General features: G+C 32.8%; 1 protein-coding gene and 1 long non-coding RNA gene across 3 annotated transcripts; one reads left to right on the forward strand and one right to left on the reverse strand.

The window, feature by feature from the left end:
* Window positions 1-21,227: 21,227 nt before the first annotated feature.
* On the reverse strand, window positions 21,228-56,971 carry LOC126889872 (regucalcin-like). Of its 2 annotated transcripts, none has more exons than XM_050658555.1 (6): window positions 56,883-56,971; window positions 47,862-48,022; window positions 46,291-46,491; window positions 37,517-37,729; window positions 28,693-28,805; window positions 21,228-21,585 (listed from the first exon to the last, which is right to left on the reverse strand). In XM_050658555.1, the coding sequence occupies exons 1-6, from the start codon at window positions 56,921-56,923 to the stop codon at window positions 21,340-21,342; spliced, it is 975 nt and encodes a 324-aa protein (XP_050514512.1). In that variant the 5' UTR covers window positions 56,924-56,971; the 3' UTR covers window positions 21,228-21,339. The 2 variants fall into 2 exon arrangements, with proteins under 2 accessions (XP_050514512.1, XP_050514511.1); XM_050658554.1 differs by lacking the exon at window positions 56,883-56,971 and adding an exon at window positions 51,631-51,723.
* Window positions 56,972-69,339: 12,368 nt separating this feature from the next.
* LOC126889874 (uncharacterized) lies at window positions 69,340-70,321 on the forward strand. Its single transcript, XR_007700201.1, has 2 exons — window positions 69,340-69,680; window positions 69,986-70,321. It is a non-coding gene; the product is annotated as an uncharacterized LOC126889874 (long non-coding RNA).
* Window positions 70,322-72,089: the final 1,768 nt, after the last annotated feature.

Raw genomic sequence — 72,089 nt, forward strand, 5'->3', positions numbered from 1 at the left:
GTTTTTCATCGCGAATATCTTGAGGTGTGCTTCAAACACGTGTTTTTATTGTTATGAAGTCAGTACTTGACCTTGCTTCCCTTATTTGCTATGGACGCTCTCTCAATGTAGGTAGAGTTAGTTGCCTAAGTCACGGAATATGCATAAGTGCAAAATTATCATTTTTTTTTTTGTCAGGCAGAAGTCACTAAATGTTCGTTTTCTCAAATTTGTTACTTTGGACTTAGTGAGTTATGCCGTGACGACACCGATATATTTTTATATTATAGTCCTGTCGCCAGGGGGGGTACAACGGCCTTCTTAATTCAGATGGACTTACCCAAGTTTTTTTTATGTATTTTGGCCCGTAGAACACGAATTTTTCGGGTAACAGTTGATCCAGATGTCGATAAAATTGTTATAAACAAAGAAGTTGAGGAATTACATAACAGCAATTTCTCGCAAAACATAACATTTTTTTGTATTTTTTGGGCCATTCTAACCAAAAAATGTTCCTACAAGTTTTTTTGTAGGATGCATAGTTTTAGAGATCAACGCGGTTGAACTTTCAAAAAATCGAAAAATTGCAATTTTTGAACCCGAATAACCTTTGAATAAAAAATAAAATAGCAATTCTGCTTACCGCCTTTAAAAGTTTGAGTCAAATTATATCTGTTTTGAATATTTGCATTGCTAAAAATTTGTTTTTTGATTGTTAAAAAAAGCTATAAACACATAGTGTTTCACGTGCCTAATACATGCGTTTTAATAAATGCTACGTAGAAATAGCCCCGCTTGCACTTTTACCTCTTCTACCTACTCGTTCGATTTTAAATGAGAAATCATTGAAAACATCACTCAAGCACTAGGTGTTTATAGCTTTTTTTAACAATAAAATAATAAATTTTTAACAATACAAATAATTAAAACCGATATAATTTGACTTGAACTTTCAAATGCGGTAAGCAGAATTGCTATTTTATTTTTTAATCAAAAGTTATTCGGGTTCAAGAATTGCAATTTTTCGATTTTTTGAAAGTTCAACCGCGTTTATCTCGAAAACTGTGCATCCTACGAAAAAAATTGTAGGAACATTTTTTGGTTAGAATGGCCCAAAAAATACAAAAAAAGGTTTTGTTTTGCGAGAAATCGCTGTTATGTGATTCCTCAACTTCTTGGTTTATAACAATCTTATCGACATCCGGATCAACTGTTACCCAAAAATTCGTGATCTACAAGTCAAAATACATAAACAAAACTTGGGTAAGTCCATCTGAATACAGGAGGCCGTTGTACCCCCCCTGGCGACAGGACTATTAGTTTAGATTATGTTTAGGAGATTTTATCAATGTCATACTGGTTGCATGGTATTTATCAATGTCAATTAAATAAATATACAAAACATTTAGAAATCATGCTTTCTTTTATAATAATTGATTTTCTTATAAGCACGCTTTTTATAAAAAAACATAAAATAAAGTACCAAAAAAAACGAAGTTTTACCCTTAGTTTATTTAACATAAAAATCAATCTTATAATATAACAGTAATTTGCTTACTTGCTTGTTTGTATTTCCCTAGTATATTCAGTACATTTACAATACCTATAAGATTGGTTCTAAAATGAAATTATCACGTGTTTATGGGTATATTGTTTGCGTACAATAATTTCAATTAACATTAATATTAACAGAATCAGTTGTCCGTTGTTGTCATGTAGTATGTAATGTAAAGTTTGCTTAATCTGGTTGTACAACGCTGATGAGACCAAGGAAGGACGAAACATCTGATTCATATTGGTTTGATATGTGGTATGTACTATAGTAATTATTTTTAGCTAAAAACAGCTCCTATGAGTGTGAACCTGTTGGAGGCTTAGAGCTTTCGTTGCTATTCTTTTGCGAATAAAATTGTTATTTAATATTTTAGTATCGTTTGCAAGCCTTAAAATAAATACGGCGCCGTTCTGTAGACGCCCTAGCGAGGGTTCGTACAAATAATCCCTGGACAAATAATCCCGGACAAAGTATCCCCACAAAAAATCCCGGACAAATAATCCCCACAAATTTTTTGGACAATGGCAATGTTTTGAGCATAGTTATTCAAATCAGAGTGAGCAAAAATTTAAGCAAATAATATTGCAACATGATTCCCACAGCGTTAGCTCATTCCTCATATCTTCCACGATTTTTGAAAAAACTCACACCCTTTTGATACGTAAAATTTGAAGATTTCGATATGGAACTGGAATTGAAAATCACTCTATACACTGAGGCTGAAAGCACTTGAGTCGATCGCATTCACGGGAAAACTTTTAGAGAACTAATGGGCAGCAAATATTTCTTAAGGATTTTCTATCCTGAATTTTTTGTGGGGATATTTTGTCTAAATAATTTGTGGAGATTATTTGCCCGGGATTTTTTGTGGGGATTTTTTGTCCGAAGAATATTTGTCCGGGGACTCTTTGTGGGGATTTTCTGTCCGGGGATTATTTGTCTGGAGATTTTTTGTCCAGGGACCATTTGTGGGGATTTTTTGTCCGGGATTATTTGCCCTAGTTTCATCCTAGCATTATGAGGTCACAAAATAGACCTTCCGGCCATTAAAGAGAAGCTAACATCATAATAAAATTCCTCAGGTGTAGTGTGCCTCACCACCTTTTACTATCACGAGCCGCCCCTACTTGTCAGGTGAGATGTTAGATAGGTAGGATTAAATAATTATTTTGTTTTATCTATGAAAGGTGTTTCTAGGATAGCAAGAGACTCGAAATTAATCAAAACGAATCCGTCTATTTTTATTAGGTTTCACGCTATACTCGGTGCAGAGTACAAAATGATAGCTGTTTCTAGGGGTAAACTGCTGGTGCTTTAGTGGAATAAATTCCTAGAATCGCCCCATGGCATGGATTTGCCTCAGGTTCACTAATTTATAATTATTGCAAGTAATACTAAGAAGTAAACAGTGGACCCATTTCAATGAACTCCCATTTAAGAGGATCGGTACGTATTTTCGGCTGCAATGCTATTCAAATGGGGATTCATTTTTTTCGAGTGCTGAAAAAACTAATAAGTATTTTTGAAAAATTTAAACGCAGAATGAGAGATTACGTTATTAGCGAGGGCCGAAAGTCCCTGAGAACTTCTATAATGTATATTTTAAAAGCTACAGTGGTAAAAAACTAAGAGAAAATGTAGTGTGATTTTGAATTTCAAATATCTCATTCGAAAGAAACTTCTTGTATATTCTAAGGGACTTTTGGCCCTCGATAATAATTTAGTCTTTCATTTTGTGTTTAAATGTTTAAAAAATATTTATTAGTTTTTTCAGGATTCGAAAAAAAAGGACACCATGTCCGTGGAAATCGAACATTCGCTATCTTTGTCATACAACGCACTCAGTCGAATATAATGTTATGGCAAGACATAAGACAGTGACAAGTAGAGATGTGTCCGACCAGCTATTTTGATATAGCAGTTTATTCTGCTACTGCTTTTTAACGCTTTTACGATGATAATAAAATCAATCAAAGAGTTGTTTATTAAATAGTATTGATAGACATTGATAGTGTATTTGAAAAATAATAATTGATTTAAGGCGTACAATTAATAAAAAGTTATTTATTATTTATATATTATTTATGGAAAATCCAAGTACTTCAAATCATTAAAGTTCAAATAAAAGTATTATTTTATAGGAGTTTGTTCCGATAACCGTGAATAGGTACGAGTTTAGCTATAAAGTAAAGTGCCCATGGTGGCATAAAATGTAGTAAATGCTAATGCTTCAAGTACGTACTACATTTTTGAAGATTTCACTACACTTAAAAAGCATTTGCTTTTCTCCGTAGTATTTGCTTCTATTTACCAGCCTACATAGAATAATGTACTACGCTTTTGAAGTATGTGCTTGTTTAGTAGTATTTTGCTTTAGTTTAAGTGACGTTGGTGGGTGGACGTCTTCGGCTTAGGTATTTTTTTGTTACAATATGGCAGCATTTATGAATGTGTGTCATAGAAAAATTTATAAACTAAGAAAAAGATTCTTAATATTTGGGGTCATTCTTTTATCAAATAAAATTCAATAATTGTGAAGAAGATTAACAAATAACAGTTGTTCATTTTTATCCTCGCGTAACTCGTTTGTCGCTTCGGAATCTGAGTCACTCGTTTTTACTCATGTACAATTCTAATAATTAAATAATCCAACAAATAGTATATTTCTTTAAACTAGAATAAAATCTAATGCGGAAATTCTTGGTTTACCGATAGATTTTATAGATCATATTTTCACTATAAATACAAATTGAAAATACAAAAGTAATTAATTGGATTTATGTAAAAAAGTGCTTACTTCAATTGAGCTAACCGTCTATTTCTTCGCTTTTCAGTAACACATTTCTTGTAACAACGTCCCATATTTTAATTTGCGCAAATAAAGCAATAAATAAAGTTTTTATAAATTAGTTGAGTAATACTACATTTATACAACGCAGTTCTTCACATGTTCAAACCTTATCTAAGCTTTCCATGGTAACAGTACATCATTAAAATAACTTTACAACTTTTTTCCTTTTTCGACTATTTGTATAGTATATAAGTAATGGTCACCACTAAATACATAATTAGTGAAAAAATATTCCTATCATTTATACAAGTAAAGGTTACCCAAGAACCAAGAACATTCAAAAACTGAACGAAACCGAAATAGCTATATCTACCTTTCTAATGACAATGTCACTGTCAACCTAATATTGACATCTGCAGTTTCCATACCAGTGAGAATTTTACTACACGTAATTTGCCGTGTAAAGACAGAAAAAGTAGGGATAGCCGTAAAATATTTGCGAATTATGTACCCATAGCCTTAAATATATCTACTGAAATATCCCCATGAAAAAAAGTGGCCCCAGTTCATCGTTTTCGCACAAACGAGGAATTTTTTTACCCTCAAATGGCTTCTTCTTTAAAGTGCCATCTCCTCGACGAAGGTTGGCAATCATCATGGCTATTCTGATCTTCGAGGCAGATGCTCTGAACAGTTGTCTTGAGTTAGGGATGGGAAAAACCTACCGGTTTAAACCTAAAACCGGTTTTTTACTTCGCAATAACCGGTTTTACCGGTTGTTTTTTTGTCCCTGTTATAACCGGTTTTTTCTTTTTTAAGTAAAAACCGGCTATTAGGTTTTTACGGTGATTAGGATTAGGTTAGGTATTATTTCGGATCCCAATCATAATTATTATTCTCAAGTAATTATTCCAAACAAAACCATAATTCAAATTTTATTTTATTTTATAAAATATAGAAGCAAACTTAAAGTGCAATCTCGCATCAGCCAGAAACAATTATTAAATTTTATTATACTATTTCCTTGAAGAAGTATTTATAATCATAATATTTACATAAGAAGTGATCTGGTTGAATTAGGCGCAAACATCATTTATTTTTCACACTTAACTCTTGACATTGAAAGTGGGTGAATGACTTTTTATGATTACCAAAAATAATGCCCTGACTATGAATATCGAATTACTGATTGCGAATACTAATCTCCAAGAATTTCGCTACGTTTTCAAAACGATACACTCATACAGGAAGCATTAAATGAGTTAAAATGTACCTATTCTACAAATATACAAACGTGTTAAAAGTAGTACATGTTCTTTCGATAGTACTATACTAGGTTCGCTTTCAAGATGCAGTAGAAATAATCAAACCAAGACACGTTAAATGCTACTAGGAGCACTACCGAATCATAATTTACAATGTATAAACTTTGGAAATCATGATTTGGGATTTACAATGTATATACATTGTAAATTATGATTCGGTTGTGCTCCTAGTGGCATTTAACGTGTCTTTGTTTGTTTATTTCTACTGCATCTTGAAAGCGAACCTAGTGTAATTTTGATCATATTGATATCGAGTCGAATGGAGTATCGCAAACTAAGTGTGTTGTAAATGTAACTTTGTAACCTATTGGATTACAAAACCGAAAACCGGTTTTTCCAAAAACCGGTTTTTTTGACCGGTTATAACCGCCAGGTTAAACCGTAAGCTAAAAAACCGGTATAACCTAAAACCGGTGTTTTGTCATAAACCGCCATCCCTACCTTGAGTTGCAACCAAACCATTCTCTCAGGTTCTTCAACCAGGAAACGCGTATCCTTCCTACGGTTTTCCTACCCTCTATTTTTCCTTTCTCTCAAGATGTTATATCTATTCTTTAGCCTCTCATCACATGTCCGAGATATTTCAATTTCCTTTCTTTTATCGTGTTTTCAATTTCATTCTCTTTGCCTATTCTCCTTAACATTTCTATATTCGTGACTATATCTACTCATGAAATCCGTAACACTATTGTAAACTGGCTGGCTTAATATTTTTGGAACTGTAGTAGAGGTTTTTGGCTAGCATTGCAACTACTACTGCTTTTCGACTCTTCAGATCTCTTTAAGAAGTCAATTGGGAGGGGTAAAAAATTAATCATTGTTTTCACTTTCTACCTCAAAATTTGATCCAGTTTATCGAGGAGCTCATACACCTGATCCCGATTGGCTGCTTAAATTAGGCACCTCGTCTTTTTTGTGTGTGTTTGTTAACTCCCAGCCATTACACTTATTTATTTATTTATTTACGGGCGAACCCATTTTATAAAATAAGTAAAATTTTAAAAGTACGATAATTAAAAAAAAATACAATTAACATGTTAAAGGTTTAAAACAAAATAAAACATTTTATAAGCTAAATATTACAAGACAATTAAACATGAAAGTACACAGACAAATAATATGAATAATAAACATAAAAAGTAAGTACCTACATCTGATAATAACTGATAATAACTCTCGTCAAGTGATATTGTGTCAAAGTACGCGCATTTAGAAGACAACTCAAAATATTTTAGAATATTTTTGAGTTTATCATGTACAACAATGCGTTTTTTTAAGTAATTTAACATCTAAAACCCGGTTTAAATTAATTTTTACCTTTATTCGCAATCACATTTTGCCAAAAAAAAACACAACAAAGCTGGTATTAGAACGTCTAATGCCAATGCAAATATAGAAACTAAATGACCCATGTGCGGTGAAACTCATAATAGGTATCCAACACAATCGTGTTGTATCGGTGCAAACGAGTTAATATATAATTTTCATTCATATTTCACGTGTTAATCAGACCCATACAATCGTGATGTCCTGGAGCATAAGGGATAAATATCCTTTGTAAATGCAAAACGCACAATGACACGACGTGAGGGGGACATACACCGGTAAAATAAGTAATGAACCAATAAGCGAGAAGAAATCGTGTAAAAAAAAAATTTCTGTATTTCAACTGCAATACAGGACTTCTTGTTGGAATTTAATGCCAGAAGGGAATTTGATACAAAGGATTCCTGACCAAGTGTCTGGGATTATAAAAGAGTATTTAAAATATTTTATGTTTTAGAATTGATTTCATCTGAGACAGTTTAGTGGGTGGATTAGCTGATTAGCTATCATTGCCGGTCCCAAGTCCGGATAATGGAAGAGGGAGTCTTTCAACCACGTTAGCATTCCATCTGTGGAATATATATAGGGTGAGGCAGATAAAGGGCCTATTAGAAATATCTCGAGAACTAAAGGCAACAGATTCATAAAAATTGGCATGAAGGGGTTTTGAAGAGTGATCTATGTAATGAAAATATTTTCATCTATTTTCTACTTCCGGTTATACCGGAAGTTGCTTATAACTTCGTTTTTTTTTAAATGGGACACCCTATATATTTTTACATTTTTGGATTTTCCTCGATGTCTCCTTTCTTAATATATGAGGTTTTATATTATTATACAGAGTAGTTTAAAAGATAATTACGTGTTTTTATTAATTTCGTAGCAACTTTCACACCCTGTAGAATTATAGTACTTTGACATCAAAAACTATGTTTACATTCAGATGATTTTTAATATAGTCTGCTATTGTTAAACATTATTAGTATAGCTACATATTGAATTTTAGTATACAGGGTTGGTCAAAACACGAAATTAATATTTTCTGAGTTTTCTTAAATGGAACACCCTGTATTTTAGTATTGTAATGAAATGATATTTTATGGGACTTTTTTATTTTATAAGCATTTCCTATACCTAACTGCTTTAATTTGTGAGTTATTGGTGACTCTAGCCAAACATTAATTGCAACAAAAAATACGTGAAATTTTATTAGGTTGGCCTTGAAAATATTCAGTCATAAATAATTTTTCGGAAATAAATACATATTAATCTAGACTGATCGTTAAAATTCCCAATAATGGTTGATCTATCAAAATATTTACGTAGCTAAGATTGTTGGTGCGATTAACAATTAAGCACAAATTAAAGCAGTTAGGTATAGGGAATGCTTAAGAAATAAAAAAAGTAACATAAATATCATTCTATTACAATGCTAAAGTACAGGGTGTTCTATTTAAGAAAACTCAGAAAATACTCATTCCGAGTTTTGACCAACCCTGTATACTAAAATTCAACAATTAGCTATACTAATAATTTCTGATAATAGTAGACTATATTAAAAATCATTTGAACATAAATAAAGTTTTTGATGTCAAACTACTCCAATCCTACAGGGTGTGAAAGTTGCTACGAAATTAATAAAAAAACGTAATTATCTTTTAAACTACCCTGTATAACAATACAAAACCTCATATTTTAAGAAATAAGACTTCGAGTAGAATCCAAAAATGTAAAAATATACAGGGTGTCCGATTTAAAAAAACGAAGTTATAAGCAACTTCCGGTATAACCGGAAGTAGCAAATAGATGAAAATATTTTCATTAAATAGAAATAGATCACTCTTCAAAACCCCTTCATGCCAATTTTTATGAATCTGTTGCCTTTAGTTCTCGAGATATTTCTAATAGGCCCTTTATCTGCCTCACCCTGTATACAGCAGTGCTTATATATAACCAGGGGTGTGCCTCGAATAAATATGCCGGATTTACTGAAAACGATCAATACAAGTAACCGAACAACGCATGAATGAAAAAAAAATATATATTAAGGGTATCTAATATCAATTTTCTAAAACAGGAGAACATAAACTCACTAAAGAACTAATTGACGCACACATAAACAACTAGCTAAAACCACCTACCTACACAAATCCCACCTGACAACCTAACACGACCTAACACCCCGACCATTCGGGGTGTTTAAACAGCCACTTTCTAGCACGCATTTCGTTTCCGACATTTGCACTTTCCCGCACGGCGTGCGTGAAAGTAAATTTTCCAGCACGGCGTGCGGGAAAGTAGAATACCTTCTAATATGGCATTTTAATATACTATAATACATGCAATAAACTAATATTTAGATAAAAAAAGATCAAGGCAGGTTTTGTTTATATTTGATTCAGAGTTGGAACACCATATCCATATAGCTATTTTAGCATCCTTATGCCTCATCAGTGAAGCTCAGAAGTCTCAACTCTGAAGGAAATACAAACAATTCTGCCAATTTAAGGCAAACCATCGCAATGCAATGAACCCACCTCTGAGACGCAATTTAGCGACATCTCTCGTATTACGAGGAAAGCAACGAAAAGCCCCAGATACAAAGTTTACTACCTTTTAAACAATTAGAATAATTGAAATAAAAATATAATAAACAATATTTTAAATCTAGGACTTTTCGTTAATAAACTGCTTTCTGGCTGCATCCCGTATCTCCGGATTTTACAATATATAATCACAAGAGACGACGAAAGTAGGAGAAAGAAAATAGAGGACGCTTAGGCCACGCATTTACCTTCCCTTCGTCAACGAAAAGGACCGAAAGACAGTTTCTAAATACTCAAACTGAGTAAAAATGAAAAAGATAAAAAAGATCAAGGCAGGTTTTCTTTATATTTGATTCAGAGTTGGACCACCATCTCCATATAGCTATTTCAGCATCCTTATGCCTCATCAGTGAAGCTCAGAAGTCTCAACTCTGAAGAAAATACAAACAATTCTACCAATTTAAGGCAAACCATCGCAATGCAGTGAACCCACCTCTGAGACGCAATTTAGCGACATATCTCGTATTACGAGGAAAACAACGAAAAGCCCCAGATACAAAGTTTACTACCTTTTAAACAATTAGAATAATTGAAATAAAAATATAATAAACAATAATTTAAATCTAAGACTTTTCGTTAATAAACTGCTTTCTGGCTGCATCCCGTATCTCCGGATTTTACAATATATAATCACAAGAGACGACGAAAGTAGGAGAAAGCAAATAGAGGACGCTTTGGCCACGCATTTACCTTCCCTTCGTCAAGGAAAAGGACCGAAAGACAGTTTCTAAGTACTCAAACTGAGTAAAAATGAAAAAGATAAAAAAGATCAAGGCAGGTTTTGTTTATATTTGATTCAGAGTTGGACCACCAACTCCATATAGCTATTTCAGCATCCTTATGCCTCATCAGTGAAGCTCAGAAGTCTCAACTCTAAAGGAAATACAAATAATTCTGCCAATTTAAGGCAAACCATCGCAATGCAATGAACCCACCTCTGAGAAGCAATTTAGCGACATCTCTCGTATTACGAGAAAAACAACGAAAAGCCCCAGATACAAAGTTTACTACCTTTTAAACAATTAGAATAATTGAAATAAAAATATTATAAACAATATTTTAAAATATTCAAACTGAGTAAAAATGAAAAAGATAAAAAAGATCAAGGCAGGTTTTGTTTATATTTGATTCAGAGTTGGACCACCATCTCCATATAGCTATTTCAGCATCCTTAAGCCTCATCAGTGAAGCTCAGAAGTCTCAACTCTGAAGGAAATACAAACAATTCTGCCAATTTAAGGCAAACCATCGCAATGCAATGAACCCATCTCTGAGATGCAATTTAGCGACATCTCTCGTATTACGAGGAAAACATCGAAAAGCCCCAGATTATCTATTTAGATATTATTTACTAATTTATTTCAAATGTATCAAATGTACGTTTAAGTTTTAATGAAATTAACGCAATAAATCGATGAAATAAAATTATTTTGACATAATATTTAAAAGTCAAATCAGTGGACAATTACAATGGTTTTAAATCGTGGTCATGGAAACCAATATCGTCGTCGTGGTAACCCATTATATTGAAAGTTTAGTTCTGACAACCTTGTCAAAGAATTAATTTGTGTATTTTCACTCCTAAATAAAAATTGATGTGACTCTATTTTTTGTGGCGTTTTTCCAAACGTACGACCCTAGAAAAAATATTGTTCCTAACGCATGCGGAAAGTGTCTTCCCCGCACTCGACTGCTTGCTTTAACTCCGCTATCGCGTCGTTCGGGTCAACGGCAGTCTCGTGCGTGAAAGTATCACTTTCCGCACTAGTTAGGAATAGTATATTGTGCAACAAGTGCAGAAAGGTACTAATTTCTCACGAGTTTGAAAAGTTGCGGTACGAGCGAAAGCGAGTGCCGCAATTCAAACGAGTGAGAAATTACCTTTCTGCACGTGTTTCACACTATACTTTTTCTACAAGCACTGTTTTTCCTAAAAATAAAAATCACAATTTCCAAACGACGATTAATTATAATAGGTACCTATGTGATAAATTTTAAACTGTATTTAATTAATACCTACTAATCAATTTAAATTCCTTATACCTAAATAAATTGCACAGAAATTATTGCACTGCCTTAATTTGTTTAAATTTAAACAATTATTACACATTATTGACATTATATTTATGCAGTCACGGATTTACACAAAACCTACTTCATTCGACGTCTCTTGCACAGGTTGCTAAATCCTTATTGGTTATTTGATAATTATAAAACGTTTAATAAGAATAAAATTGTAAAATAAAACAGTTGTAACATCCATAATTTAGTTTCTATGCTATAGTTAAATATAATAATTGTCTTATAGGTTATATATTTGTCTAAAGTTTAACCACGGATGTAAACAGAATATAACGTTACTCAGAATGCGGTAGTCCACGGATGTAAACAGAATATAACGTTACTCAGAATGAGGTAGTCAACTGTGCAGAAAAGAACTTTGCGGCACAGAAACGTCACTTTGCGGCACAGAAACGTCACTTTTCTGCACACTAATGTCAAATATCTTATACTGTGATAAAATATCAAGTTTGCTAACATAAAACCGTGCAGAAAAGTGCACTTTGAATAGTGGTTGTAGAAAAAATAACTATTTTCTACGAGCGTGCAAAAATGTCTACTTTCGCGCACGCGTTTTAGTTTAGAAAGTTTCACTTTTCCGCACCCGTGTTACTTTTCCGCACGCGGTTTACTTTTCCGCACGCGTTTTACTTTTCCGCACGCGTGTTAATTTAGATATTATGTTAATATGGCCTTAACGTAATTATAATACATGCAATAAACTAATATTTAGATATTATTTACTAATTTATTTCAAATATATCTTATTGTGTTCATGTTTTAATGAAATTAACGCGAGAATTCGATGAAATAAAATAATTTTGACATAATATTCGAAAGTCAAAGCAGTAGACAATAACAGTGGTTTTGAATCGTCGTTATGGAAACCAAGATCGTCGTCATGCTAACCAATTATGCTGAAAGTTTGGTTTTAACAACCTTGTACAATAATTAATTTGTGTATGTATTGTCATATTAATTAAATTTATTGGTTAAGATTTGGTCATTTTTTAAAGACTCGTAGAAAAAATATTGTTCCTAACGCTTGCAGAAAGTCTCTTTTCCGCACTCGACTGCTTGCCGAACTCCTAACTATTTCGTGTAGGCTAATTGTTTTTTTTTATAATTTTAAACTCATGCATTTGTATGTTAATGAATATGGAAAGAACAAAACAAACCACGTGTTACCAATCTGGTAAATCGTAAACGTAATAGCTATTTGTATAACAAGGGAGGAAAGTGTAACTTTTCCTCCCGAGAATGAAGTTTACTGCCCGACGCGTAGCGGAGGGCAGTAATCATTCAAGGGAGGAAAAGGCACTTTACTCCCATGTTATACATATGGGTTTTCCACCTTCCTCAAATAACAAGTAATTTTTTCATTTTTACTTAATTTATTTATGTAACTAACCAACAAAATTTATTAGAACTAAAACAACAAGTAGGTACAATATAACTGTCAACTGTCAAATATAAGTTAAATTATTAATGTAAACATTGTTAAATCAAAATAACAATTTACTGTTTTTTACCATTCTGCAAAATACAGGATGTTTTATAAATAAACGTTAAAATGTATAGATACTTCGTAATAGAAAATAGATATTATACAGGGCGTCAATAAGTTATATTTCATGAATGAAATACCATGACGTCATTTTTACTTTTCCTCCCTAGGGAGGAAAAATATTTTCCTCCCTAGGGAGGAAAAGTACAACTTTGCTCCCTACAATCAGGTCCGGAAAAGTATACTTTCGGTAGAGGTAGGTGGAAAAATTTTTATTTTACTTACATCTTTTCTAAACATAACGTGTATAAGTCGTATTTTTTAGTTTCTAACTTCATTGTATATGGCAGTACAAAAAAAATGCAAAGTGTTAAAATATAAAGCTCCATAGTAGTAAATTCTCATAGTTAACACGTTATTTATGTGTTGGATGTTGGAAAAGCAATACCACCTTACCAAATCAGTCATCCCGACTATGGGGATGAAAAAAAAGTGCGAACCGCTTTTTGTTCTTCTGTGGGCAAATGAAGGGTCCAATGGGAAACCAACTTCATAACACCCAGCTCTCATGCAGGATCTTGGTTCGAGGCCTTTGAAATGCCCAACGATGCCTCTATCTCCCGGTATGTTACACAGCGCTCATCCTTAACTAGCCGACGAACCGCATCAATGTTTTGCGGTGTGACTGCTGTGTTGTGTGGACCTGGCATGGATATGTCGCTTAAACTGGAGCGACCACATTGAAATTCTCAATACCAGTGGGAAGATTTGACTGGTGTGATGGTTCATTCCCAAATACAAAAACCATGTCGGCGAGACATTTCTGTTGGTATAATCATCTCTGAAAATTATAAAAAATTAATACTCATTAATGTTCTCGGCTAAGATACATTTTTCGACCGATTTGCTAATTTCAGAAATTCACTGTTCCTGTGTTCCTACACGACTTGTTGTATGGCAATGGAACTCTGGATTTATGTCAACAAAATAATGAGATTACATTTTTGTAGGTTTTATTGGTGGCGTTCTCTAAGTGACTATGTCATCATCATCATAATCCAGCCTTCTACATCCAAAGTTGAACATGCCCCCCCCCCTAATTTTTGCCCCAGCAAACCCTTTGACGTCGTCTGTCCATCGTGTAGTTGGTCTACCTCTAGTTCTTCTCCTGCTCTTGATCTCCACACTGTAATTTTTTGGGCCCACCTCCCGTCCTTCATTCTGGGTACATGACCCGCCCAGTTCCACGTCAGCCATGCTACTTGCTCTATGACATTTGTGACGCATGTCCTTCTTTTGATTTCTTCGTTTCTGACCCTGTCTCTGAGAGTCAGTCCAAGTAGTGACCGTTCCATTCTTCTTTGGGCCACTCTAAGTTTGGTTGCTATGGCCTGGGTTAACGATAATGTTTCGGAGCCGTAAGTCGTGACTGGAAGCACACATTGGTCGAACGTCTTCTTTTTCAAATAATTTGGCAAGTTTCTCTTGAAGATGTCTGATACAGCTCCATATAAGGCACATGCTAAGGTGATCCTAAGTATTTATATTTATGGACCAATGCTATTTTGTTGACGTCGACTTTTGGATTTTCGCTTGGTACCAGGTTTGTCGTGTATTGTGTCTTTACAAAATTTATGTTTTGACGAAATGAAGCCAACATTCTTACAGGCGGCAACTAACTCAGTAAGCATAATTCTAATCTCTTTTAAATTGTCTGTTATAACAACTATGTCGTCAGCGAATCATAAGTGGGAGAGCCTTTCGCCTTCGACATTTATTTCTTTGGCGTCCCACTCCGATTGTTTGAAAGCGTGTTCAAGTACTGCCGTAAAGAGTTTGGGAGATAACGTATCTCCCTGTCTAATTCCTCTTTTGATTTTTATAGATGTGGTATCTTTGTGTAGTTGGACAGTCATTGTTGCATTATTGTATATGTTCGCTATTAGTTTGGAGTACGATAATCTAAACGACTTTCCTGCGACGCTCTCATTGTGCTCTTAATTTCTATCGTCTGAAATGCATTGCGAAAGTCTACGAAGGCCAGAACCAATGGTCGGTTGTATTCGATAGATTTTTCTGTAATTCCTTTTATGTAGTCTTCGTGGTCGTAAGTGCCAAAGCTTTCCTAAAACCTGCCTGTTCTCTAGGTTGGCAAAAATCTAATTTTGTTTCCAGTCTATTTGTTATTATTCTTGTGAATAACTTGTAGAGGTGGTCTAATAGGCTTATGAGCCGGTAATTCTCGAGGTCTGTTGGATCTGCCTTGTTGTGTAGTAAGATGGTAAGTGCACTGTGGCATCTTGTAGGTGTTTCACTTTGGTGCAGACATAAGATAAACAGTTCCTTTATGTTGTTTAAAAGTCTGTGTCCTCCAATTTTTACGGCTTCTATAACGATATTGTCGTCTCCCGGATCTTTATTTCATTTCATTTTCCTTAATGCGTTCCTGATTTCATCTGTTGATATATCAGGCATCAATTCCGATCCTTGGTTGACTAATCTTCTTCCTGAATCTTCTAGTGGCTCATCATGGTTTGTTGGCTGTTGTATAGTAACTATACACAACTAATACAAAATCTATGAGGACGGACAACCGAAAATATAAAAACGAACAAATTCAACAAACAATTAAAGATAACAAGAGCCTCAAAGTTCTAATACAGTCACCGGCGCCCATATAAAAATTTTCAGGGGGAGCAGACGTGAAAATGTTGCACATTATATTTTGTATACTGTAGATAAACTATATATTATATAGTTTAAAGCACCCGAAAAGCTAGGGGGGGGGGCGTGCCCATGGGTATGGGCGCCCATGAATACAATTAACAAATGGCAAAAAAAGAAATAAAGAAGCTAAGGGATAGATATGGAAATATCATCACCAACATAGATGAAGTATTAAGGGTAGTAGAAGACTTCTATACAGAACTGTTCTGAAGTTTTTCAGAGACTGGTGAACAGAATAGCGATATCCCTAACAACACAAAACATTCCAGGAATGTACTATCAAATTTCTATTAATGTTTGAATGTCCTGGACATTTAAGGAACATTCGGTGAACATCTGATTAAGTTATTCGTGGAATATTGCCACAAGACATTCTATGAACATACTACCAATGTCCTATATTTTAAGAGAGGCCATTTACTATTCAATTTGCATTCATGGTCAAATTTGCTGCGCGTGTATATTATGTATTTAGGCAATCCAAACCACGTGACTTCTAATTCTGGTTGGCATAAGTTACAGGTTACAGAGGTTATGTTTGTAATATCATTTCATTTCATTGTTTATCCTCGTACTTTGTCTATTTTGGATTCATTTGGATTTTGTTTGCTGTATTTTGTGAACTTTATAAACTTTACCACACTGCAAAGTGATTATTTAAGGAAATTATTGCAAACTCCAGATGTTTGGAGAAAGGTAGGGGAAACAATTTTTATTTACTGTTTATTTTTCTCTGATATTTATCAATATTGGTGAATTTTGCAAGCAATAACATTATTTCTTTTATTATTTTAGATATTTATTGAAGCTGAAAGTAATTGGGGATTTAGATCCATATACAATTCAGTCAGAATTGGATTTTACCATAAAGTGCATTCCACCAAATTACTATTATAGATATTTATACATATCTGGTGGAGTCTTGCAGTTACTACTCTAAGCAGCAGATGAAAGCATACAAAAGCCTTCAGGCACATAAATATTTTACAGCTGGATTTGTTTTTAAAGTTGGAGCAAAGTTGCAAGTCATAAGCAACAACTTCGTAAGTACCTATTGAATCCAGCTCCTCGATACTACTGGGCAAACTAGAAGATTGCAGAGGACAAAGCCTTTTGAACTAGTTTGAGTGATAAGTGATAGTGAAAAGCAGAGCATAATGCTTGTGTGCCTGTGTATGTTAGACTAGTGCGGTTAGAAAAGCAGAGCATAGTGCTTGTGTGCCCGTTAGATTAGATAAGGGATGCTATGGGGTAAGCTCTTCATTTTAAGGAATAGTATAGTAATTTAGGTTAAATTAAAATTGCTCATTGGTCAGAGTTATGACCAGATTGTAATTGTAATGTACAATTCAATACAATGAATCGTCATCGAAGTGATGATTATGGAAAAAAATATATGACAAGATTTTGTGCAATAAAAATGTTTATATTTATCAAGGATGTATTATTTGGTACGGCCACGTATACTTCTGGTATATCGTCGGTGATGTGACAATACCTCCTATCTGCTTTTTCATGAATTTTGTAGGAGATGAAAGTTTGGACCACTTCCTGTTTTCATATATTTCTTGACTTGTTTTGTAGTAAATTCAACTATCTATTTACTACAAAACAAGTCAAAACTTACGTATGAAAACAGGAGATGACCTTAAAAAATGTTTTTCGTCTCCTGCAAAACTCATGAAAAAACATATAAGAGGTATTGTCACATCACTGACGATATATTTCAGAAAATTTCTAAAAAATATACTTTGAATGTCCTAAGAACATTCGTAGATATTCATGGAATGTTTCAACAAGACATTCAGTCTAAAAAATGTACTGTGAATGTTCAAAGAACATTCGTAGACATTCATGGAATGTTCCAACAAGACATTCAAGGAATTTTTAAAATGCTGACACAGCACTTTACTGGGACTTTCCAGGGACGTTCATGTGCTTTTAGGGACATTCCAGGAATGTTTTCAATGTCCTGTGTGTACCTTCTAGGAACATTCCTGGAATGTTTTGTGTTATTAGGGATATAGCCACAAATACAGTTTAACAGTGAACATCAAGAAGACAAAATTTATGAAAATATCTAAAACTCAAATACATAACGAGAATCTCCTCATTAACTGAACCAATGTTGAACGAGTACAATGATCAACTCCACAAATGATTACTTCCAGGAGATTAAGATTAGAATAGAAAAGGCTAGAGTGAATTTAAACAAAATAAGAAAAGTGCTCTGCACAAGAGATCTTAAGTTAGAGCTAAGATTAAGGTTGCCTAGCTGCTACGTTTCTCGACTTTTTTTACGGAATGGAAGCTTGGACATTGATTGCGGCATCAATGAAAAAACTGGAATCATTCGAGTTGTGAGTGTATTATAGAAGAATTCTGAAAATGTCGTGGACAGAACACGTCACAAACAAAGAGGTTCTGAGAAAGACGAATAAAGAAATGGAAGTCTTAAATACAATCAAAACCAGAAAATTGGAATATCTTGGACATATTGCACGTAAAGAGAGATCCAACTTACTCCAACTCATTATACAGGAAAATATTCAAAGAAAAAGAAGCATAGGAAGACACAGCATATCGTGACTGCGCAACCTGAGAGAATGGTACGGATGTACAGCTGGTTCCTAAAAAAACTGATACGACTCTTAAAGCGTATTTTGTAGAAAATTGAGCAGTGTATTTTGAAGGACAAAATTTGTTATTTACATATTGTCACTGTGACTGCCAAATCTTAAAATTTGTCAGATAACTTATTCTATTCAACCTCAAAAAATGGCTCTACATGCTAGCAAAAGAACTGAAAGCAAGAATTGTAACGAAATTAGAAGATGTTTGGTCATTATCTGCCATAACGAACAATTTTAACGTAAGCAGAACAACAGTTTTAAAACAATTCTTACTTTAATATATTTTTCAGTTGTCGTTTGTTTTATTTCTTAATGATATTAAAAATAATAACAATAACCCTATTTTATGTAAAAACTATCATTTATATACTCTTTATACTCGTAAAATGCAGGAATTCAAAATAATGTCAAAATTTAGACCTTAATAATTATTACAATTTATGAATTACCATGTAATCAGCTGTTTGTTGTTTGTTTGTTTATTTTATTATTTGTCTGTCATAATAAATATAATATACTGTCAGACCAGTCAAAATTTGATTGGCCGGTATTTAATACACTGCTCAAAATGATCAAATCTTACTAAGAGTCGTATCAGTTTTTTTAGGAACCAGCTGTACATCAAATCAACTTTTCGGAGCACCCGTCTCCAAAGTCCAAATAGCTATGATGATTGCCGCGGAGATGGCACTTGAAGAAAAACAATAATTCAAAGAATATTTAAGAAAAAACTCAAGGCCAAATATTGAGAAATGTGTCAATGGTGACAATTTTTTACAACAGGATTACTCCTGTTTGTCTGCCTCTTATTCTGTTTCAGTTGTTGTTGACTGTACATTGTTTTTCCACCTTTTCGGCGGCCTTCCAAGGGGTTTTCTGCTATACGGCTTGTTGTTTTTACAGATGTTCGCTAATCTATCTGGTTCCATTCGGTTTACATGTTCGTTCCAGTTTTTCTTTCTTATTTTTATCCAACTGTTAATATTTTGAATTTTGCATTATCCTGTTGACATTATAACTCTGGTCTTGTTGTTCTTGTTAATTTCATTAATTAGCCTTATTATCTGGTGGTCTATTTGTTCAGCTTGTAATAAATTTAAGATATCATTTCGCCTCACCATGTCAAAAGCACTTTTTAAATCTACAAAGCACATGTATGCTGGTTTTTCATATTCAATAAACTTTTCTACTATTTACCTGATAATAAAAATTGCATCTATTTTGCTGTGGTTCTTCCGGAAACCTTGTTGTTCATCTGCCATGTTCGATTTTTCCTCGATTTTATCTTTTATGACTGCCGTCAACAATTTTAATGTGCTGTTTATCAGACTAATGCCTCTATAATTTTCAGGAATTTTCGAGTCTCCCTTTTTGAGTATCGGTAGCTAGAGACTTTCCTTCCATTCCGCTGATACTACTCCGATATTTATTATATCGACAAATAATTTTAGGAGCCATTTGAGCAGTGTTCCTCCTCCATATTTTAGCAGTTCATTATTTATCTTATCAGGACCAGGTGCTTTTCTATTTTTAAATTTTTTTATTCGTTATTGTAGCTCTTCTTCTGATATTAGTACTCTATCGTGGGTTTCATTAATGTTTATTTCTCTGTTCTCTTCTTTTCCTTCTCCATATAATTTCGTGAAATGCTCAGTCCATTGTGTCTCCGTAATGTTATCTATCCGTACAAATTCATTAATTTCTGTTTTTGTCTCCTTATCATCTTCCACACCTTTTTCTGGGATTCCTAGAGCTGGTATTCCATATCTTTGGAAAGTTTTTCCCAGTGTTCTTTTTTGATGTTATCTATTTCTTGGTTTACTCTATTCCTGATTGTCAATTAGTCGTCTCGTGCCTCCGGTGTCTTCTTTTTTTTGTATGTTAGGGAAGCTTGTTTCTTTTGATTTGCTAGTGCTTTCACCCTTTCGTCGTACCATGTAGTTTTGTATTGCGGTGGATATCAGAACTCGTCGATTTTTTATTTTTAACGATTTTTTAGTTTTTGGTATCACTCAGAAGACAAAGAAACGAAATTTTTAGTACAAAGCGGTGAAATTCTGCATATTTTCTATTACTAAACAAAAAATAAGCAAAAAGCAAAAAATATTTCGACAGCGTTACCCCACGAAATGTCTAAAGAAAATCTATGCAAAATTTCAAGTGGATCAATCGAGTAGTTTTTCAGTTAAAATGTCCACCGCTTTTGAAAAATCCCGTTTCGAGAAAAGCGCGCTTAAAAATTTGACTTTTATTTTCAATATTCTAATTTTCAACGATTCTAAAGTGATGCACATGGAACAGATTTTTGAATCGCGGAGTAATCTACAAAAGAGAAGGGGATCAGCTGTTTAACGATGCTCACTACGCTCAAGCAAGTTGACGCAAGCCGCGGCAAAGTGAGCCGAAGGTAGAGTTATTTAACATGCTGTATCTCCGGTAATTTTGTTCCGATCAATCTAAAATTTTCAGGGAGCATTCTTGTAATCACATACCTCCTTCTAAGATGGCAAAAAAATAAAAAAATAAATATTCTCAGACGATATCCCCTCTTAATTAGATACTGCTTGTATCACATAATTACCTCTCTCGATTTCTTTGAACCACTCCCTATAATACAGTCCATAACTCTGAAATTATGTTAATAATATCCCATATCTACATATACGTCTCAATTGTACAAGTTGGTTTATTGAGATTTTTTAATAAAAATACAAGTGAAAAAATAAATATGTATATTTCTAGACGTATAAATTACGAAAATTACAAAAATTACGATACAATTACGAAAAGTATAAATTAGTAACTTTTAAATACAAAAAAAAACAACTTTTAAGCTTTCATATTTTTAATTTTAGCCATATTTAACCTAAGACCTTTTACTCCTAAACCCTTAACTGCAAATATACTGCCAGCATCCGGTTCTTTCTCTAATTGCTCTCTGTTAAGCCAAAGACGGGATGTCGACACGAACAAGGTTTCGAAGTTATTTCCACCCCATATAACCGACGTAATGTATGTGGCGGGCATCTTTATTTTACGGATTATTTCTCCTGTTACGGGATGGACCTGGAGCACCTAAAATGGGATATTGCGTTTAATAATGAATTTCATATAGATAGTCGTTATTTTGGGAAAATTTAATCTAATACATTCCATTATAGGGGAGGCAATATACAGGGTGATTCGTTAAGAATGTCCAATCTCTGATTCTAGACCTTAAAATATTAAGTTTTAACCTAAATCACTTAAGTAAAATGAGGCTTATCTAATCTTCGGGCTCAGTGGAGGATGATCGTCTGTTATTGAAACACCAATAGCACTTAGAAAATTTATTGATAGCGATTGACACCAGGGTAGTAGAACCAACCCCGGGAGAACGTAATTGTACTGATATGTGGCTCGCACGCGAATTAGTTTTAGTCCCTTATAATGCTACATATTGACTCGTTGAAGTTACTCGAAGGAATGAAGTTAAAGGCACATCTGGCCGGGTTGAGTTGATTCTAATGAATTATTATAAAAGTATGTTCTCTCTTGTTGGCAACATGAATTGGGTCATAGTCCTCACGACAAAAAAAAAGGTTTTTACTTAGTCAGCTAAATTATTGTCCATTGCCGAAACTATTGTTTATGAATTGCAACAATTAAACAAATGAAATAACCCGCACATGTTTAAATATAATAACAAATTGGTTCATGTGATATACGGGATAATAAAAATATACTGTATTATCGGATATGAATTATGAATATTTGATATCTAACAGGCTCGTTACTGAGTTACTGGGTGTTTTATTTAACCCAGGAGTAGTCGCGCTCACTTCTGTAATTGGCTCTCCCCATAGCCATAAATTCCACAAAAATAAGAAGAAGAACAAGAAAAAAAAATTAAAAATAATAAAAATTCCTACGCATTACTACTACACCCTTCCTCGAGGCACTTACGAATTTTTTTTTAAATTGCAAAATTTTTCATCAAGTTATCGCGAAAAAAGGTGTAAAATTCTATCTGTGAGATTCTATATAACGGCGCGACTACTAGGTCTGGATCCCGCGTATGAAAAAAAAGTTGATTAATAGCAAGCTGAAAATTTGTTAAGAGCTTAAGGGTGTCTAGTCGGACAAACTTTGATATATGAGACAACTGGAACAGGGCAAGTTTTAATTGTGGAACAGGTTAAAAATTTGGAACGGTCAGACCACGAAAACGGCCCATGTATTTTGTCCGACAGAACAGGCTTAAACTCTCCGAACAGAGATTAAACTCTCATGCAAAAATCAGACTGCTATTTATCACCAAATGAGCGTTTTAATGAGTGGAACATGTCAAATGACAGGAATTATGACAGGTGATAAATAGCAGTCTGATTTTTGCATGAGAGTTTAATCTCTGTTCGGAGAGTTTAAGTCTATTCTGTCGGACAAAATAAATGTGCTGTTTTCGTGGTCTGACCGTTCCAAATTTTTAACCTGTTCCACAATTAAAACTGCCCCTGTTGCAGTGTTCCCATATATCAAAGTTTATCCGACTAGACACCCTTAAGCTATTAACAAATTTTTAGCTTGCTATTAATCAACTGTTTTTTCATACGCGGGATCCAGACCTAGTATGTATGTATGTATGTAGAAAAGTTAAACCGATCTGATTTTTTTTTCTGTGTTTAAGGAGGAGGTCAGGGGCGATTCAGAACCGGTGTAGTTTGTGACTTTTGACCACCCATAAGTCAGCTATAGGACTTGGTAGGTACAACACGGCATATTTTTGGGGGTATATATCTTCGGTACAAGAAGAGACAGAAAACTGCAAATACACGAAATCAATAGTGTTGAGTTAAGCTTTCAAATGGTGTTGAAGCCGTCAGTATCAGACATACACACGGCTCAGTATCGCCGAAAAATTGAAAAAGTAAACTTTCAAAATTTTGGTTTTTCGACATTTACTCAAAATTTCAACTTACGAATTGCGCCAATAACTGAGCGTTTGTAGAAGGACTCTAGGCGAATCTGACGGTGCATACCTCATATCCGGAAAAATTCGAATTTTTACGTTATAGGCTTCAGAAATATGATCAAATCTATTTCTTATGGGAAAAACGGTTTTTCAAGCTCAATAATTCCTGTAATAGCTTCAGTTATGATACTTGACCTTAGATGAATCAGATACTACTTGTCAATATGTTTCAAACTCATGTTTAGTGGTCAAAATCGGTTAAGCCGTTTAGAAGTTATTAAGCTACAAAATATAATAAAATTAACGATTATTCTCGAAATGGTTTATGTAGTTGTAGTGGTTACGACGCTAAATTTGATCTGACAACGAGCAATCCGAGTTCAATAACCGGCCATCCCAATAATTTTTTTCAGTCTATTTCGAATATAAAAAATCTAGTGTAGATACGATGGACCCTAGATCATTTGGGAGATAATGCGACAAAGGCGACCATTTATAAAGCTTAACATGTAATCGAAAAAAATTGCATTCAACTTCATACATTTAATTTAAATTTTTTTTTAAAACTCCTGATACAAGAATAAAAAACCGCTAAACGCCGTAAAAATGAGTGGCGCATACAATATTCCAGCTACAAAAGATCTGATATGAATATAACGTGGCGCGAAAATGTATTTTCATTTTGATGCAAAATAAAATTTTAGTTATATTTTAATTTAAAAGATTTTTCCCTAATATTTGCTAAATTTGAAGTAAACGCGCCACAAAAGAATTTTAACATTAAAACTGTATCAAAGTTAGTATTTTGTGGCGCGTTTTACTTCAAATTTAGCAAATATTATGGAAAAATCTTTTAAAATGTAACTAAAAATTTTATTTTGTATTAAAATAAAAATACATTTTCGCGTCACGTAATATTCATATCAGATCTTTTGTAGCTGAAATATTGTATGCGCCACTCATTTTTACGGCGTTTAGCTGGTTTTTATTCTTGTTTTTTTTATTCTGTCCTTTTATGATAATGGCATCTAGGACAAGTTGTGGACAAGGAGTGAAGTTGTTAAGTATTTGAAGTATTTGAAGTATTTATGAATATTTAGGGTATGATTTTTTTTACGCCATATTAAAGTGTATTACAAATGGAATAGATTAGTTTTTGTTCCACTCGAAAATACGTATTACTGGATAAAATACTGGATAAATTAGTTGGGACATATAATTATCAAAAATAAACTGATATTTTCGTGACTACTTACGAACCGATTTTATAAAAAAAATGTGTTGCGTAGACAATAAAAGATTGGGGTGCTATTAAAAAAATTAAAGTTAGGGGTTGTAACTAACGGATGAATATTTAGGGGATGATTTTTCTACGCTCTATTAAAGTGTATTACAAATGGAATAGATCAGTTTTTGTCCCATTCGAAAACCTCTATTCGTTTAAGAGATATAGCCTGGATAATTTAGTCTGGGACACCATGTATATTCGGCTGACTTAGTAAAAAGCAATAAGTTAACGCTTGCTACATTTGCAGATGATACTGTTTTCCTGGCCTCTCACGGTAGTCCAATAATAGCATCACAGAAACTGCAACGACACCTGAATTTGTTTTGACAAATGAACGGCTTAAACTCTGGAAAATTAGAGTAAATCCCTCAAAATCCACACACATCACATTGACTCTAAGATGAGGTACATGTCCACAAGTTAACCTCGTAGGATATCCTTTACCTCAAAAGGATGACGCAAAAGATCTAGATATTCACCTTGACAAACTACTAACTGGGACCATATGTATATGGACGAAAAGACTTCAACTAGGAATTTTACAGAGAAAACTTTACTGGATATTGGAATTAAATGGATTAGATATTGAATAATTTAATGGATGCAAGAAGAAAATGTAAGAATGCTAATCTGACAGAATACAAAAAGCTAAACAGTATGATTCGAAGAAAAATAAGATCAGCTAAATAAGAGTGGCATAAACAACAATGTAAAGAAATTGAGAACTACGAGCGTATCTATGACGCATTCAATATGCACAAAAAAGTGAAAGAAGTTGCAGGACTGAATAAAAACGGAAAAATTATAATCGATATCGAAGGTCAACTAATACGATGGACTAAATATATAAAGGAATTATTCGATGATGAAATAATCGGACTAGAAACCCTAAATGACAAACTAAAAATGGCAAGGCGATCGGACCAGATGGAATTTACGTATAAACACTAAAGCTTTTAGGTACCGAGGGCATTAAGATACTAGGGAGTTTTTGTGCACACAAATACGTAAACGTAACGCATCTTTTTGACATGTACGCTTGCGCATTAATGGTTGAACTCCCGTATCTCGATACGTATTATCTAAAGTAACGCTCTGATACGTACGTGAGAACGCATCCCTATCGAGACGAAAGTCACCGAATGCACACGAGGATCTTGTCCGATGACCTACCAAATGAACATTTCATCAGCGTACTACCCGTTTATAAATATTTTAAGGTTATATTGGTTATTGGTTTAGTCTATTTGAGTTAAATTATTCTGTGTTTGTAATTGGAAATTGGAACTTCAAAATATATTTAAAATTTTATTGTTTTTAAGTTGTCTATTAATAAAGCAAAACAAACAAATCTTGTATTAATTTAAGAAATACAGTGATCATCACAATTGATAACTAGATAAACAAATGACCTAGTTTCAGTAAAATTCTCAAATAAATTTTACCAAACTATTTATCTACATTATACTGGAATTATGATGTAGGTACAATAATTTACAACTAAAAAGTAGGTATAAACAAAAATAAAAAAATTTTAACCTAAGGAAAAATAATATTTTTATATTTAAATAGAAGCAATTAAAACCATACAATTTCATCATTCATTTATCTTTTTTTACATTTTTATAATAATTGTATATTGTGTGAACATTGTTTTATTTTTTTTTATGTCAACGGAATTTAAAAATGACTTTACGATTTGCTTTACGTTACGTTAAGGCAGTTACAAAAACTACCTATTTTAACATTCATCCTCTACGACACGTTAGTTGCTTTACGTATACGGAGATGCGTTACGTTACGTAGCAACAAAAACTTCCTACTTACGAAATTATTCAACTTAATCTACGAAAGCGGAAAAATTCCTAAAGATTGGCTTAAATCCTCATTTGTTGTACTACCAAAAAACACAGAGCCACAAAATGCAGCGACTATCGCACCGTCAGTCTAATGAGTCATGTATTGAAAACTTTTTTCAGAATAATTCATAAAAGAACATATTAGAAAAATTAAGGAAATGATCTCAAGTACTCAATTCGGTTTTCGCTGTGGCCTTGGAACGCGTGATGCACTATTCGCAACCCAAGTTTTAATTCAAAGATGCATAGATGTAAATCATGAAGTTTTCATGTGCGCGATTGATTTTGAAAAGGCCTTTGATAATGATCGCCATGAAAAAATGACACATATTCTCAAGACTACCGGTCTGGATGGTAGGGATATTAGAATAATCGCAAATTTGTATTGGGGCCAGGATGCATGTGTTAGGGTTGGGAATCAGTGCTCTGAAGAAGTAAAAATCAAGCGTAGAGTTCGACAAGGCTGTATATTGTCACCAATGATAATCTTTACGCTGAAACAATCTTAAATGAAATGTTGGAAAACACAAAAGAGGGCATACTCATTAACAGTATGCTTATGAACAATATCATATACGCAGATGACACCTTGTTAGTGACATGATCAATTGAACATCTTCAAGCATTATTGAACCGAATGGTGGCGTTATTCGCGATATATGGACTCAAACTCAACGCAAGAAATACAAAGTTTTTGGTTATTAGTAAACAGGCAGCCGTAAATAATAATAACTATTACGTAACAATCGGTAATGACTCAATTGAACGAGTGAGTAATCTTGTATATCTGGGTACTCATATTAATGAAAGCTGGAACCCTAGTACAGAAATAAAAAGTAGAATTGCCAAAGCAAGAACAAGTTTATGAAATTTAAGAAAATCATGTGCAGTCATGATCTAAATTTGGAACTTCGCATAAGAATGGTTCGATGTCGCGATTGATAATCGCTTTTAAGAAACCTAGAAGCATTTCAGTTGTATGTCTACCGCCGTATCCTGAAGATCAGTTGGGTAGAAAGGGTCACAAACGAAAGGGTTTTGCAACATTTGAATAAAAGTTTCGAAGTAGTGAACACGAATGAAAGGCGCAAATTGGAATATTTTGGTCATATAATTCGTCACCCAGAAAAATATGATATACTTCACCTTGTCATGCAAGGTAAAATAATGGGAAAAAGAAGTGTGGGCCGCCTTACAACCTCTTGGCTTAAAAACCTACGTCAATGGTTTGGGAAAACTAGCACTGAATTATTTCGTGCGGCTATAAATAAGACAGTGATTGGTTATATGCTGGGCAACATGAGAGCAAATGCTCGACAAACGGCCTCGGCACCTTAAGAAGAAGAACGATGTTGGAAAAAGACTCTCACCTACCGATGAATAATAAGCAGCTCATTTCCAAAACAATAATAAAACCCATTTGGAGATATGGTTCGCAGCTCTGGGATCAGCTAGCAAATATAGTATTACGAAAATACAAAGATTTCATTCCAAAACTCTAAGAACAATCGCTAATTCTCCTTGGTATATCCAGAACGACGCAATATACAAAGAACTTCAGGTACTAAAAGTCTCTAACTAAAGAGCACAGAAAAATCTTCTCAACATTATCGAAATAGGTTGGGGGTGCATCCTAACACCCTGGCACGCAATCTTCTCAACAACCAACAAACGAAGAGATTGAAGCGATATGATACCTTGGACCTACCTAACCGATCCTGACAAAGACTACAGCAGAGAAAACTACTCCTTCAACAGCGCCAAGTCATTGTTTCCTGTGCCGTTTTTAGTTTTCATGCTCGCGTATCAGTGTATGTGCTCATCTCGCCGGTAAAAAAGCCTGTGTGTCGTGATGCTTTGGTCACCGGACCTAACATCTCTCTGTCATTGTAAAGACAAACACTTGTTGTTTTCATTGTAAAACGGATTGTAAAAAATCTTGGATGTTAATAAAATAAAAAAAACTTAAATTATCTTTATTTTTGTCTATGTTACGAATACGTATAGATTTCCTTGAGGAAAACTGGTCATTACGAAAATATATAAAACTTAATATAAACAAATATTATTTATAAGTAACTTACATAATGGCCTCCAAATAATGCTACCCATAAATTACCATTCAGATCTATGTTCAATCCATCCGGAATACCTTCAAAACCGGCATCTTCAATGTTTATAACAGTCCTTCTCTTAGCTATAATTTTAAATAATTGAAATTAAAATCTGATTGAAGACACAAGTGCATGAAGGCTATATTTGACAAATTTTTGAAAACATGTTTTTTATGTTAAAAGTAAGTTGTTCGAACCTAAAAATCTTTCAAACAAGCCAAACACGTTTTAAAATGAATATTTTCTAAGTTGCTAGAGTGTAAAGGATCTATGTACAGAGTAAATTTTAAAATGTAAGTGCATAAAGGATCTATGTACACTTTTAATTATATAAAAAATATATAATAAATATTTTTTTAAGTTTTTTTTTACTAGTGTTAATAGATATATTAGTTTTAGGACTACCTATTCTATAAATTTAGTCTGTTTAGATCTTATAGTAAAAAAGTTCTAGTTTAAAAACTTTAACTTCATTTTTCTCAATAACTTGCAAATGTCACATAGACCCTTCATGCACTTGTTTCTTCAATTATAGTACTCCTACGCTATCTTTTCCCATGCATGCAATTTATTCACGAATTACTTTTTATATTATATAGGTCCCTTTTTAACTCACAAATATCGCAAATGTATCGCAAAATTAAGCAGCTATTCGATAGAAATCAAAATTAGGTAAACAAGGATAAAAAAATATCAAATGTCTTAGATAGATTATGAATTTTGACGTTTTTAATTTTCAGTGACAGTGACAGTTTATTGGTTTATTGGCATTTATTTTTCATTTGGTTTTATAAATCAATAAAGTTTTATTTCCAGAGAATGTTCCCATTGTTTTCATTCTGGTGGGATGTAGAATAGCATTATGTTGTTTTATATTCCATTAGAGTGAAAACTTAGTTTCTTTTTATTTATTTTTCATTAAATTTTATTCGGTTTTATATTTAAAACTAATAAAATATAATATTTCAGCTAAATAAAGGAAGAGTTGCAACACTGACTTTTGGGTCCCCAGACAAAGACGAGTATTAGTAATATCGTAGGGTTGATAACTCAGTTTGTGAAAAATTTGTACTTGTATCACTGTTTCCCCAAAGGTACGATATATTAAAAATATTAATAATGTATTTATATTAATTATATAAACATTACTACGTATATTATTTATGTAATTCACTCGATAGTTTTGTATTTCTCAACCATAGTTATAACGGACACCCTAAAAAATGAGCCATTTTTAATGACTTGTATTTTCTAAACCTGATATCCGATTGAAATAATTTTTTTAATTTGTTTTAGCCTTATTCTTTAACAACATCGCTGTAATAATATTGTTGCTAGGCAGGTACATTGTCATTGTATACAGGGTGTACGAATCAAACTGTGTTTTTTTTCTCAAAATTTGGAGCACTCTGTGGAATGTTCTAGCTTTTATAAAATACTGAAATTAAAACCCAACTATAGCCTCAGGTTTTCTTAACATTTTTTTTTATTCATTTGCTTATGTTGGATAATAAAAAAGTTAGGCAATTTAACAACTACTCCTGTTTTTCGTCAATACAATGTGTTTTTAAATAAGTACGGCAAAATTTAAAGGGTTATTCTGCATGATAAAATAATGACAATTTGATTTATAAACGTATGCGCGCAAATGCTTCGTTTCCGAGATAAGGGGTGTTGATATTATTCTTACAAACTGACAATTTATTTATTACTCTAAAACGGTTTGTGGTATGCAAATGAAATTTGGTAGATTTTAAGAGGTAATTATTGCGCATTTTTTGGCATACAACTAAGAATTTTATATTCACCATTGGCGTGCATCCGGGTATAAACAGTTTAGGTATGTCCCGTATGCGCGCCAATGGTGAATACAAAATTCTTAATTGTATGCCAAAAAATGCGCAATAACTTCCTCTTAAAATACACCACATTTCATTTGCATATCACAAACCGTTTTAGAGCAATAAATACATCGTCAGTTTTCAAGAACAATTTCAACACCCCCTATCTCGGAAATGAAGCATTTGCGGGCATACGTTTATAAAGCAAACTGTCATTATTTTATCATGCAGAATTACCCCTTAAAGTTTGCCGTACTTATTTAAAAACACCCTGTATTGACGAAAAACAGGGGTAGTTGTTAAAGTGCCTAACTTTTTTATTATCCAACATAAGCGAATGTATCAAAAAACAGAATGTTAAGAAAACCTGAGGCTATAGTTGGCTTTTAATTTCAGTATTTTATAAAAGCTAGAACATTCCACAGGGTGTTCCAAAATTTGAGAAAAAAACACAGTTTGATTCGTACACCCTGTATACAATGACAATGTACCTGTCTAGCAACAATATTATTACAGCGATATTGATAAAGAATAAGACTATAACATATTAAAAAAAATGACCCATTTTTTGGGTGCCCGTTTTTTGTACCGGTGAGTGTATGTATTAAATCTTAACAATATTAACTTTTTTGTCGTGACTTTTTTAATTCATTTAATACCGCTCTATATTTACCTTTATAGGTCTTATCTTATGTTTAATGTTAAGTCCATCAATCTCCTCAATAGAACTTTTCAACGCTTCTCATTTGTTTCGAGTTTCCAGCATAATATGTCGTATAATTTGTGTATAATATTAATATGCGCGTGACCCGTCAAAATAGCCCGGTCAAAACAGCCCCGTCAAAAAAGCCCCGTCAAAATAGCCCGAATACAAAATAGCCTCGACAAAGTAGCCCGCAAACAAAATAGCCCCGACAAAATAGATCGCACACAAAATAGCCCCAGTCAAAACAGCCCCGGCTAAAATAGCCCCGGCTAAAACAGCCTCTCATAAACAATTACATAATTATTTATACAAGGTGTCCAAAAACTTTTTTTTAATTTAAATTATTTGAAAAAAAGGAAGAATGTATTTAATCTATTTAATTCAAAATGCATTTTACCGTTGCCCGAAAACAGAAAAAAATGTTTATATCATAAATAAACATTGATTTTCGCTTAACATAAATGTTCAAACTTCCAAGAGGCATAGAAGACAGGATTCGAGTTCTCTGAAAAGACCATTTTTATTTAATGTGGTTAAGATAAACATCTGAATTGAGGATAATTACCATTTCCGAAAAAATGTATTTTAAAGGAATGATTTCATGATGAATTCTGAAGGCAGCTTTTTTGTCGGTGCTATTTTGTCGGGGCTATTTTGTCTGGGCTATTTTGTCTGGGCTATTATTCCGCGGCTATTTTGTCGGAGCTATTTTGTGTGCGGGATATTATGTCGGGGCTATTTTGTCGGAGCTCTTTTGACGGGGCTATTTTGACGGGGTACCTAATATGCGACATAAAAGATTAAATATTTCAATAAAATAACTTTACAAAATAAGTTCACAGGATAATAGCCATTTATTCCCTAATTATTACCACTGACACTCTAACAGTAAATCAATGATACTACATGACATGAATATTAAACATCGACGTACGGTTCACTTTATTTTTTGATTTAACTTGTTTGAAAAAGAATAGTGATGTATGGGAAAAGTTAGAGTGGAAGAACTATAACTCTTCATGACAAACAACCTTGCAAATCTAAAAGACCGATTCTAGCACTTGCCCAGTGGCGTAACAAACTCTGTCGGGGCCCCCCGCAAAATATTAAATGGGGCCCCCTTTAAAAAATTACTAAATGCGACTTGTGTAACAACAACGTATACGCGTTAGTGTATTTATGCACTGTTTATAAAAACTTATATTTTTGATCTTTATTTCATTATCAAAATTTCGTGCCAATGCTTTTTAAATTCATTTTTTTCGAATCCTGAGAAAACTAATAAGTATTTTTGAAAAATTTAAACGCAGAATAAAAGATTACATATTAACCCTGAAAACTTGTTTTTCTAAATAGTTGTTTTGATTTCTTTATTCCTGTCCACTCCGGATATTCTTCAACCAAGAGGCCTGCTTTCTACCAATTCCTATGCCTCTGAAAACTTTTATAATGTTTAATTTAATAAGTTACAGGGGTGAAAAAAAGAGAATGTTTAGTATGATTTTAATTTAAAATATCCCATTCAAAAGAAACTTTTTGTTTATTCTAAGTAACTTTCAGCCCTCGGTAATAATGTAATCTTTCTTTCCGCGTTTAAACTTTTTAAAAATTTTGTTAGTTTTCTCAGGATACAAAAAAATGAATGCATTTAAAAAAAAACTAGTCCGAAATTTTGCGACTACAGTCTTTAAATTAGTACATTGTTACATAGTATTATTCTATGAGATGAACAACTTTCTTTGTGCAATACTATCAGCGAATATATCTACAATTATTTTATTAATATCTATCTGATGGGCAACTTCGTTTTCAAAACTTATAAGCGCTAAAGGAAATATGGTTTTATTAATTTAAGTTTAGAAATATATCTCTCTGAACTAGCGGTCATAACAAGCAAAGTTGATAACAAGGTGTACGTATGACACGCTTCTGGTACGCAAGATTCAAGTACTAGTGCAATGAAAATCTATAAGGATAATTTTGGCTGCATCATAAATGGAGTTCGCTGATTCCAACTGTGTCCTTAATCATTTTCTAACAAATTTGCAGTTGCTCCAAAAACTCATTATTTAAATCTGACGGGTACGCAGCAACTAACTTACTGGCTCCTGCAAAAACTTCTGAATCCGATTTGAAAAGATATCCACTTCTAAGATGCAAGACTTTAAAATCGTTGTTCACTTTGTACATATAGTCCGTCCGCTATAACTTTTCCCATGCAGTACGATTCATTTTTAATCAAATTAAGTTAAAACATGAATTGAAACAAACGTCGATGTGTATATACATTTTGTATACTGTATACTATATACTACACACATCGGCGTACATTTCACTTTCTGTTTTGACTTAATTTGATTGAAAATGAATCGTACCGCATGGGAAAAGTTATAGCGGACGGACTATACTTATTGACTATATACCAGCTTGAATTTGTTCAGTGACTACATCGAGATTTCCGAAAAACACGCCTACCCTATAATATTATAATATTATATTTCTTCAGGGTTTGAGATGCATTGATTATGTAATAGTTCATCAAAATATTTCTTAACTCTACCAAACCTTTTGATTTTAAAAAGTACAGGAAAAGTCACAATTAGTAGCAAAATCTTTGGATTTTTGCAAAATGACGTATCGTTTTGCCTAAAGATTTGACAAAAATTTTTTAGAGTTATGTAAAAGTACTACTATTTTATAAAATAAATGCGAAGGCATATTCAAACTGTTCCATTTTACTTTTTTAATTATTAGTTGTCATTATCTACTCACGATCTGTGAGAGTTAATATTATTTTAGACAGTGTTTTTAAAATTTTCATGTAGTTCTGCTTTACACCAAGCATAGTTTGAAATCTGAAAGCCCACCTAGTCACCGATAACGTTTTTAGAGTAAGAGATTTTGATTGGAGGTTTTTCTGTATTCTTTGGTAAATCGAGGGAAGTTTTTGAAAATTTCCAGGCACTGCTTAAAAACGTTGCGTATGCATGCGTAAAATAATATTTTAATTACACATTTTTACATATATTAGACGACAAGGTAGGGCCCAAGCTTCATGATACGGGGGCCTCTGTTACGCCCCTGCACTTGCCTGCAAAGGTAAAATAGTATATGTGAAAAAAGTGAGTTTTGAGATAAATGACTTTTTTTCTTTTATTGTGCCGTTTTGTCATTTATAAAGTTAGACAAGTGAAATTTGGAATATAAAAAAAGTATGTTATTATAATAATTATTACAACAGGAAATAGGTATAGTTTTTTCAGATGTGCTTGTAAAATGACATATACTATTTTACCATTTTTCCAGTATACCCAAAGAGTATATAAAAGACTTTATACGTATATACCGTCGGGGGAGATAAAAATTCCCATTGGTCATACTATGGTAAAAGAGTATATGAAAGGTTTATACTATGTTACCATTGGAATTGGGAAACCGTTTTTATGAAATATGTTACCGTATAACAGCATATACCAAATATGTTTTACCAGTAGAGTTTCAAAAAATAGATATAACATAATACCAGGGATAAGCAGTGTATGACGATGTATATTATTCTGCCTTGGTAGAGTTTGTCGAATATACTGTTTTACCATAGCAGAGACGTAAGTACACGTACTCATATACTGTTTTACCAGTGTCACATTTTAAAAACTAAATGAGATAGAAATGAACTAAAAATTGCATAAGAAGAGGGGAAAAATAACCCAGTTTCGGCAGCAAATTTAAAAATCGATTTTTTTCACATATACTGTTTTACCTTGGCAGGCAAGAAAAAGGCAGGCAGGCATTTGTAAAATGGACCTAATAGTAGAGGATCCGATAGGCGTAAGACCAAAATTTTGGGCAAATTATTTTTTAAATGCATTAATTTTTTTCCGAAGCCTGAAAAAACTAATAAATATTTTCGAAAAATTTAAACGCAGAATGAAATATTCCATTATTACTGAGGGCCGAAAGTCCCTTAGAATAAACAACAAAAATTTTACCCCTACACTCTTAATAGTAAAAATTATTTGATATGTAATTTAGTATGTTAACAATATTATAGAAAACAAGGGATGCGCGATATAAGTTTGTTCTGACTATATTTAATTAATTAATTATTAAAAAATAACATTATTTTCAAAAAGTCTTATCTTGTTTGATTTTTACGCAAGTAAAAACTCCATTGACTCCACTATACAGTCAGCGCTACGCTAGTAGACACACGAATACCTAATTTCTAGGCTTGGGCTAATCCGGCCCGTTCTCACGTGTGACTTTCATGTCTGTCATCCCATGTGATTCCCATAAAACTATTTAAAATAATTGTTTTTCCATACAAAAATAATGTATGTGTACTTTTTACGCGCGTAAGATGATATACTTACTATTATATGATTTACCAACGAAGCAATTTACTTTTTCTAAGTTTGGTTTTTTAAAATACCGGTTGTTTTTTCTACTAAAATTAAAGTTAAGACTTATACACATATTATGCAAAAATATATGATACATTTTATTTTGGTATAATATCTAGAAAATATCTTTAGTTGAAGTTGAAAAACGGTCAACTACATGATAATCAAATTATGTAAATCAAAGCATTACATACTATGTAGGTTCATTTTACATTTTGTAAATAGGTACCTATGTATTTTTTATTACGATACTGACACATTTACAATTACGTATCTGTTGCTTTTAAAAACTATTTTTTTAAAGTCACTACAATTATAAACTTGCTTTTTTCTCTGACCCCATACAATAAAAACTACTATACACAACATTTGCTTACCCATAACCGACACATTGAACAATTATTGACAGGTCATTGTAATTACCCAATCAGAGCACGTATAATATTTAAGCTGCGCCCAACACCAAGACTTTTGATGAGTTCGCGCACATATACATTTACTCCCAGACGCGCCTAAAGAAGTATAACTTCAAAAATACATTAATTAATAGTATCGTTACTCTGCTTCAAAATACCTTTATTAAAACACCAACAATATTACAATAAACTTTTACAACTTTAACACAATGACAACTAAACTTAAAACACAGCCGTTCTCTAAACTTTCAATTTTCTATGTTTGTATTCGGTTTGTATTCATTTTCTGGCGTTCCATTAGAAATGGGCGAACCAATGCACCTCGTGGCACTTATTAAAAATCTCCAGTCTAATATAGCGAGAGTTCGACTAGATCAGAAGTTCTCAAACCAATTCAAGACCGAGAGAGGTGTTAGACAAGGATGCGTGTTGTCACCTGACTTATTTAACATTTATGGTGAACATGTCATGAGGATAGTTTTAGAAGGATGGGCCGGTGGAGTAACAGTAGCTGGTAGGAAAATCTCCAATTTAAGATTTACTAATGACACTAGACTTATAAGCAGCAAATGAGCAGGAAATGGTTGATCTTCTGCGAAGAGTTGAGTACGAAAGCAATAAAGTTGGTCTGAAAATCAATAAAGCTAGGACAAAAATAATGGTGGTAGACAGATTCGACACTATTCAACTGACTAACAGGTTACAGGAATACCAGATAGTCAACACCTTTGTCTATCTCGGGTCTAGTATAACTAACGATGGTAACTGTGAAGCAGAAGTTCGGAGGCGTATTGGTATGGCAAAAAATGCGATGAGTCGCCTAACTAAAGTTTGGAAAGACAGATCTATCTATCAAAATATCAAGATGAGACTGGTGAATGCCCTTGTATTCTCAATATTTCTATGCGAAACAGAGACTTGGACTCTTCGCGCATGCGAGCGCAAAAAAATTGATGCCTTTGAGATGTGGTGCTGGAAAAGAATGCTACGCATACCATGGATAGCTCATAGGACAAACGTTTCCATTCTAAACCAACTCAATATTAAAAAAACGCTGTCTACAATATGTCTGCAACGAATTCTGCAATTCTTTGGTCACGTGGTTCGCAGAGGTGACGACAGTTTAGAGAGATTAACTGTTTCTGGAAACGTTCCGGGGAAAAGATCAAGAGGACGATCTAGATGGTCTGACCAAATAAAGCATTCAGCTGGAAACAATATTGGAAGAAATCACGATACTCAGTGATGGGAAAACGACAAGAGAGAGAGATTTAGACGTCGCTAGACATATACGTAAACAGTATACAACAAACGAAGGGTCCAAGATTGTTTTAGCTCAATGTACCCGTCTGTGTAGTAGCGTGCCGGTTACTGTATATACAAAATGTGACCACTCTGTCAAGTATATTATAATACTAATCTACTTACATATAGTCCCTGACTTCTCTTTGTAATTATACTCGTCTACGTTCTTGGTCTGGCTGTCAATAAAATAGAACTTGGTGAAATTCTTATTCCAAACTAATCCATTGCTGATGCTCAAATTAGTTAATTTAAGATTAACTTTTAGTTTATTATCGATCATGTATAAACTGCCACCACCTAATGCTACCCCCAAGTTTTCCATTCTTGTTAAAGTTCCTACAAAATATAGTATTTTTTATTTTGTAGCAAGTGGTTTATATATTTTTTAAGTATTCATTGACGTTCGCATACCACAAAAATAAGAAGCAACACTCAAGAAATACGCATGAGCTAACAGGAGAATAAAATTTATGAGCGTCACAAAAAAAAAACAACCACATACATAACATTATGTCAAGACTGGAGAAGGTGCACACTGCCATGAAAGTCATGAACTATTTAAAAAGTTAAATATTAGGCCCAAGAATTCAAGCCACATAGATAGATAGACTTAAAAAGGTTGCCTTCTGGCCTCCACTGCGACCTTTTCAGATTTATTGTGGCCTTTTAGTCCTAGATAACAATCTCTAGCCTGACCCTTTTAAAAGGTCTAATAGCTTCGAGACTCAACCTTGCATGTAGCTATTTTCCGGTGAATTTTCTTTTCCTAATGCAGCGTTTCTCAACCTTTTATACTTTGCGACCCAATCTTCCATAATTATTTTCGCCGCGCCCCCCCCCCCCTCGTTCAATAATTTTGACAAAAAACAGTAAAATCTTACTTTTTAGTATTGAGTGCTCTTTATGATTATAACTCCTATTCAGTGTTCATGTGTATTTTATTTTTTATTTTGTCAGTGAGTTTTGTTTTGCTTCGATTTTAGTAAATTAGTTAATGATGTTAGTGTATTTTTTTATATGCTCACGCCCCCATTACTAAAAGCGCGCCCCCCTAGGGGGCGCGCCCCACAGGTTGAGAAACGCTGTCCTAGTGCAAAGAACCGCACATTTGCCAGACTGTCACACTGATATACAGGGTGATTGATTAGTAGGGTAAAGCTCATAGTTGCGCTATAGTAACAGATAGCAATAAAAGTTAATAACAAAAATGTTAGCCACCTTTGAGCTTCACATTACAAAATTAGTTAGAATGTTACAGGGTGTTCGATAACACAGTGACAGACCTAACTTATGTTTTTTTAAATGGAACACCCTATATTTTATTTTATATTCGAAATTCTGTTAACTTCTCCATCACAAAAATATTAAGGTTTGTAATGTTATACAGGTATTTACAAAGTTATAACCAATTTTGTATGGAAATCGTAACAAGTTCAACTAATTGTATAAATAAAAATAAGAACAATAGGAATGGTTTATTAATGCCATATTTCTTTATTTATTGTCAAAATTTTTAAGATCTATTGGTAGTGCTAATTTTCTTTATATCAAATACAGGGTGAGTCAAAACGTATGTACATTATTTTCTCAGTAATGTTAAATGGAACACCCTGTATTTTATATCATTATTGAAAAGTAACATTAACGTACTTTAATTTTTATATAACAGTCCCTACGCCCAAATTTATTAGTTTTCGAGATATTTTCATTTTTCAGAGCAAATTATTTTAGGTGTTTAAATTTATCTAAATTTTAAGTAAGCCATGACTGAATTGACAATTGAAGATTACCGATTATCAATCCGGTAACCAGTGTAACACTGTAGAAAATAAAGAAATAAAAATAGTTTATTACTAACACATTTTACAAACAAAAACACAACCACTACATGCAACACAATCTTTTTATGTAAATGCAACAAATAAACAAAGAAAATTAGTAATAAATTTTACAAAAAAACACACAAACACAAAATACAATATTTTGTGAAGACAATTAAACACTATTTTTCTATGTAAATTTAAAAATGTAACAAATAAAGAACGAAACATAATTTATCAGTAATACATTTTGCAAAAAAACATCTTTGAAAAAATTAGAAGCTACTTTTTATAAAATATTTTTTATATTTAATTACATAAGGTGTTCAAAATAATCTCCTAACACATTTATGTACGCCTAAAAACGATCATTGAATGAGCTACTTACTCTACGGAGCATTTGTAAATTAACATAATGTAAATTAACATATAATATCGAAATACACTTTGTATTCTATTTTTAATCTCATCCCTTGTTGTTGGAGGTATTTTATAAACTTTATTATTAACGTAACCCCAAAAAAATCAAGTAAATTTTGGTGATTTAGGTGGCCACGCTACTGGTCCATTGAAAAATGAAAATATCTCGAAAGCTAATAAATTTAGACGTAGGGAATGCTATCTAAAAATTAAAGTACGGTAATGGTACTTTTCAATAGTGATATAAAATACAGGTTGTTCCATTTAAAATTACTGAGAAAATAATGTACTTGCGTTTTGACTCACCCTGTATTTGATATAAAGAAAATTAGCAATATCGACCATTCTTGAAAATTTTGACAATACGTTAAAAAATATGGCATTAATAAACCATTCTTGTTTTGCTTATTTTTATTTATACAGAGAGTTGAAATTGTTACAATTTTCATATAAAATTGGTTATAACTTTGTAAATACATTGTGTAACATAACAAACCTTTATATTTTTGTGATGGAGAAGTTAACAGGATTTCGAATTTAAAATAAAATATAGGGTGTTCCATTTAAAAAAAAAACATAAGTTTGGTCTGCCACTGTGTTATCGAACACCCTGTAACATTCTAACTAATTTTGTAATATGAAGCTCAAAGGTGGCTAAAATTTTTGTTATTAACTTTTATTGCTATCTATTACTATAGCGGAGCTATTAAGCTTTACCCTACTAATCAATCACCCTGTAGAATGTGCTCTGCTGTTGCTTCTTCCAGGTGACAGAATCTGCACAGGTCATCATCTGACAATCCCACATCAGCTTAATTGTCCATTTAGCTTACAATGCACTGTTAGTAGACCTACTATGGTTTTGATTGTTTTTCTGTTTTTGTTTATTAGGTCTGCCATAAATTTTGGCGAATGTTCTGTAATGAACTCTGTTGCCTGTCTTTGTCCTGGTGAATTCCTTAAGTATTCCAAAGATTTATGAGCTTCCTAGTTTCTTTTACCAGTTCTTGTTACTATCTTTGCAATACCGCAAAAGGGTTCCGGTCCAACGAATAGCATTGATGAGCCTTGTTTGTCCATTTCATCTGCTTTTTCCTTGACCTTATGACTTTCGTGCCCCGGTACCCAGGCTACTGTAATCTCGCTACGGTCTCCTATTTTATTTGTGGCACACACATAATCCCATACTAGCTTAGAATTGACCTCTACAGAAGATGGCAACTGAACGGAACGTTCTTGCTGCCTTTCTACTTCTTCCATACAGTGTTGGATTGCCGTTAATTACGCCTGGAAAACTGTGACATCCTTTGATTAACTTGTAACCGAAAAATGTATCCCTTCATTTGTCTCCACTATGCCGGCTCCCACACCTTTCGATATTTTTGAGCCATCAGGTTACCAGGTAGCAGCAGACAACCACAAACGCTCGACATTTTGCTGCCGACTTTGACTTCAAAAAGCGGTTCGCTTGTAAGCGGCCTTACCAACAGCGAATGACTTAGTAGCAGCGAATAAAGTTGAAGTGATTACGATCACCGAACGATTAAGCCGGATAAGCAAAAAATTCGGACTTCAGATCAACACCGGAAAATAAAAATTAGGATCGTAGATAGGGCAAATAATAATCAAGCACACATGATACACCAAGTGGAGAGTCTCGAAGTAGTGAACGAATTTGTATGCTTGGGCGCCCTAATAACCAAAAATGGAGATAGCCCCTCAGAAAACAACAGTTCACAATTTGAGTATACAAAGAATTATACACCCTGTTGAATTGCCCTTCCCCCTCCCACTTGCAGAAATAAAAAAATAGCGCTGATTTACGAGCTACTTATGAGCTTTCATATTCCGTAAATTAAAAATTTTGAGCTCATTACAAAGAGCAGGAATATAATATTCAGGTGGGGAGAGGGGGCTAACTACTTAAAATTAGAGATATTGAATCCATCTTTGCGGCAGAATTTACGAGCTATTTATGAGCTTTCGATGTGATATAGTTTTGATCTTTGAGCTCATCCCCTTCACCCCAAGCAACCCTTTATTTGATTCAAATTAAGAGATGAATACTGAGAAAAATTAAAATATATCGTATTACGAATATAATTCATATAGTGTTTAAATTCTAAGAATAAGCTCTTAAAACACGCGCATTTCGATTATTGAACTACAACTCCTTCGCAAGAAAACCACTCCATATTCCCAACTTAAAATTAATAAAATTGATCATTCAGTTGCACTTTTTTTAGTATAGTACAGTCACTGAAAGTAAACATCAGCTATTACCTTCGATTTCGGTGAACCACCATCGATTTTCAGGAAAATTGGTAAGTGATTTAAGATAACCTCAAAAAACAAAAGTTAGATGTTGCCAACTTGCGCTTTTCGCCCGGGAGTGGACGCCACACCTTTTTGGGGGTGAAAATTGTTTTATTAAAAATAACCCCAAAAATCGATAGTGGGACAAATTCTAAGCAAAATGAATTGTTATATTTTTAATAATATAAACCAACACTTTCTGAGTAATTAAATATCAAAGATTTTAATTTTCGTGAAAAAATGCATGTTAAAGGGGGTTTTCATAAACAACACAACAACTATATGTTTTTACAAAGACGTTTTTATTAGCAAAATTGAAGCTATCAAAACAATAGAATAAACTGCTTACTTGAATAACCTTTTTATTATTATCTAAAACGAGTTATTTAGATGTATTTTTTTTTCAGCTGGTACTCACATCTAAGTATTCAAGCTTAGATGTCGAAAAAACGATGCATTCTGTAACATCTACTTGATAAACACTTGTCAAAGTAATTAGAAATACCTATCAAAAATGAGCTACAGAAAAAGTTGATAACATCAAAAATGCTCCAAAAATGTTTTCAAAAAAATGTTATTGTTGTTTTTTAGAATAACTCCGTTAATTTTAACGATATCAGGTTCATCAAAAAACCATTTCAAAGGAAATATTTCAAGAGCTATCAAATTCTATTAAATACAATTTTTACACCCCTTCCTTTTTAGATAAACAGCTAAAGAGCACTCTTTACATGGTTCTCGCAGTAAAATTTAGGTTTTACGTTTCTATCTCGGTTATTACTGTATCCTACAAAAATAAAAAAACAAGTGAAATCTTTGATCAAAAAATACTCGAATTTAGTTCTGCATAATTTTTTACGTGTATAGAGTATTTTCGGAGTTATTTCAAAACAATATGCAATTTACCGAAATTTGAAAATTCTATTTTTTTTAATTTTATATTGTTTTCAAACATTTGAATTCTAAATCGGTCAAAATGTTTTGACTCAGCCATGTTGTCTTTTTAATTTAAAAAAGAATTTAGATGTAATTTATTCATTTTAAGGGGTTGTTATACCCGATATCTGTGGCTTTTGCCCAGTATCCATGTTTTTTATTGTGGGCTCAAAATGGTTTGACTCAGCCATGTTGTCTTTTAATTTAAAAAAGAATTTAGATGTGATTTATTCATTTTAAGGGGTTGTTATACTCGATATCTGTGGCTTTTGCCCAGTATCCATGTTTTTTATTGTGTCGTTTGACAATTGCTCTTCTATGAAGGTTTTATAACAGGACGAAGCTCTGATGATGACACGTTATGTGTTGAAAGTACTTAGCTGATAATAAAAAAAAAATTTTACACACTATCAAAAGTTTTTTGAGATCACACACCTGTTTGCCGTTTTGACCAAAATGTTTGAGGTCATTAGATACTTATGCCAGAGTAAAGAAATTCTCAGAGAACTTTGACGTGTGTTTAAGTATATTTTATATATAATGCTTCGTTTTCCCGTTATTTAAACTTGAATATTTGGATTTGAGTACTCGCCGAAAAAGTAATATTTAGTTACCTATAACTCATTTTGAATTAGTATTAAAAGGTATTTTAAAGGTTCAATTTTGGTAATGAAAACTATTTTGTAAAGACTTACAATTTTTGAGTTATTTATAAAAAGCCGCTTTAATTTTTTCTTGAAAAATTAAAATCTTGGATATTTAATAACTCAAAATACTTTAATATCTTAATAACCTTATATAACAAACTTGATTAAAATTTGTTCCTCTAACGATTTCTGGGTTTATTTTTAATAAAGTAATGTTCGCCCCGAGAACGGGTGGCATCCACCCCCAGGATAGAACAGCAAGTTGGAACCATATCAATTTTTGTTTCTTGAAGCATCCTCTAATCACTAACCAATTTTCGTGAAAATCGATGGAGGTTTACCGAAATCCAAGGTAATAGTTGATTTTTCTCTTTAGTGACTGCACTAAACAAAAGAAATTGCAACTCAATAATCGAAATGCACGTACTTTGTGAGCTTATAAATTATTTAACTATATTATGTAGTCGCAAAATAATTAATTTTATTCATTTTACATAATAAGTACAATTCTATCTTAAGCCGGAAAGGTCACTTGGTTTTCTTGCGAAGGGGTTGTAGCTCAAATTATCGAAATTCTCGTATTTTAAGAGCTTATTCTTAGAATTTATACGCTATGCGAATTATATTCGTGATACGATATATTTTAATTTTTATCAACATTTTTCTCTTAAGTTGAAATAACTAAAGGGTTGTTTGGAATGATGGGGATGAGCTCAAAAATCGAAAGCTATCAAATAGCTCGTAATTCTACCACAAATATCCCTATTTTTAACTAGTGGGAGAGCTGACCCACAAAAATATTAAATTAACGAGCTGAATTGAACGAGAATAAAATTAATTAGAATTTCTTTATTTAAACAACGCTTCAATGAATGAATTTGTACGGATAGATAACATTACGGAGACACAATGGACTCAGCATTTCACGAAATTATATGGAGAAGGAGAAGAAGAGAACAGAGAAATAAACATTAATGGAACCCACGATAGAGTACTAGTATCAGAAAAAGAGCTAAAAGAACGAATAAAAAAAAATTAAAAAATAGAAAAGCACCTGGTCCTATTAAGATAAATAATGAACTGCTAAAATATGGAGGACGAACACTACTCAAATGGCTCCTAAAATTATTTGTCCATAAAATAAATATTGGAGTAGTACCAGCGGAATGGAAGGAAAGTCTCCTACTACCGAAACTCAAAAAGGCAGACTCGAAAAATCCTGAAAATGATAGAGGCATTAGTATGATGAACAGCACATTAAAATTGTTGACGGCAGTCATAAAAGATAAAATCGAGGACAAAGCGAAAAGGGCAGATGAACAACAAGGCTTCCGTAAGAACCGCAGCACAATATATGCAATTTTAATTATCAGGCAAATAGTAGAAAAGTCTATTGAATATGGAAAACCAGCATACATGTGCTTTGTAGATTTAAAAAGTGCTTTTGACAGGGTGAGGCGAAATGATATCTTAAATTTATTACAAGCTGAACAAATAGACCATGAGGTAATAAGGATAATTAATTAAATTAACAAGAACAACAAGACCAGAGTTATAATGTCAACAGGAGAAACAGAACGCATAGAACTAAAAGGGGGAATCCGCCAAGAAGACTCACTCAACCAATTGCTATTCAATATGGTGATGAATCAAATAATTCACGAAGTAATAAAACGACATGGATACCATATGGGAGCGCATAAAATCACGATACTATGCTATGCCGATGATGCAGTGCTAATTGCTGATAACGAGGATGACCTACAAAGGCAATACTTTCACTTACTTTCAAATAAACTTAATATGAGAATATCAGTAGAAAAAACTAAATGTATAGTGATAAGTGGAGAGCCGCGTAGATGAAAGTTAGAAATAGACGGCAAAATTGTAGAACCAGTAATGAAATTCAAATACCTAGGAGTAGAGATCACTAGGGACAGGAATATAAGAACAGAGACCACAACACAAGCAACAAAAGCGGCAAGAGTAAGTGGTTGCCTCCGAGAAACCATATGGAGAAACAAATATCTGACCACGGAAAGCAAAATAAAAGTATACAAGACAACAGTAAGACCTATCCTAACATATGCAGCGGAGACAAGGACCGATACAAGAAAGACGAAACAACAAATCAACAATCTCGAAATGAAAGTATTAAGATCAATAGCGGGCATAATATTAAGAGACAGACAAAGCAACAGAAGTATACGAGAACGATGCAAAATTCAAAATATTAACAGTTGGATAAAAACAAGAAAAAAAAACTGGAACGAACATGTAAACCGAATGGAACCAGATAGACTAGCGAATATCTGTAAAAACAGCAAGCCGTATAGCAGAAGACCCGTTGGAAGGCCGCCGAAAAGGTGGAAAGACAATGTACAGTCAACAACAACTGAAACAGAATAAGAGGCAGACAAACAGGAGTAATCCTAGTCGCGCGAAGAAAAAGAAGAAGAAGAGCAACGCTGCAGCGTGCTTAAATCGAGTTTTCTAAAACTCGCGTGTTTTAAAGTGACCATAGCAACATCATTATCTTTAGGAACGTAAAGTCTAGAGTCAACTTTTTAATTATTGAACTGACAGAAGTAACCTGTAATTCCGACGCCGAAATGGCCGACGCCAAGACAGCTGACGGCAACTTGACTCGACGCCCAAATGACGACGCCAAAATGGTCCCGCCGAAACGGCGACGCCGAGATGTCCCATCCCACCATGACATGGCCTCAATGAATGAGAAGAAGGAAAGTTTACTTACCTGCCCAAACTCTGCCTCTGTTATCAGCCTTTCCTTCATTAAATTGATTCTTTGGTTTATTCTCTTCTATTGTCAGAATTTTTTTGAGTAGTGTCATATTTGAAGACCACCTTAAATCATATACATCGTGATCGGCAAATACCAAGTATCTTTCCTTTGTACAGTTTATGGGTATAACGAAACCGATCGAACGGTGGTTCTCTAAAAAGAATGTATACAGGAAGAGTTTTATATATGGAATTCCTCAATTATCCCTGAGATGGCTTGCGTGATTTTTATAGGTTTTAGCAAGTATGGGTTTAATATCATATGTTCCCTTTATCTGGAAATCTAATGAACTTTCCTGTTTCAAATAGAATACCCTATATATTTCTTGCGTTTGTCAGTCAATAAGAAAGAGATCCTCATTATTTTTAATGTAATGAAATATATACCTTCCTATACCTAAATGCCATCATTTCGGAAAAATTAGAATATATATGGTGTTCCATTTAAAATAAGGAACTTCATTAGATTTCCAGAGAAACGGATGACCTGACAACAATGCAAATACCACCATAATATCGGCTGCTTCATAAGACCCTTACTTACTAAAACCTATAAAAATCGTGCAAGCCGTTTTGTAGATAATTAAGGCGTTCCATATACAGGGTAATTTTAAATAAGTATGACAAATTTTAAGGGCTAGTTCTGCATGGAAAAATAATGACATTTTGTTTTATAAACGTATGCCCGCAAATGCTTCGTTTCCGAAATAAGCGGTGTTGAAATTTTTCTTAAAAACCGAAAATTTATTTATTGCTCTAAAACCGGTTGACATATTCAAATAAAATTTAGTGAGTTTTAAAAGGGAGTTATTGCAAATTTTTTGACATAAAATAATTAATAATTTAATATTTATCATTAGCGCCCATACGGGCAAAGATCTGAATTTAAAAAATAAGACGCCAATGAGATATTTTAAATTAAAAATCATTTTTGAGTACGTAGTTCAATTTGTGACAAACAATATATCTTTTAATCTTTCATATGAGGCGTTGTTTTTATGCAAAAAAAAAACCTCCTAACGCTCCTAAAGTATTCGAACTCAAGTTTTTATAAAATTAATATAGAAATTTATTTCAAGTAATTTGTAAGCGTAAGATATTTTTTTTTGCATAAAAACTGCGCAACATATGAAAAAAGTAAAGCTAGATTTCTGTCACAAATTGAACGAGGAACTCAAAAATTATTTTTAATTTGAAAAATCTCAGTTGCGTACTATTTTTTTCTTTAAAATAATAATAACTTTTTAGTAACTTCTAAAAACCCACAAAATTTCATTTGCATATTTTAAAAGCTTTGAGAGCAATCAATAAATTTTCGATTTTTAAGAAAAATTTCAACACCCCGTATCTCCGAAACGAAGCATTTGCGGACATACATTTAAACAACAAAATGTATTATTTTTTAATGTATAATTACCCCTTAAAATTAGTCTTAATTATTTAAAAACACCCTGTATATTCAACTCACTCCGTATATTTACTAAATTTTGATTAACTTATCAAAATCTAAAAATAAATACTTACTAAGTAATATAGGCTGTTTTTCTTTTTTGTTGTCTATGTTTATTCGATGTAAAGTTGACTTAAATGTATCTACATAAAGTAGATTTCTAGTTTCTGGACACCAAAAAGGTCCTTCCGCATGCTGTAATGCTTTGGTTACTTTTTCAATGACATACGTGTAGCTAAAAAAATATTTTTAATAAAAAAAAACGAAACCACTGAATTATGAGATAAAAGTTTGTACTTAAGGACTAAGAGTCGGTATAGGTGAAATTTGCTAATTTAGTATTAACACTGTGCCGTCACTATTTAGTGGCACATGCGTCGACAGTGGCGCATCGAAGTTTCCACTTACCGACGGGATAAAAAGGTGCCCTCCCTCACTACCAAAAATAAATATTTTTCATTTTTTCAATTTCTATGTGATTAAAAAATAAGATTCAGCGTACTGTTAACCCACCACCCCCTTCCCTATTCCCCCACCATCAAAAACTTTATTTTTCGTTTTTATTTTTTTTTTTAGATGGGATGCAATCGATTTTAAAATATAAAAAAATTCACATACCCTCAAAATAAATATCAAGTCAATTTGGTAGCAAGGGGTATAATTGAATACGAAGTCATTCCAGTTTATAAAAGTTTTGTAATATACAGGGTGTTTCATTAATAATTGTCCATATAGTAACTGGAGAAATCTTAGCACAAAATACGAAGATTTAACCTAAAACATTTAAATAAAATGTTGTTCCTTACTGAGTTACAGGGTGTTTTATCTAAAAATTTAAAAATTATTTTTGCTCAGCATTTAAAAACTATTCGACGTATCCCTTTCATACTTGGCAGGAAGTAAAGGTACTGTACAAACGACTAAATTGTGTTAAACAAACGTTTGTGGCCATTACCAGGGGCGTACGACGGGGGAAAGTGAATGGTTGACCCTTTTCAAATTCTACGCCACTGGCGAAATTGCTATTTTTGTTAGATTTTTGGATTCTCCAGTATTTTCTATGAAAATAATATACCCTTCATTCGTAACGATAAAGTCATTAGTTTTCGAGATCTTTGAAGTTAAAAATGAAACGACACGGTTATTTTGATTAATGTATTGTGTCGCTTAATTTTTAATTTCAAATATCTCGAAAACTAATCATTTTATCGTTACGAATGAAGAGTATATTATTTACATAAAATGTATTGCAAAATAAAAAAATTACACGAAAATAGCAATTTCGTCAGTGGCGTAGAATTTGGGAAGGGTCAACCAGACACTATCCCCTGTCGTACGCCTCTGGTAGTAGCTAGAAACGTTTATTTATCTTAATTTAGTAGGGTGTACAGTACTTACACTTTCTGCCAAGTACGATAAGGATACGCCAAATAGTTTTAAAGTACTGGGTACAAATAATTTTTAAATTTTAATCCTATGAATCATGTTATAAATTAATCAAAATAATTGTGCCATTTCATATTTAACTTCAAATATCTCGAAAACTAATGACTCTATCGTTACCAATGAAGAGTATATTATTTACGTAGAAAGTGTTGGAGAATCTAAAAATCGCACTAAAATAGTAATTGCTCCAGTGGCGCAGAATTTGAGAAGGGTCAACCATTCACCATCCCCTGTCGTACGCCTCTGATAGTAGCTAGAAACGCTTGTTTATCATAATTTAGTAGGGTGTCTAGCATTCGCACTTTCTGCCAAGTATGAAACGGATACCTCGAATAGTTTTAAAATGCTGAGCAAAAATAATTTTTAATATTTTAGATAAAACACCCTGTAACTCAGTAAGGAACCACATTTTATTTAAGTGTTTTAGGTTAAATCTTCGTATTTTGTGCTAATGTTTCTCCAGTTACTATATGGACATTTATTAATGAAACACCCTGTATAAGTATTTTGTTATTGCTTTATATTAATAATTATTGTATTTTAGGCCTAGACCTTCAAGGCCTTATAAGTTTTGTACGTAAATAAACAAATACCAGGACCCGACTTGGCCTGCAGCGCCATAGGAGAGAGAAAGGTGTAATATACAAAAATGTTAATGCAAAATAAAACAAAAAATCGACATAAATTTTAATTAGTATTGTTTGGTATTGTTTTTCGACACAACATGCATTCTTTTCGTTGTAAACTGAACGTTGTTCACCAAGATAGACAGATAGGGGAGTGCAATTAGAACGAAAATATGCATTGTTTCGGAAAAATTCAAACAAGCTTATATTGTTCTAAAACTTTTTTTGTTAGTTTATATACATGTTAAAGTAAAAGTTCTACTCGCAGATTTGGCCGATATTTGTTTATAATTGTTTAAACAATAACAATTGTTTTGTATAAATAATTTTAAAAATATCGTTAAATTCATCATTTTACTTTGATCAAATATGTTTCTATTTTGTTTCTGATTATGCTGAATCCGAATATGGCATTGCAATTTGAAAATTCTTATACCGAAGCTCTTATATAGTATGTCTGCGTAGCTAGGCACCACATGGAAAACTTTTTTATTATCAATTTGACGAAAAAATGTTATTCTTCATAAACTGCTCTGGATAGTCAAAAATCTAAAACTCAACCAACAGATATCAAATTTTACCAATTTTATACGAGTTATGTCAAAAATATGAATTTCGTTAGAGAGTAAAGTACCTTTATATTCCAGAATATCAAAAAATGATATTATGAAAAGTTGTTTGAAATTAAAAAGTATGTTTAAATATACAATTACATCATTCTAATTGAAAAAGCAAAAATTTTTTTGCTGAACGTTTATTATTGTTGAAGCTTATTATTAAATGTATGTTAGGTAAGTTTTACAGAAAAAAGTTTTGATCACTTTGTATAAAAATTTTTTTAGCTGGTAATATTCGGTTTTTGTATTACATTTTTGTTATCTTTCGTAATTTTCTCAAAAAAAATAGTTTATTTTATTTCTAAAGAAAAATAATTGTATAAGTGCGTTTTAAAGATTACATCCTAAGCTTCAAAAAATTGCTTACAAAATTGTAATCGATCTGTTCAAACTTGAGTAATACCGTCTTAAATTGGTGGTAATTCTATAAAACTACGAAGATTTCAAAAATTACATTTTTTGCGACATCATGTCATTTGAATTAATTTTTTGAGATTTTTTTTGAAGGAAACATCATTTAGTAAGACGCTTAAAAGGTAAGTTATGCAAAATTGACAGTTTTATAAGAAAAATTGTATTAGTTACCCATTTTTAATATTATACAAAATTCATGTAAGGCTCATTTTCCGCTCACACCGTACTTATGCCCATATATTTTATTTCTTTCTATTATAACCATAAGATAGCTTAATTATTCTTCTTTCATGCTCAATTTGCAAAATTTCATTTGATCCATTAGTGAAAGAATTACATTAAAATAACTCAACCGTGCACTTCGCCGTAGTCTAGTTTACAGTGCGCCAATGTTTGTGAGAAGGGTGACTTTAGCGTTATAAATAAAAAATTATGGAAGATACAGATTTAATTTTAGAAAATTCTTTATAAAAGCTTTTTTGTGTAAAATTTTCTGAATTTTTAAATGGTCAAGTCAGTTTTTTTCTAAAATTTATATTTTCGGAGTTATTTAAAAAACATCGAATTTCGCAGTTCATTTGTTTAATAAAAAATTAAGCACCCACTTCTCGAGTAGAACTTTTTGATATGTTGTTTAATAAATATTTCTTAATGATATTACAAAAAGTTCTATCTTGTTTGATTTTTTCCGAAGTGAAAATCTATATGCACTCCCCTAAGAAATAAAAAATTATACTTACCAATATTTAAAAAATAAAATGTAAATAACAGTAGTTATTTTTACAAGCTGCATAATGTTGGTTGTTGGTTCCGTTATTGTACAATGTATTAACAGTTTTGGTTGGAGGGGTTTGATAAAAATAATAATTGGACCATTGTTTAGGCACTATAAACACTTTGTTTATCACTTTATTTATCTGTTCCACTTATTTTTCAACAGCTAATTGACTCGTTGCAATTTATTGAAGTCAAGTACGTTATTGCATTTTTTTAAGCCTTATTGATTATTTTTACATTGCACCTCCTGGCAAATCATAAATTACTTTTTCTTGAAAATTCAAAAGATTTATTAATGGAAAAATAACCACAAATCTTTTTAGATTTAAATTTGGCCTTTGGCCGCAAATATCTATATAATTACTGTACAATTTCGGTTAGAAATTCTGATAAAGTAAAATAAACGTTCTTTACATATTTGTCGGTGAAAGGGAATACCCATTGTTTTTTGTTTGATTTTTTTCAAGTATCGAAAACAATATGACCAATAAGTTTTATAGAAAGTAAAGTATCATCATCATCAATGGCGTCAGAAATCTTGCTGAGTCTTCGACTCGTTTACTACTGTCTTTCTTCTTCAGTATAAACAAATAACAATACATATATAGATTCGAGTAAGTTAAGAGGTTAGCATAAAATTGGGAAAAATTTTATCACTCGAAATACACGAATACACACATTAAAAACAAAGAAGGAACATAGGAACATAGGAAGTCCTGAAGTTTTTTTCATCTAATATACTAATACAAAGTTGCTTTAAAGGTCAAAACAATTTGGTAGGGAACTCAAGCGCTTGAAAAAATATTTAAGACCATACATGGTAGTAGATGTTATAAGTCTGGATCCCGCGTAAGAAAAAAAAGTTGATTAATAGCAAGCTGAGAATTTGTTAATAGCTTAAAGGTGTCTAGTCGGAAAAACTTTAATATATAGGAACACTGGAACAAGAGAAGTTTTAATTGTGGAACCGGTTAAAAATTTGGATTGGTCACACCACGAAAACGTCACATGTATTTTGTCCGACAGAACTTCCAATTGATTTGTTACCCTTTCGTTAAACTCTCATGCAAAAATCAGGTGCTATTTATCACCAAATGGGAATTAAAATAAGTGAAACACATAGAATATGTCAAATGACAGGAATTATGACTAGTGATAAATAGCAGTCTGATTTTTGCATGAGAGTTTAATGAAAGGGTAACAAATCAATTGGAAGTTCTGTAGGACAAAATACATGTGACGTTTTCGTGGTCTAACCGTTCCAAATTTTTAACCTGTTCCACAGTTAAAACTTCCCCTGTTACAGTGTTCCCATATATCAAAGTTTGTTCGACTAGACACCCTTAAGCTATTAACAAATTTTCGGCTTGCTATTAATTAACTTTTTTTTCATACGCGGGATCCAGACCTATTAATCCAAACGACAGATATGAGATACAAAAATCAGGATGTCGCCTTAGAACACATCAATGTTTGCAGAGTATAGGAAGTCATGGACCATTTAGAATCCGACTTCTGATTTTCAGCAGGGCGTAGGCTATTGATTATATTCAAAATAAGATAGCTAAAAGGAACTACAACGTTAACGATGTTTTATTATTTCATATGGTCAATGGACATCTATATATGAAAAAACCGCGGAGTGCTACCATTTAAAGGGGTGCGTTTTTGAGAAATGGGTGAATTAGTCCCTGGGTACAGGTTACATTAGGGTGAGTTCTATGCACTTTTGATACAAATACGTCTACATAAAAATTGTTTCTGGTTAAATTTCCTATCTAAATATAGCTTTTTAAAGTCAAATATACTTTTTTTTTACAAAAATATAGTCAAAAGAAAAAGCACAAAGAAACCCAAAAGAAAGAAATTTTGTTTTTTGTCCCATAACTTTTGTCCACGGGGATATAGGTATAGACATTGCTTCAAAGAAAAAAAACTTACATATTTTCTCTTTAAAATGGTGTTTGGTAGAGGTCATTAGGATTTACAGTTTTCGAAATATGATTTTTTAAATTTCGCCACTCACAGCAATTTTGGGCAATTTTCCTTGTTATTTCGCCAATATTTTTCTGTAACTTTTTTCTACGTAACTTTAGGTATATGTAATAGTACACGTAATAGGAATAGAAATCAATTACCTTTAAACGGTCTACTGTATAACGTCGTACGACTTTTTTTAAAGAGATTGTGGTTTTTCAAGGTTTTATACTTTTAACGATTTTTTTTATAATATAATATAAAAATAAAACAAAATTATTATATAATATATTATATATTATATAATACCTAATATTAAAAAAAATATTATTTTTTACATTTTTTACGATTATTTTTGAAATTTCTCATTATAACTTTTTTTCTTGTACATGAATATACTATCTATATATTGCGCAAAAAAGAGGGCTTACTTTCTGTTCTTTAAAATCATCTATATTTAAATACATAATGGAAACCGAGTGATTCTTTGATATTTTTTACCTGTATTATTTAAAATATTTCTTTTACAAAAATTACAAAAACATTAGTCTTAAAAAACATCACTTTAGTTAACATTATTTAAACGTTGACATTTAAAAAAATTTCAAAATCAAAGTCCATCTCTTCGTTAGCATTAGCTTCAATATCTTCCTCTGACACCTCAGTTATCTTAGAGTTCCCACAATAAGTACCCATGCACATGCACCCTTTGCAGAATATTAAACAACTAATTCCTATCTTCCTACAACCGCAATTTTTTGTACATCCTTTGGTTATATTTACATGCTATTTTTTCAAGCAAAGCTTGTGGTGCAGGAGCTTTGACAGTAAATATTGGAATTAATCCATATTTTCAAGTTTGCCCGGCTGAGTCAAGTGGATCAAAAGTATTGCCTATAAAAAATAAGATTTAATCATAACACACAATCACATAAAAAAGTTATAATGGGGAATTTAAAAAATAATCCTAAAATCAAAAATCGTTGCAAGTACTTATTACAATTTGAAAAAGCATATCTTATTCAAAAATAACCCTAGAATTTTTTATAATACACCATTTTAAAGTAAACAGAATAAGCTTTCTTTTTTATTATACAGGGTGTCCCAAAAGTAGTGGAACGGTCGAATGTTTCGCGAACTAAACATCGGATCGAAAAACTGAAAAATACGTGTTCAATCATTTTCAAAAATCTATCCAATGACACCAAACGCCAACCCCCACTACATCCCCTGGAGGTGGGGTGGGAGGTAACTTTAAAATCTCAAATGGAAACCCCTAGTTTTTCTTGCAGATTTGGATTCTTTACGTAAAAGTAAGCAACTTTTATTCAAGACATTTTTTCGAACTGTGGATAGATGGCGCTATAATTGGGAAAAACTATTTATCCTGATACCATAGGTAAATTATAGAAACGGTCTAATATCTCGAGAAATACACTTCCAAATGAGAAACCAAAAAACAGGTTTTTAATATTTTTCAAAAACCTATCGACAAACACCAAAAATGACCCTCCAACCCACCCCTGGAGACGGGGTGGGGGGTAAATTTAAAATCTTAAATAGCAATCCCACTTTTTATTGCAGATTCGAATTCGTCATGAAAAATTAAGCAACATTTATTCGAAACCTTTTTTAGAATTGTTGATAGATGGCGCTTTAATTGGAAAAATACGATTTATTAACGACATCTATCAGCAATTTTAAAAATGTTTCGAATAAATGTTGCTTAATTTTTCATGACGAATTCGAATCTGCAATAAAAAGTGGGATTGCTATTTAAGATTTAAAATTTACCCCCCACCCCGTCTCCAGGGGTGGGTTGGAGGGTCATTTTTGGTGTTTGTCGATAGGTTTTTGAAAAATATTAAAAACCTGTTTTTTGGTTTCTCATTTGGAAGTGTATTTCTCGAGATATTAGACCGTTTCTATAATTTACCTATGGTATCAGGATAAATAGTTTTTCCCAATTATAGCGCCATCTATCCACAGTTCGAAAAAATGTCTTGAATAAAAGTTGCTTACTTTTACGTAAAGAATCCAAATCTGCAAGAAAAACTAGGGGTTTCCATTTGAGATTTTAAAGTTACCTCCCACCCCACCTCCAGGGGATGTAGTGGGGGTTGGCGTTTGGTGTCATTGGATAGATTTTTGAAAATGATTGAACACGTATTTTTCAGTTTTTCGATCCGATGGTTAGTTCGCAAAATATTCGACCGTTCCACTACTTTTGGGACACCCTATATAATATATACCATATAGAAAAAAAAGTTATAATGGGAAATTAAAAAATAATCGTAAACATATAAAAACTCGTTAAAAGTCTTGAAAAAGATAACCTCTTTAAAAGAAGTCGTACAACATTATACAGTAGACCATTTTAAAGGTAATTGATTTCTATTCCTCTTACATGTACCATTGCATATACCTAAATTTACGTAGAAAAAAGTTACAGAACAATATTTGCGAAATAACAAGGAAAATTGCCCAAAATTGCTGTGAGTGGCGAACTTTGAAAAATCATATTTCGAAAACTGTAACTCTTAATGACCTCTACCAAACATCATTTTAAAGATAAAATGTGTAAGTTTTTATCTGTGAAGCAATGTCTATACTTATATCCCCGTGGACAAAAGTTATGGGACAAAAGACCAAATTTCTTTCTTTTGGGTTTCTTTGTGCTTTTTCTTTTGAATATATTTTTGTAAAAAAAAGTATCTTTGACTTTAAAAAGTCATATTTAGATAGGAAATTTAACCAGGAATAATTTTTACGTAGACGTGTTTGTACCAAAAGTGCATAGAACTCACCCTAATGTAACCTGTGCCCAGGGACTAATTCACCCATTTCTCAAAAACGCACCCCTTTAAATGGTAGCACTCCGCGGTTTTTTCATATAGAGAGATTAATTGACCATATGAAATAATAAAACCCCGTTAACGTTGTAGTTCCTTTCTATAGTACATAATCAATAGCCTAGCGGCCGAATTTTGGATATCAAATATTACTCTCGCATCTCAGAGAAAAAATTTGCATATCTACGGAGGAAGTTAAAGCTATCGTAGGAAAGGTACGCCATACGTTTAAAGTTTTTAAAACAAAAAGAACATGTTAATGCGAGCAAACTCTAACAAAGTAAGGTAAAGAGTATCAGGATACCCCACAACTTTGATAAAAAAAAATCAAAAAGGGATAATATGTGAGCTCAAAATAAGTGGTGTATATACAAAAATGCACTTACCATTGGTTATTTATAAAATGGGATCCGCTTTTTACTAGCATTCCATTTTGCTACAGGTACTTATACAATTAGGATGACTTTGATTAAAGATATTGTCAACTTCAATAATAATGTCATACAAAAGGTTCCGTTTAGTGCAGTCACTGAAGGTGGGTATGAGCTATTACCTCCGATTTCGTTGAACCTACATCGATTTGCATGAAAATTGGTGAGTGGGCAGAGGATATCTCAAGGAACAAAGGTGACATGGTGCTAACTTGCGATTTTACCCTGGTGGTGGAGGCCACCCGTTCTCTTGGATGAAAATTACTTTATTAAAAATAACCCAAAATTCGACAGAGGGATAAAATTCTGAGCAAAATTTGTTGGGTCTAGGACGTTTCATCGCCGCCAGTTCATCGCCGCCGTTTCGATGCCGCCAGTTCATCGCAAATGCATGTTTTTAACCGATTTTTCCTAAATAACTCAAAAACTATAATAAACTTTTTCCAAAAAATTTTTATTCCCAAAATTGAAACTAATAAAAAATTAAATAAACTTTTTAATATAAAAACCATTTACTGTTAATTAAAAGTGAGTTATAGGTAATTGAATGTATATTTTTTTGGTGTGTACCCAAATCTAAGTATTCAAGCTTATATAACGGGAAAATGAAGCATTTTATAATATAAACTTATTTAACATTTGTCGAAGTACTTAGAAATATCTATAAAATGAGCCCCGGAACAAGTTGATAGCATTATAATTTATGCACCAAAAATTTTTCAAAATTTATCTTTTAAAATTTCTTTCCAAAAAAATGTTTTTGTTTTAATAACTCCATTAATTTTTACGACATCAGGTTCAACTAAAAACCATTTATAATTTAATTTTAAGGGCTATGAAAGAAGGTTTAATTTAATATGCTAAACCTCTTACTTTTTTAAAAATAAAATGTTAAATGACCCCGGTTACATGGTTCTCGCAGCAAAATTTAAGCTTTAAACGTTTCAATCTCGGTTATTTTTTTACCCAACAGAAATAGTAAAAAAGTTAGAATATTTAGTACAGAAAAAACTAAAATTTCGTTGTATATAATTTTTTAAGTATATTGAGTATTTTTGGAGTTATTATCAAAAGAAAATGATAATTACGATAATTTTAAAAATTCTGATTTTTTTAAACTATACCTATTTTTCAAAAATGTGCATTTTAAACAGGTCAAAGTTGTTGAAATCATTACTTAGGCTAATATCAAAAAACTATTGTAAGGATTACTATAAATTTTAATTTTTGTGGAAATGGCGTATGCTTAATTTTTAACTTTATCCTAAAAAATTCGAAAGAGTTATATTATTTTCATCATAACTTGTTTAATTTTGATGCAATTAACTTCTCTTAGAGCTTATCTGATAGATATTTCGAAGTGCTTTGATAAGTGTTTAGCAGGTATATTTTATAAAATGCATCGTTTTCCCGTTATTTAAGCTTGAATACCTAGATTTGAGTACTCGCCGAAAAAAATATACATGAAATTACACATAACTCACTTTGAATTAACATAGGTTTACTTCTTTAAGTAAGTAATGTATTTAACCATTTATTATCTTCAATTTTGGTAATATAACTTTTTTGCAAAAGCTAATAGTTTTTGAGTTATACGTGAAAAACTGCTTTAAAATATGCATTTTTTTACGAAAAAATCAAATATTTGATTTTTAATAACTCAAAAAGTATTGATTTATATTAATAACTTTATATAACAAATTTTGCTTATAATTTATCCCTCTATCGATTTATGGTATTATTTTTAATAAAATAATTTTCACCCCCGAGAAGGGGTGGCATCCACCCCCAGGGTAAAAGCGCAAGTTGGCATCAGTTCACCTTTATTGCTTGAGGTATCCTCTAACTACTCACCAATTTTCATGAAAATTGATTGAGGTTCAACGAAATAGAAGGTGAAAACCTTCAGTGGCTGCACTAATTAATTGCCTTTACACAAGTTACTGCAAGTAGTCATTATTTTTTTATTTAGCTTGAATGCCTCAACAACTAAGGTCATTATTAATTTCTATTTATTACAGAATTATCTTTAAGATAATAACTAAATTATTTTCAACTTGCAATATTATCTATTAGGTACTTAAATAGTGACGTTTAATTGACATTTTTACCAAAAACATCATTAAATTTAAGGCTACGCATTTTGCCAGGTAATTAAATATATATTGTTTTATTTTTTATCAGTAGCATGGATCAACAACAATACGATCATCATAGTCGCTTCAAAAACTTATCTAAGACTCAGACTATTCAGATTAATATATTTTTTTCTGCTACATGTGTGGTGCATGTAGCGTAACATCTATGCCATCCAAGATAATGTCTTTTAGAACTTCGTTCAACAGGTATAGAGTGCTTAACACGATTAAATTCCTTTTGGAAGTCAACAAAAGAATAATACATGTCTACAAATATATCTCGACATCTTCTCGTTCCAAACCCGTTACGAAAACCAAACAGTGTGCCACTTAGGTATTGAAATATGCTCTACCTCAAATAAAAAACAACACATCTGCAGGAAAAGGCGCAATACCACCTAAGCTAGTGAAGTTAATCAACCAGGAAAACTTAGACCTCTTCTCTGGCCGGTTTAATAATATTTACAGTTACGGAGCGATCCCTAAAATATGGCTGGAATCCATCGTTATCCACTTCCAGAAAAGAAGAACGCCAAGTCATGCCAGGACTTCCGTCTTATAAGTATGCCAAACATTATTCTGAAGCTTTGCTTGCGAACAAAATATACAATAGAATATGTGACGAGGTCACCGGTTCTTATTGGCTTCAGGAAAGGCATAAATACACGAGAAGCAATATTCTGTCTTTAAACCCTGGCATAAAGGTGCAAAGATCAACAAGCCGATTCTTGGGTCTGTTTTATAGATTTTAAAAAAGCGCTCGACGGGGTGCAGTACCAGGTCGTGTTAGAAAGAGATTCGTAAATTATAGAAGCTATTTATTTTCTTTTATTATAGGTTATTCACTACATGCAATCAATAAACAAAAAAAATTATAAGCATGTTAGTTGTTTGTTCAAAGGGGTGTAAGTATAAATTTGGATTTGTTATCCAATGATAACAAAGACTCCACTAGCTCCAGTGGTTTGTGCCTCCTCAGTATCCGAGTCTGCTCACTATTATCCAGCAGGTTTAGAGCAAGATTATTAGGGTGGTTTTCTAATTTTACCAAATAGCGGCTGCTGTATTCACTCACTGTCTCCTTTACTGTGGCTACTTGAAGATCGTCTCTGATTTCTCTGTTAGGTATAAACCAAGGTGCATTTGTTATGGTCCGTAGTACCTTCGACTGGAAGCGTTCCAATATCTCTATGTTTGAGTTTGCAGCCGTACCCCATAGTTGTACACCATTATGTCCATATTGGTTTTAAGGCTACTTTATACACCAATAGTTTGTTTTTTAAATTAAGCTTTGACTGTCTTCCCAATAGCCAGTAGTATTTGCTGAGTTTTAAGCCAAGTTCTTTTCGTTTGTTAAAAATGTGCTTTCTCCAGGTGAGTCCTTTATCCAAGTGCATCCCTAAATACTTAACGCTGTCAGATTGAGGCAGATCTTGTCCAGTTAGTGTTACAGGTGGCACTGTACCTTTGCATTTGGTAAATGTAACCTGCACTGATTTTACTTCATTGACTTTGATTCTCCAGTCTCTTATCCAGTCCTGAATTTTCACTAGATGTTGTTGGAGAATTCTTGCGGCTATGACTGGGTCTTTGTGTTTGACAGAAGCTATTTATTGAAATTAGACAGCAATCATAAAGACCAATCGTAACACTTAAAGGCCAATTAAAATATATCGCGGTGTCAGACAGGGTTGTACGCTATCACCACATCTACTAGGAGGTTTAATAGCCAACGGTTTATAAACAAACAAATAGTAAATATCATCCGCTACGCAGACGTCACCCATTTAATACCTGGTTTGGACTACAGTCTCAAGCTACTGTAAATAAGGTTACTGAGTGTTGTGAAAAAATAGTGATGAAGATCAATACTACGAAAATCAATATTATGAAAATATCGAAGAACAAAAATTGATCCCTTCCAATATGTGAACCATCAACAGCTTGAATACGTAGACCAATACAAATATCCTGGCAGCTGGTTCAACAATCCACTTGACTATAAACAAGAAATAAGAGCGAGAATGGGGGTAGCTGGACACAGCATTATCACAATAAAATTTTTCTGTATTGAAAATGTATAAACATTTTCAATTTCTTTGCAACACGAAACTGCAGCAGCTGCATAATACTCTGGTTAAATCGGAGAGTGCAGGAAGAGTCTATACCGGTTTCGGAGACCGTTTCACCCTCATCAGTAGTCCCATATGCTCTTCTCTCCGATTTCTCCACGCATCATACTTTGGGCCTTTCCAAATTGCAAAGAAAGAAATGTCACGGATGAACTAGAGCCATTTACCGAAAAACAAAATAACATATCAATCGAAGTAGCACAGAAAACGGCAATAAATATCGTTCCCATACCACTAAATTGACAACAGGTGGAATACTTTCTTTGGTTACACCTCCTGAGATTTTCAAAATTTATAAAACAAACAGGATGCCGAGAAAATTAAGATGAGAGAATTTTAAATAATTCAAACTCATCTGCTCTGCGTGGTAAAGTTCCAACAAGAAAGATTCCTTAATACTCCTACAAAGGAGTAAATGGATTAAAAATGTATAAACATTTTCAATTTATTTGCAATACGAAAATGGAGCAGCTGCATAATACTCTGTTTAAATCGGAGGGTGCAGGAAGAGTCTATACCGGTTTCGGAGGTCTTTGTTTGCAATTCAGAAAAGGCCCAAAGTATGATGCGTAAGAAAATCGGCAAGAAGAGGATATGGGACTACTGATGAGGGGGAAAAGACCTCCGAAACCGGTATAGACTTTTCCTGCACTCTTCGATTTAACCAGAGTATTATGCAGCTGCTGCATTTTCGTGTTGCAAAGAAATTGAAAATATTTATACATTTCTAATTCATTTACTCCTTTGTAGGAGTATTAAGGAATCTTTCTTGTTGGAACTTTACCACGCTGAGCAGATGAGTTGTGAATTATCTAAAATTTTCTCATCTTAATTTCCACGGCATCCTGTTTGATTTATAAATTTTGAAAATCTCAGGAGGTGTAACCAAAGAAAGTATTCCACCTGTTGTCAATCTGGTGGTATGGGAACGATATTTATTGTCGTTTTCTGTGCTACTTCGATTGATAGCTTACTTTGTTTTCTGTATTGCTTTGTATGGTAAATACTATTGCATGGAACGGGGGTCTGTAAGTTTAGCATAATCCTTATGAATACGTTTTTTTTTTTATTAATTTGATGGCTTTGGTAGGGACCAATTAGCCAGACAATTTTTTCTTTAACTATAACAATTCTTTTTGTTTTTTATTTTTTTTTTAATTTAAAACTCATCCTTCCTCACGATTACAATGCTCAAAATATTAGTAAGGTAAGATTAATGTGTGCAAATTTTTCTTTTGTTTTCTTTATAATTTAATTTTTACTTATCTTTTTATATGTATAATTTATTTTGCTTTTTTTTTTCTTTATATTCTTTTTTACTATTGTTTTTTTTTTTTTTTTTTTAATTTTTAAAATTTTTTTTTTTTTTTTTTTTAATTTTTTTTTTATATTTTTTTTTTTTTATATTTTTTCGGTGCACACGTACAAAATATAATTAGTTGCAGAATTGCTAACAAAGATGTGGTTAGTAATTTACAATTTCATTTTGCACCTCTTGGTGTGATTATATAAGAAATACAATATATTATTATTCGTATTGAAAATTATACAATTTAAATTTATGGGTAAAAAAATGTTGTTATTAACTATTTCATTATAGAATTTATCAGTGCTTGCACTATTTAATGAACACCCGAGTATAATATGAGTTAAGTCTCCCAGTTCACCACATAAACATGAAGAATCATCAATTAAACCAATTTTAAATTTATAAGTTGGTGACATTGCATGATTTGCTCTTATTCGGTTAATGGTAATAATAAAGTTTCTGTTGTTTTGGTTGTGGAACCATCTTAGCCTCGGGATCTGGACTTGACATGATTTGTAATTTAGTCCTGTTTGTTTGCTGTTATACAATTCTTGCCATTTGGTTTTGAGCTGAATTTTAAGTATGGAATTCAAATCGGTATAAGGAATACGCTGATTAATACACTCTCTGTCTAAGTCTGACGCAGCCTTTGCAAACTTATCGGCAATTTCATTTCCTTGAATACCCGAATGTCCTTTTATCCAAACTATTATCACCTTTCGTTGTGAGCTACGTATTTCGTAATTGGTCTGTAATATTTCTACTTCTAGATGATTTAAGTTCTTCGACACACCTATATTCTTTAGTCTCTCCACGACACTTTTGCTATCTGTAAATATAATACTTTTCGATCTATCAGTCCTAAGTATATAATTTAGAGCTTCACTTATTGCAAACATTTCTGCTGTATATATCGTTGCCTCATCTGGTAATCTGATCTCTTCGTGATATTTTGTGGTGTGATCGTAAAAAGTGGCGCCTGTACGAATTTGTTTTGATCCATCGGTGTAAATCTGGTTGTAGTCGGGCCATCGTTGATTAACCGTTTCGAGAAAGTGGTGTTTGTCGATCTGAAATGTCTTGATTTGTTTAGAAAACAGAATATGTGGACGTTCTGAAAATATTGGTTGGATTTTTGATGTGTATAGTGACAACCTGTATTGAGAAAGAGTGGTGTAACTTTCACAGATAAGTGGAGTTTTCTTTTTTAGCCAATACGACTGAGTGAGTACTGAAACTGAAAGTTCATGGATAAGTGTTATATAACTTGCGGATTTGGAAAATGCTTTCGTGATGAACTTGTTACTAATTAGTTGCCTTCTCAGTTGTAATGGTGGTTCTACGGCTTCTGCTTCCATAATATTTATTGGAGTTGACTTGAGATATCCAAGACATATTCTCAAGCTTTTGTTTTTTTGGTTTTCTATTTTATCTAAATGCGTTTGTGCCGCTGATCCATACAAATGGCTACCATAATCCAGGATTGATCTTATCATAGTTCTATAAAACAACAAGGCAATATTTGGGTCAGCTCCCCATTTGGTATAACAGAAAGCTCTCAGTATGTTAATAGCATTCTCAGACTTTTTAGTTATTTGATGTATACAGTCTTTCCATAGCAGTTTCCGATCTAGATATAATCCTAAGTATTTCACTACATTTTTTATTTGGAAATTATAAGGTCCCAGTTTTACATGATCCTGCTCAATGTTTCGTTTTCGGCTAAATACACACACCTCTGTTTTTTGTTCAGAGAGTGTACAATTATTTTCATTCAGCCACTCATTAAAGATGTCATAGGTTTTGTTCAGTTCATATTCACATGTTTCAAAGTTTTTCCTGGTACAATAAAAAACAATATCATCTACAAATTTTATTGTTCGTATAATTTTGAGTTTAACACTGGCATCCATTGTATATAATATAAACAAAAGTGGACTTAAAATGCTGCCTTGGGGGAGTCCAAGGTTCGTGATTCTAGGTTTGGTGATTTCTTGATTTATTTTTAAATGAATTTTTCTGTTGGTGTACAGGGAAGTTATAAAGTTCGCTAATTGTTTATGAAATCCAATTGAAGTCAGTTTGTTCGTTAGAACATTTAGGTTAACGTTATCAAATGCTCCTGTAATATCGTTGAAGCCTGCCATAGTCATAAAGTTACTAGAAAATCCAGCTAAAGTGTCTGTTACTATTACTGTTAATGCCTCCAATGCTGACCTAGATTTTCTGAAACCATATTGTGTGTCAGGCAGAATATGTTCTTTCTCTAACCATTGCTCAAGACGATTTTTGATAAGCCTCTCAAAGGTTTTCATTACACATGAAGCTAATGATATGGGTCTATAAGAAGTTGGAATGGAATCCGGTTTATCATATTTTTTTATTGGGATGATAATATACTCCTTCCAGCTTTCAGGGATTGTTGTTTGTCCTGTCCATATTGCATTATATATACTTAAAAGATATTTTTTCTGATTCATTGGCAAATTATAAAGCATGGAATATGAAATATTGTCTATACCAGGAGAGCTATTGTTGGTATGTTTCATACATCGTTCCAGTTCCCACATAAAAAAACTATCGCTTAGATTGGTCATGTTCCTTGGTACTGACGAAATTTGGGGATCATATGCAACTTGGTTGGTTGGTACCCATGGCGGTGAAATTTTGATGTGAAATTCTTCTATCCAATTCGCATTTGGGTCTATTGGTAGTCTATTTTGGACTTTCCGATTTTTATATGAGTTTACCTTTTTCCAAATTTGTGAAATTGGTGTATGATGGTTTAAACTTTCACAGTACTCAATCCATTTTTGCCTTTTTGTGAGTTTGAAAGTGCGTTTGGCAAAAGCGTCCATTTTTTTAAATTCTATTAAATTTTCACGATTTGGAGTTCTCTTATATTTGATGAAAGCTATTTTTCTTTGATGAGCAGCGTTGTTACAAGTTTCGTTCCACCAAGGCTTCGGACAGTGATTACGGTGCTTAGTCTGCTAGAATACGTTAGAAGCCTATGAACTCTGGCTTTAGAGAATGATCTTATTGGACAGCCCAAACCACCAAAGATAATGTTTTGAGGAGAAAAGGTGCAGATAAAAATATGATAAAGATCATCTAAGTTAGAAAAGTTAGCTAAAAAATAGGGATAAAGTCAATACTATGAAACACAAAGGTCTAAACCAATGGTAACACTTTAAGGCCAATTAAAATACAACGTGGTGTCAGACAGGGTTGTGTGCTATCACCACATCGACTCGGAGGTAATATTTGCAAACGCTTTATCGTACTTTTCAGAATATGTCAAGATAAACAAACAAAGAGTAAATAAAATCCGCTACGCAGGTGTCAGTCGTTTAATAACTTATTTTTACTACAGTCTCAAAATACTGCAAATAAAGTGTTGTGAAAAAATAGGGATATAGTAGAGTAGTATTAAGAGTAGTATTAATATATTATGGAATGTTTACTATTGTTAGAGTATAGGTCGCTCAAATACTATGAGCTCTTTTAATCCATTTCACTCGGTGGATTAGTCCGCAGTTTCCTTTAGGTCGTCGTTCATAGGTTGTGATGTTTTTTTGCCTTCTCTACTATCTTCTTCCACTCTCTCCGGTCCTGAATTTTTTCTCTCCAGTTTGCAATTTCTATCTTTGATATATCGTCTAGCAGTTGATTTTCCCATCTTATTTTTGGTCTTCTTCTTGGTCTATTTTTTACTGGTTTTCAATTCATGATCTTCCTGCTCGGTTCGTCTACCCCTCTTCTTTGCGTGTTCCCAAACTATCTGAGCCTTTGTGCTTTAATGAATTTCACTATATCTTCTCCTTCAGTTATATTTTTTATTTCATTGTTTATCAGCTTTATATATTCCCCTGTTTCTGTCTTTACCGGGCCATGTATTCTTCTCTTAATTTTTCTCTGACTTATTCTTAACTTTTCTTCGTTTTTTCTTTCGTAAGGCAAATTACTTCTACTCCATAGGCTATCACTGGTCTAATTACTGCTGTATATATTTTTGATTTTGCTTTTTGCTCAGGTTTTTGTCCTTGAGAAGTCGCTGATATTTCCAATATACTCTATTACCTGCTTTAATTCTTTCGTTTATCTCTATACTCCTTCCGTTTTTGCCGTCCACCATCACCCCCAGGTATTTGAAGCAATCTACTCTCTGGAATGTATTTTCACCTATCTTTATTTCTGATATTCTGTTTATATTGTCTGTTGTGCTAATAAGGTATTTTGTTTTATTCTGATTGATTATTAATTCTTTCGTCTTTGCTTCTCTTACCAGGGTTAAAAGTGTCTCTTCTAGTATTTTTTGATCTCGTGCTACAAGTCCCAGGCCATCCGCATATCCAATGATCTGTGTTGAGCTTTTGTAACATTACAACCGTCACATATTTGATATGTTATTTTTAAATAATTATTTTACTTTATTTTCTTTAATATTTCATTAATAATTCTACTTCTACTCCTTCTATTTGTTTCGTTAAAAACTCGTTGGCGCCCTCTTCTGTTATTCTCTATTTACTATATTCCTCTTCATCTAACATCTAAATTGTCAACTGAACATACTGAACGTATCCCGTATATCCATACTCTCTAGATATCTGTCTTTCAATACGGAACATGCCTGCTACTTCATACGTACTTGGTCGTCATTTCAAATGTCATTTTCAATGACAGTGAAACTTCATCCCTACCTGCTGACAAAACCTGAAAATGGAAGGGAAGAAATAACTTATTTAAAGAGATGAGCTTTAGATAAACCTCATTTTGTTCCAAATCAAATCTTCTCTTGGGCTAAGAATACATATTATCATATTTTAATTACATTTCTACATCTAACAGTCTTTCTAATATTTTTTATACCTAACCTCCAATCTTCTGAAAGCATGTGTTCTGATATTTTAGTTTTAAATATATCTTTTTAACTTACATATATTATGCATGTAAGTAATCAAATTATTTGGCTAGTCCCGTCAGTATTAATTTTATTTTATTCCTTTGCCAATGACTACTTTTATTATGATTATTTAGCAAAGGCTCCTTTTTGCTTTTTCCTTTCAATGTTTGATATGTATTTTACTATTCTAGTTTTTGGAAAGGAATCAAATCTTTCTCCCTTCGGAAGCCTTTAGCATAAAGCCTATCGTCGGCGATGACACTAAGGCTGACAGCAATGAGACCATGATATCTAGACTGCAACGACTACCATCTCCAGCTGCAGGGGCCTGGGGCCGAACATATGCCCAGGTCTACAAGAAGTCTACAGCAGTACCATTCGACATGAAGAAGTTACCATCGAACCAGATACCAAAAGCCATAAGTATAATCCAAGAATTATTAGTCTTTCGCAAGAATTTGAATATATTTGTTAATGCATTTATTAAGTCATATTTTTATTATATCTTTATTGAACAGAAACATGATTAGTTAATGTATTTGTTTTGTTTGCTCCCATTTTGAATTTTCAGAGTTCATAGATCTAAGATTAGGATAAGACGAACACACACCTTGAGAGACTGAGCTAAGCTAGGGTGAACGATAGCTACCTTAGTTGGTTGAAATATTATTTTCGAATATTATTTTCAATTTCAGGTAGTCTATTGTCGTTCTTCGTTTCACTTTGAATAATTGTCTTTTTCAGCCGTGTGTCCCTAATTACTCCTTCTAGAGGGATGTTCAACAGTGTCGTTGACAGACTGCCTCCTTGTCTTACCCCAAGTTCTATTTTGATGTCGTTTGTATCTCCCTTATTTGTTTTAACTTTTGCTGGTGAGTCTTTTATTGTCATTCTAGTTAGTCTTATTAATTTTGCCGGTATCTCCATTTTTTTCATTTCCTTTAATAATTGTTGTCTGTATGTATATTCTGTCGAAGGCCTGTTGGAAGTCGATGAATAGTATGTGTAATTCTATGTCACGTTCATAGCTTTTTTCAATTGTTTGTGTTAGTACGTGTATTACGTATATTATTGATCTTCCTTTTTTAAAGCGCTGTTGGTATGGTCGTATAATTTTTTCTGTGTACTGATTTAGTCGGTTTCTTATAATTGTGGTCAATATCTTATACGTTGAATTTAGTAGCATAATTGATCTGTAGCTGCAGCACTTAATTGGATCTCCTTTCTTAAATATTGGTGCGATATGTCCATTTTTCCATTCTATGGGCATGCTTTCGTCGTTCCAAATTGTAACAATTAACTTGTGTATTCGCTTCGTGAGCTCATCTCCCCCGTTGACGGTCAATTCGTTGTTGATTTCATCTGGCCCTGGCGTTTTGTTTACTTTTATTTGTTTTAATACCTCCATAAATTCCTGATAAGTGGGTGCGACTTCCTCTTCATCTCTGTTATCTCTTACATCTTCATCCTCTGAATCTGCCTTGTTATTGATTTTGTATAGGTCCGTGAAATGTTTTTCCCAATCTTTTCTGTTTATTTTTGTGACAGTCTTTTTGGTGCTGTATTGTTGTTTTATGTATTCGAACAATTTCTTGTTGTCTTTATTATTCGTTTCTAATTCTTGAATTTGTTCAGAGATCCATGTATTCTTCTTTTTACTACATAGTTCCAACGCTTTCTGTTTTTATTTTCTATATTGGTCCAGTTGTTCCTGTTCATCACTATTGTAACCATCTGTTTCTTGCGAGGTGCTTCAGTTGACTTTTTTAGTGACATTACTCATCAAAACATTCTTTTGATTCTTTGTTTTGTAACGTTACAAACGTCACATCTTTGATATTTTATTTTTAAATAATTATTTTACCTTATTTTCTTTAATATTTCATTAATAATTATCTTCTTCTATTTGGTTTACCCTTTTCCCCCTTTAAAAATTGGTTGGCGCTCTTTTATTATCCTCTTTGATTATCATTTTATTATCCTTTTTTATTATCTTCTATTTAATATATCTCTTTTTATTTAAATCATCATACTGAACATACCTCGTATATTCATACTCTCCAAATATCTGTATTTTCAATACGGAACATGCCGCTACTTCATAGTACTTGGTTGTCATTTTAAATGTCGTTTTCAATGACAGTGTCACTTCATCGAATTGACCCCCTACTCCCTGACATACACTGGAAGGGAAAAATTAATCCTTAAAAAGGCATGTAATTCGAAAAATAAATCATTTCTATTTCAACAAATCATCTTCCTCTTGGGGTGAGTTACACATAGTTTTTTTTTTAATAATTTCTTACAGTAATTATATTTCTCCATCTAACAGTTTTTATATTGTTTTTTATCTAACCTAACTTCCAATGTCAGACCATGTGTTCTGATATTTTAGTTTCAAATATAATTATTTTTTAATTTACATGTATGCACGTTTAGTAATCAGAATTTTAACTATTCTCATCTAAATTCTATGTAATTTACCCTTGCCAATTACTATTTCTGAATACTATTTGGCAAAGGTACATTTTGGGTTTTCTTCTTGATGATTGATATGTGTCTCTGTTTTATAGTTTTTTGGAAAGAGATCAACCTTTCCCTCTTCGGGAACTTAAGCCTCACATCACCGGTGATGCACACTTGAAGGCAAAGACAATGACATCCAGACTGCACAACCACCACCTCTAGCTGCAGGGGCCTTGCGCCGAAGATCCGCCCAGGCCTACGAGAAGTCTACAACAGCAGTACCATACGACATCAAGAAGATATCATCAGCTACCAAAAGCCATAAGTATAATCCAGAATTGTTAGTTTTTGGCAAGAATTTGAATACATTTGTTAATGCAATTTACTAAGTCATTTTATTTATTATATCTTTATGAACAATAAACATGATTAGTTAAAAACTATGTTTTGTTTGCTTCCATTCCAATTTTCAGAGTTCATTCTAAGGTTAGGACAAGACGAACACACACCTGAGTGACTGAGCTAAGCTAAGGGTGTAACGATGGCTATCTTGGTTAGTTGAGGTAATATTTTCGAATATTATTTCAATTAGCTGGTTAGTCCATCGCTTTTTCGTTACAGTTTTTTTTTGGAATCCCATTATTTGTTCTGCTGTCTCTATTATGCTGTTCTTTATGTTTTTCCATTCCTCTTCTATTTCTATGTTCTTGTACCTACCCAGTTTCTGTTCCAGTTGCTCTGTATATTGTTACTTTGTTTCTTGCCTTTTATCATTACAAATTTCTGCTACAATGTTTTGTTAATAGAATTCATTAATTTTATATCCTATCCCAAGAAAAATATCTATTTTTCTAATTTATTGTGCGAGTTTATATATCATTAAAATTTCCTAAGGAAAATTTTGGTTAAGTGCCAAGTGTGACGTGTGACGATGGATTTTGTTCTAAAAAAAGGTATGAAATAATATTTGTTTTAATTAAATTCACAAGTGGATATTAATTTGGTAAAGGTTTTAAATATTTTAATAGTTTGTTTTCAACATGGACTCTCGGAAAGTTTTATGTAAATTAGATAAAATGGCAGTGACGTTTGACTTGACAGCATAAGTCAAAATTTGTTTTGATACACTGCTCTAAAAAGTTATTATGTATGTAAAAATAATGTGAAATAATAAACTTTGTGTATTTTTGGAAATAGAAAAGATTGTAAAATATTTATTTTCCATGGTAAAGTCTTGTTAAAAATTATAGTTATTTTTATTATTCATTTCCTGTTTGAGAACATATTTATTCTCAAAGTTTAAATAAAGTCTAAAGGTTTAAATAAACATTATAAAATGTACCTATTTTTATTTCTGTAACCTTTTTTTGGAAAGTTATTAACCAGTTGTCTAATACAAGTGAAATAAGTTTTAGTATAGAAGAAAGGAAAGAAATGGCATAGAAGCCATAGGATGGTAAATAATAGCCCAGTTTGACCCAATGAGGAATCTAAGGTGAATGTCCCCCAATTGGTTCCCATAAGTACGGAATGTGTCCAGTAAGTATTCGATATGTGAATTTGAGGATTTTTCGAACGGCGTCCAAATTTCTTTAAATAGTAGGAAAGTCCTCAAGTCTGTGTAAGTATCCTTTGCTTATTTGGTTATGGTAGTTAGTCTTCTTTAAACCCTCTTATACCCCTTAACGATTCCACGACTTGCCACTGCACAATAAATGAGCTGCCGTTCGCAAAGAAGCTTTATATGTCTGTTCTTTCTACTAGCCCCATTTCGACCCAAAGTATCTATGTAGTTAATCTTATCCCTGATTCCATCAGAGCAGACATTTTAAAACGTAACAACTGGCGCCCAACGTGGGGCTCAACTTATTTTTTAATTTCCTGTAGACCCCATTAGTATGTGCCTACTACCAGGTCTTGTTAGCCTCCTTTCGGTTGCATTTGTACTGCAACTGGTGGGGCAGCCCGTACCCTTGGGCGGCCCGATCTCCGTTTGTGCTACAAGTGTTTCCGACAACATGGAAGCTCGACTCTTTTTCTGTTTTGTATGCCCATTGTTACAAGTTTAGCTTGTATACCTGTTGCACTAGTAGTTAGTCTATCTACTAGTCCCCAATGTCTTTAGCCGCCCCCACTTGGTGTTACACTTGTAATACTTGTAACGTTCACCCTGAAGTTTTACCCCGAGTAACTATCGCACCAGTCTTCCCC

This window comes from Diabrotica virgifera, chromosome 8 (assembly GCF_917563875.1).
Source record: "Diabrotica virgifera virgifera chromosome 8, PGI_DIABVI_V3a".
Lineage (NCBI taxonomy): Eukaryota > Metazoa > Arthropoda > Insecta > Coleoptera > Chrysomelidae > Diabrotica > Diabrotica virgifera.

Coding starts and splice junctions, on each gene's coding strand:
- LOC126889872 (XM_050658554.1), bottom strand. CDS start 51,683: ATGCAGCTTGTAAAAATAACTACTGTTATTTACATTTTATTTTTTAAA. Junction 48,023..51,630: donor ATTTTATTTTTTAAATATTG/GTAAGTATAATT, acceptor ATATTTTTTTAG/CTACACGTATGTCATTGAAA. Junction 28,806..37,516: donor AGAGAAGTCAGGGACTATAT/GTAAGTAGATTA, acceptor TTAAAATTATAG/CTAAGAGAAGGACTGTTATA.